Source organism: Dreissena polymorpha, chromosome 11, assembly GCF_020536995.1.
Source record: "Dreissena polymorpha isolate Duluth1 chromosome 11, UMN_Dpol_1.0, whole genome shotgun sequence".
Lineage (NCBI taxonomy): Eukaryota > Metazoa > Mollusca > Bivalvia > Myida > Dreissenidae > Dreissena > Dreissena polymorpha.
In genome coordinates this window covers 63368599-63429614 of record NC_068365.1, presented here as the reverse complement: position 1 = coordinate 63429614, position 61016 = coordinate 63368599, and the positions used below count along the sequence as shown (strand labels likewise).

Sequence of the window (61016 nt, the reverse complement as noted above, 5' to 3'; positions counted from 1 at the left end):
CACAGGCTAATCAGGGGCGACACTTTCCGCTTAAACTAGATTTTCGGTAAAAACGGGACTTCCTTTAAACAAAACTTATCATTGAACGGAAAGGTCGTCCATGATTAGCCTGTGCGGACTGCACATGCTAATCTAGGACACACTTAACGCACATGCATCTTGCCCAGTTTTCTCAGACACAACACATATATTAGCACTTGCAAACAATACCGATTTGTGCTGTCGAGAGTATATTACAATCAGAAATGGACGGTGTGTAGTCAGGAAACGACTACTAGAAATAGCGCACTTACCATTATAATCAGGGGGTGATTGTGTAGAACATTTCTGAATCCGTTGTATATGGAACCAGTCCGATCTGAAACCATAAAGGCATGCATTCAGAGAAACGGTTCTGAATATTATTGTTAATCTTTGTTTTGAATTCGTTCCAATTGGAAATGGGCTATTTGAACTTTCGGAATAGTATATTTTGAAATAATACAATCATTTCACATCAATTGGCCAGGGGACTTGACATAATTGTTTAAAACATTGGCAACGAATATATTATCTTTGTCACTGGAGATGCAACGGACCCAAGGATGTCATCTTGTAATACATATACAAGTTTGGTTTGTCGTGTTTTATTTGGCGGTCGATGGTAATCGTTTCGCTTTTCAAATCAAAACATATTCATATACCCACACATCATCATATAATAACATCAGCTTCATTCATTGTTTAGTTATTGAGTTAAAATGTAAGTTTATTTTCTAGTTTTTGAAATAATGACACTTGACCCCTGCATCCTTATCGGCAATCACAATGTATGTGTGGATATAAGGTATTTATATATGAAGTTTCATTTCAATTCTCAATTCTGTCTAAAGGTTTGAGCGTCTTCTAATAAGTTTTTCACGGTGGCAGAATCGACAAGAACGAAAACCCTGAGTAACAGCAGTTAATGACTGGAACATAATAAAAATACACAAAGAAAATAACATACATTGAATCTTTTTCGTACTTGATGGTGAAGAGAACGAAAGAAACTGTTCTACTAGGACTAAATGACGTTGAAGTGTTTTTGGGTATGCATTTATTGAAAAACTCCGTTTAAAAAAATCGCAAAGTGTTGACCAAAATATGTTTGCCATTTTCAAAATTAAATACCTCAACTTTCATGCTTTTTGTGTGCGTAAAATCTCTTTATTTGGGAGATATGATAATGTTTATATGATTTAAAATAGATAAGTTTAAAGCAAATGTTTTATATATCTATAAATGAACCCTTTATCGTTCATTTTGTGAACTAGCGACCAGACCATGCATCGTTGGCAAAACTTGTGTACTAGATCCGAGTGTATTGTATCGACTTTTACGATTCTTTTTCAGGTACACAATGCACAATTACGCTCGACGTCTTTGCAATCCAAAGCCGAGTCTCAACATAATGCATCACTTCATTTTTCAGTATCATCATAATTATGCTCTATTATAAGATGAGAGTGAAAAACCAAAAGCTTAGAAGCCTCGAAAATGAAACAGCAACAACTCCAGAATTACGAAGAAACGTTTTTTTGCAATGCAACTATTCTTAAAGAGATCAATTCACACAATAAATCCATCATGAAATACCAGTTAGAGGTTTCCCAGCACATTTAAGTAATAGTTGCGCACCTCTGGATTTCAAACTTCAATATCGAAATAGCATTCACATGCTAAATTAGATAACATAAACTTACTACCGATAGATGTCGCACAGGTAAAATAGAAATATAATAGGAATCGCTCTCGGAAAACCGTTCTAATGCATGTGCGTCAAATTGCTCATACGATAAGCCTATGACGTCCCTACAGGCCATCAGAGACGACAACTATCGCTTTATTGCACTTTTCTTTTACGGGAAGACTTAGCTAAAATCTTATCTAAAAACTTAGCGTAAATCCTGTTAAGGTAGAAAGTGTCGTCCCCCGATTTGCCTGTGCTGAATTCACAGGCTTATTTTGAACGACACTTCACGCACATGCACCAAGCCCAGTTTTCCCAGAACTAGGCTCTTATTATGTGTTCCAACATTAAATGCAGCCTTACCTCGCCATGTTGATGGCTTGAGCTTCGAGAGAAACCAATTAAGGCCTTCTACGTAGCTTTTTCTGCAAGAAGACGATGATGCCACTCAAATGATGATGTTTTAATATCAATATAAATGTACCGCGCAAATATAAGTTACTGATACATAAAAAAACCATCTAGCAACATTTGTAACACGCTTGTATAATGTCCATGCATGACAATAAATAGTCATACATGGCTAATAAGTATAATAAGATTTTAACTCACTCGGCTCGCCTCTCTTTCGTTTCTTTTTTTCTTTCCAATGGGTGATGCTGTAGAGGTCATCAAGAAACTCGAAGTTGTACTTGACCTCGAACATCTCAGCTTTCTCATTCGGGCCACCGTCGACCTTCTTGGACGTGATGCAGTTGTCAAACACTTTTTCGGCCGCCTCTGTAGGTGCAACAATGGCATGCATACTAATTTTAATGCACCTTGGGATTTTAAGTAAACACTTTTGTAAAATTGGTGAATGAACTATTCTGTCGTCATCTGCAAAAATTTAATGCATCGAAACATAAGCATGTTGTTACGAGTTATAACTTACTTTTGCATACGCGCACTGAAACTTTGATTGATCAACAATAAATCGTAACAGACAATATTTAATGTCGACATAAAGCTTATGTAATTCTCATTCAATAGAAAAATGACGAACACTAGTAAGATCTAAAATTACAACGTATGATGTTATTTGTAAAAACGTATCACGTTGTGCTGTGTAAAACAAACATAAATAACACACAATTTGATCGAAGAGAAACAACGGGAGACAAAACACATTTGCAAAAGTTGACAGATATTTTAAAAGAACGCATCGATTCAAAGCTATTGAGTGTTTCGACCTTGCTCCAAAGAATAAGAAGAGCACCGCATAACGGGTGCCACGCTCGGTTGCGGGTGCAGTTTTGAAAAAATGCAAGCTTGTCATTTTTTAATTTTTTTAGAGGTCACAGTGACCTTGACCTTTGACCTAGTGACCCAAAATGGATGTGGCATGTAGAACCCATCAATGTGCAGCTACATATAAAGTTTCAAAGTTGTAGGTTGAAGCACTTTGATTTTAGAGCCAATGTTCAAAACCTTGACAAAATGTTAAGGTTTAAGCACGACGCGGACGACGACGGACACACGACACGACGAGCTGGCTATGACAATACCTCGGGTTTTCTCCGAAAACAGCCGAGCTAAAAACTTCATGGTTACATCAGTATGTGTATTTTATAATATGAGCCTCGCTATGGAGAAACTTGCCTCAAAACATGTGCGTACAGTATGGTCCCAGATAAGCCTGTGCTGTCCGCACGGGCTAATCAGGGACCACACTGTCTGCTTAGATATGATTTTCGTTTATAAGAGGCCTGCGGTAAACGACACAATTTATGTAAGCGAAGAATGAAGTGCCTGATTAGCCTGTGCAAATTACACAGGCTAGTCTGTGACGACATTTTCCGCACACGCTTGAAGTCATGTTTCCCTAGAGCGAGGCACAACGGATTCATCACCTGGCATTTTCCTGATGAGACGTCTGAGCGGTGTGCACACGCAGCCGTTCTCTATGGTTGTGTTGCGGAGGGCGTTCTCCCAGACGTCAGACTTCAGAATATCCATCACAACTTCTCTAAAAAAAACGTAATAAGACAAATTATTGGAACCTTGTGTGAAATCTGGGCTTAAAGCGTCGTCTCAGATTAGCCTGTGCAGTCGCACAAGCTTATCAGAGAAGACACTTTCCGCTTAAATTGCATTTACCCGACAAGCGGATAGCTTCGGTCCTGATTAGCCTGTGCGCACTGCACATGTTAATCTGGAACGACACTTCACACACATGCGGTATGCCAAAGTTCTCCCAGTACAAGGCTCATTTCAATGTTCACTAATTTGTAATTATTCATGCTGCTTTGCATACCTGTGAATTTGAAAAGGAACTTACTTAATCAACTAATGCATTTTGTTAATGATTGTTAAATAATTGTGCATGCTTTATACTTATTAGTAGTAAGCTATACATTTCCGGAGATATTTTATTTCACATCGCCAATAAACGTACAACTTGAACTTGTTAACTAAGATTAACGTTAAAATGTTTAATGAAGGACTATAAGCAGTGTGGGCACTTCGATATCCAGCAAACCAGGTTTAACACAAAGTGTTTGAATTGACCGTTCCAAGGCCGTGACCGCAGTTTTGACCTCGTGCTTCAATAAGTATCTCTGCGGATGGTAAAATTCCAATTCTTTTCATTGTAACCAAAATTATTAACTCGTTTTATAATAGATCTACCACGTTTAATCTTAAGCAAACACACACACACAAAATAAAAAAAACAACAACAAAATGTTTTGGGTATCATGTTTGCCAATTTTTTTTCCAAAAAATCAAAACCGCGTTTAGGCGGGCGGAAGAAGCATTTTCCTTAACCATTTTGACTTACTGTTGATCATAGGTGTGCGTAAAGTATTGTTCCAGATTAGCGTGTGCAGGTATGACACTATCCACATTTTCACGTTCACTCAGGATTTTCTCTTAGAATAGCAGAGATTTTCTTTCAACGAATAAAAATACACGAAAAGTGTCCTCCCTGATTAGCTTGTGTGGAATACACGGGTTAATTTGGAAGATACGTTATGCACATTCATTTTGCCTCATTTGTCTTTAGGATGGTAAACTTATCAATTATGTTGACTTACTGTTGATCATACTTCACTGCCAGGTCCAGGCAATTCAAGCCCTGCTTGTCAGTGAGAGTCACATCAGCTTGCCTCTCCAGAAGGTATTCCACGACGTTAAAGTGGCCGTTCATTGACGCCAACAATAGGGGCGTTAGCTGGAAATGACATTGTGATTGTACTTAGAAAAAAATCAATCCATTGAAAGCCATCATGCGATATTGACCTTATTTCCAGGCGACGCTTTTTGCTTTCCATGGACTTTACTGGACAGTTTGTCATAATGTAGTAAACTGCCATGTTGACTGGGAATAATTATCACTTAAATATCCTAGGTATGGGGACTGGGATATGTAAAATCGTTGTAAAGAAGTTAATGTCGTGTCCCCCAGATAACTGGGAGTACCTCTTGCCGCTAATTAAGCTCGTCGCTTTTTTTCGATAGTTGGTTATCTTTTCTGTCGATTGTTTGCCTTGTGTATTTTTTACGTCCGCCATGTTTGAACTAAATTTTGTTCCATCAATTTTAATATAAATGCAGCGTTATGGAGGCTGCATGGTGTAAGTCACTGAAGTATTTAAATATTTATTGATGTAATCGTTACTTTAACTGTAATACTTTCGTGTTTAACTCTCTCAAATTCGGTTTTTATAGACTTCTGGATTCGTACCCAAATTTGTACGTACAAGTGCTCATTTCGTATTTTAACCTTAGAGCTTAAAGTCTTCATTTATAAAACTATTTTTATAATTTTTCTGAATCTTTAATAATCTAGTTCCTGAATGCAACTGCAGTATTTGCATTTTTGAAGTCAATATGTGTTTATATGTCAATGTTAAATTAGAAAGGTCCTTCGACAATGTCTTTTAGTAAAATAGCTTTATTTGTTTCTTTGTCTATTTTCAGTATTTACCGCATGTATACCATCTTACATCATCGTATGTCATTGTGGAAAATAAAACGCATAAAGGACTTTGTGTAGTTTTCCGGTGGTATTAAATGGTTCTACTTGCTGGCCTTATCCTTGTTCCAGTACAGTTAACAACCATTGTTTCCCTTAATGACTATTAACACCATATCACATCATTTAAAACATTACTTGGTTTGAGTTAGAGTCTCTATAACGCTCAAAATCAACGAACATTTCATAAAGTAATTAGTAAAATAAAATTAAATCCTATACAATCAGTGTTCCTTATAGCAATAGCCACAATTTCGACGCTAAATGTGGTATGATTACATAGATTATTGTAGATACAAAATGCTCGTTTTTATTTATTTGTGGAAACAATAAATTCCATGCTAATTTCCTGCGAATATATCTATTCATTAGACACACGAACTCTAAAATGGTACCATGTTAAAACCATAATAAAATCGAGCATTTGGTATCCACAAACATCTATTTTACCAGACCAAATCTGGCGTTGAAATTTCGGCAATTGTCATAAGGAACAATGATTTTATAATTATGTAGCTTTATTTTACTAAATAATGTAAAAAAAATTCGTTGATTTTGAGCAGTAATGTTACTTAAATAATAAAAGCCAAAGAAGGCTGCGTACTGATACCGTTTCAGAACCGTTTTATTACAAAAGAATGACACACATACGATTACGTATAAATAAACATAATTGTGGACGTACTCCAAGTTTATCAGGAATGTCAATGAAGGCGCCCGCTCTAACCAGAAGCTCGACGACCTTCAGGTGACCGTTGGCCGCCGCCGCCGCGATGGGTGTCTGTAGATTGCTATTCCTGCAGAGATTGGAAGCGGAACATGACGTTATGTTATGCTTATATATATATATATATATATATATATATATATATATATATATATATATATATATATATATATATATATATAAACACGTGCAAATAAGCCAATCCTAATCATGTACGAACATTTCCGTTTTAATTGGATTTTTAATCATAAGAGACTTCGTTTAAATAAAAAACAAACATAAAAGCGGAAAGTTTCGTCCCCGCTTACCTGTGAAGACGGCACAGGCCTGTCTTGAACGACACTTAACGCACTTGCATTAAGCACGATTTTCCCAGATCGAGGCTCATATGTACATTTTCATGTTTGATTAACGTTTAAGAAAACGGGATTTGTTAATGCACATGATAAGAGGGTTAATTTAGCTGTTAAATAAAATATACTTTGTCCACAGGAGTCATTGTTTTGTGTACGTTATTAATATATATGATATATAAAGGCCATTTTCGGCTGCTTCACAGCGTAATACACTACGCATATGCCTAATGCACAGTTTTATCCGAGAGTGGCTTATATATTACCAAGTCAGCAAAATCGGTATGATTTTGCCGATCTAAAAGTTCCGATTGTCTATTGGTCGGCTCGTTGTTAATAAGAAAATATTTCCCAATTTTTTTTTTTTTTTGAGGGGTGTATTTTAAACAGCTTAAACACATTGTTATTCAAATATCAATACATCAATGTAACCTTGACCACCTTACATGATTTCGTGGTTCGCGCCCAACGTCAGAAGAACGTGAACGAGCTGAACGTGACCGTTAGAGGCCGCCAGGTGGAGGGCCGTGTCAGAGTTCTCATCATGGTCGTTAAGCGTTGTCTTGTCGTGGGCAACAATCGCCTGGACAACGCTGAAATAGTGGGAAGTAGTCAGTTAAATGGAAAAACCTTTGCTTATACATCGTAACGGTCTAGATTCAGGTATATAACGGATCTATTGAGCTATTGGTTCACACAAATTGTTATGAACGAAAACCATCATTGAGTGAAACATAACCCCATTGTCATACTATGCACCAAAAATCATTTATAACAATTTCAACAGTTTAATATGGAAACATGGTATTTTGACGGTGGAGAAAGTTCATCAGACATTCGATTTTTATAGTGACAATAAACGAGAATTTGAAAGCTGGTCTACCAATTATATTACACAGCAAATGTTATCCCGGTTACCACGCACATGTATCGCGGCAAATGAACGACATTATGGCAAAGACGCACACCCTATGTATCACAATAAACCTTTTTGTATCTGATTTTCCCAATGATTTTATTTTGAAAGATACATTTATCATAACGACAATATTGCCCATCTAATTGAACCATATGCGTTTAAACGAAGAATCTTTTATACCAGTTATTTTAGGACGAGTCTCTGCTAAGACAAATAAGCTCACCCAACGTATCCTTTTATGGCTGCCAGGTGTATCGGAGTCTGCTCACGGTCGTTTTTCAAGGTCACCATTGCCCCATTTTCTATCAAGAACTGAACCAAAGAAACAGTATATGAAATATTGGTAAAATATGTTTTTATTTGTTGAGACGATTTTAACAAACGACTTAAGCGTAATACGTAAATATTACGAACATTTCCAAAATTTGCCTGTGATTTTTACACGTGTTGCAATTAGATTATTTTTACAGATGTTAAAACAACATACGCAGTAGGGGTGTATTTTTGTTTTGGAGTCACAGTTGATAAGAGTAGGCGTTGTTACTTACTAAACGGATTATATGTTAAGGTATTATAAGATGAATATGGATATTAACAGGCTGATGTGTAATTACAAGACATCAGATGAGGTTTAGATATAGTAATTTAAAAGGCGATGGTTGCTGTATACAAGTCAAAAGTCCGCATTACAGTTTTTTTCATATATTGTTGTTTTGCATTGTTGTGCGTCACCTTGACGACGTTCACATGACCGTTCTGGGATGCCACGTGCAGGGGAGAGTTGTTCCATTCGTCTCGATGGTTTATCAGCTCCTTTATCTTCGGGGTTGTCATTAGAACCTGTCATAAAAGCATGGTTGTATTATGTTGAACTTTATTTTTAAAAACCATGCATCAAAACACACTCAAATAAGTTAACGTTATATTTTTTGCAAAATATCATTGACATATGTCATAAGGACATGTCTTTGAATCGATTTGTTTCATTCAAAATTGCATTGCAACACTTTATGCAATTAGAAAATAGCTACTAAAAACATATATTTGTCTTATATTTAGACCAGGACTCAAAGTTTAAATCACTCTTAAAATCTAATTTCTCACTTTCACACAATAACAAAATTATAAATACCAATCAAAACGTACATTTGCAAGCTGTTTAGTCGTTTGCTGTACAATTCAGTATATTTTCAGTAATGCTGACAATTCAGTCTTTGGCATATTACTAAATATTCGTACAGTTGAATCTAACTAAATGTTTTAAGCAGTCACATTTTTACGGTTTAATTCCAAATTCAGACAAGTTGCGATGTTTCAAACATTCTATACATGGAGCAGAGCATGAAATTACGAACTAAACCGGTCAAGTACAATTAGCCGATTTCTTAAACATACTTAGGTCTGATTTAAGCTAAACAGTCATTTGTCGCTGCTTTCCTTTTAATTTGATTGTTTTTTTATAAACAGTAATTATGTTGTTTAGTTTTATAAATAAATTTCATTTTAAACTTGCAATCAAATCGTGACAAAAATATTACATTGCCCAAAATATTCTTTTCGATACACGCCTTCGTTGGAGGTACAATAATCACTCACTTCAATACGACTTTGGCGATACCGGAACCCTTATCGATAGTGCGCATGCCAGAGGCGTAAATGTATGTACATTGCATAAAAATTCTATAATTCGGAAAATATGTGTAGTGCAACCGTACCTATAATACGTCAAGCTTGTTCTCATCAAAAAAGACAAAAAAAAAATTAGGCAGATGATCTTATATTTGAAAAAAAACATAATATAATTATTAACAGTAGATGTGCCCCTTAAGAATATTCAATAAATCGAGACCAGAATATAACGATATAACGAATTAATAGTTAAAGCACAACCGCACCTTTAACACGTCGAGCTTATTCTCCTCGGCGGCCAGGAACACCAGCGTGCTGTCGTTCTTGTCCTCCACTGTGACGTCAGATCCGGCTGCCAGCAGCATCTGCACGACGCGCACATGTCCGTGCACTACCGCCAGGGCCAGAGGGGTGAAGTTTTCAAAGTCCTTGGCCTCTTTGTTTGCACCTCTGGAAACATCAAAGCATGAGCGAAGCATTTAAAAGTATTCAATAAAGATACACAGAACACAAGTTGTCATATTCTTTTAATGCAATAACAAGATGATTGCAAACTGCACTTATTTAATGAAAATACCTTGAGGAGAGTAAAAATGTCAACTAGAATCTTATTTAACCCATTTATGCCCAGTGGACTCTCCCATCCTTCAAAATTGGATCAATTTATTTCCAAAATTAGGGATGTCTGGTATATTTATTTCTATTTTTAGAATATTTCTTACAGAATTTCGTTTAAGCAAACAGTGTAGACCCTGATGAGACGCTGTTTGCAATGTCCTTTTTTTAGGACGCTAGGCATAAATGGGTTAATTTAAAACAATTAAAGAGTTTATGAAACTGTTCATTTCAGTGTCAGTTTCTTGAAATATAGACGTTAATAATACTTAGCAAGACGTTTGGGATTGATTCAAACCATTTACAACTTGGTAAATCATGTTTACGAAGTAATCGTCTGAATGAGTATGAGTTTCTAGTTGACATTTTGACTCTCCTCAAGGTATTTTCATTCAAAGTATAACGCAATTAAGTGGAAGCTCAAATCGTTTAAATATTAAATAAGTCTCTAGCTGACGTTTGACTTTTTCAAGACATTTTCATACAAAGCATAACGCAACTATGTCACAGCAAAATGCTCAATCTGCTTCAATATTAAATAAGTTTCCAGTTGATGTTTGACTTTCTAAACGTATTTCAATTCAAAGTATAACCTCACTAGCTACACAAATCTCATGAGCCTACTTCTTGAGCAGGTACTCGATGCAGGCGACGCTGTTATGGGTACAGGCCTTGTGCAGCGGCGTCTGTTGCTCCTGGTTCATGACGTCAATTTTCGCGCCCTTTTCCACGAGAATCTCCATGATTTGCACGTCGCCGTCAATTGCCGCAAGGTGGAGTGGCGTCATACGCATATTGTTGGAAACGTTGATGTCGGCGCCTTTAAACCGCAGGACAAATATTATGAGACTTGTTCTGGAAAAAATTGACTTTATGCATGTGCGTTAAGTATCATCCATGAATTGCCTATGCAGTCCGCACAGGCTCATCTGAGACGGCACTTTTCGCTCGTATGGAATATTTTGTTTAAAGGCAGTTTCTACTAAACGAGATGGAAAGTGTCGTCCCTTATTAGCCTATGCGGAGTAATCTAAGATGTCACTTCACGCACATGCATAAAGTCCAGTTTCTAGTAGGCTCATATAATTCAACACAGGATACATTTTCATAAATCCTTACTTATAAACGTAAAATACTTTAAGCAACAATCCATAAATATGCATGTAGTTTAAACCATCTTAAATAAGGATACGCTCTGACTTTTCATGAACGTAACTTTGGTATTATTCGACTGATTTTTTCTTTGTATTTACGAAACGCATTATACACTATTTTTGTATTTATGTCTGGTAGAAATGGAGTATTACGTGCAAGTGCATGTAGTATATGTATAGAGGAATGAATACGAAAGCTTTTGTATTTCAAATGTTTACAATCAATAACTGTTGTAAAGCAAAGGCGAAAGTAATATATAACAGGCAATAAAGTAGTGTATTTCATGCAAAAATCAGTTAAAGATATTATAATTAAGCATCAGCGCTTTATCCGTGAAATAATTCAAACCCCGAACTTGGATAGCACGTGTTAAGCGGTTTAACTATTTGTAAAAAATACACTGAATTTCAATGGGTTGACATTAATCCACATTGAATAGATAATTATCTTGTCTTTATACGGAAACATAAATAGCAATGATAACTATGTACGTCTGAAAGAAGCTTTACAATGCAAATACCTTTTTTGATAAGGAACTGTATAAATTTCGTTTTCCCCGCACCAACCGCCAACACAAATGGCGTATTTCCGTCTTCGTCCTTGTCAAGAAGCAGGAGATTCTGAATGTAAAATTGTGTCATAAGACTAAATGCATAAATACGTACGTTTTGACTGGCCTGCTACTTGGTCTAAATTCACACAGAATAATTATGCTGGTTTTGATAATTCCGAAAATATGGACAGCTTGATAATAGGAAAAGTGTAAACATTTTTGTAATATCCTCGAAAAGTCATATCCTCGAAAAGTCATATCCTCGAAAAGTCAGTCTAGTCGATATGTTTTAATCAAAAGAAGATGCAAAGTTTATTGAAAACCGACCGGTCAATTTTATAGTGGAGTTTTAAAAAATCCCAGAATTCCAAGCATACGATAAGAGTTCCTAATGCAATACTGATGTTTTCTACACGCATACAATACTGACGTGTTTGAATGTTGATCAACGTTCTTCCAACAAAAGTCCTAATAACAATATCACCATATTAACATGAGCCGCGAAAAAACGGGGCTAATGCATGTGAGTAAAGTTTCGTCAGAGATTAGCCTGTGCAGTCCGAACAGGCTAGTAAGGGACCACGCTTTCCGCTTGACTGTTATTTTCCGTGAAAAAAAAAATCACCTCTCTACGAAAATCAATTTAAGGCAGAGAGTGTAATCATTGATTAACAAGTGCGGACTGCAAGGCTAATCTGGGACGACACGTACGCTCATGCATTAAGCCCCGTTTTCACAGAGCGAGACTCATAAAAAAAATGACTCGCCTCTTTGTCGACGTCAGGTGTTCCGTCTGCTAAAACGCAATTGTCAAAGATGAGGCTGCCAATTATAGTGTTGCCTATGGTGGCGGCCTCATGCAAGGGCGTGGAGAGGTCCTCGTCTTTGCTCCTCGCGTCGGCACCGGCCTTCAGGAGCTGCCGGACTATGTCGGAATGCGACTGGCACACGGCGGTGTGGAGTGGAGACATGCGTTGCACATCCTGGGCCTGATATGGAAATACAAGCATCTTTATGAGAACAATGGGTCTAATGCCTATGAGTTAAGTGTCCTTTCAAATAAACATGTGCAATCCGTACAGGCAAGTCGGGGACGACCCCCTACGCCTACACTGGATTTTCGTTTAGAACAGACGAAATTCCATAAGAGCTGAGAGTATCGTCTTTGGTTGGCCTGTGTGGAATGCACGGGCTATTCTGTGATAAAACATAAAGGGAGATGCATTAGGCGCAGTTTTCGCTGAGCGAGGCACATGAGAATAAAAATGTTTACTCATGTCATATACTAACACAGACCACACGCAAAGTTGCACACATTTTCTTCTCAAAGACGCGCTCTTTTTTCAATGATAATAATGAATTTAAAAACCGTAATTTATCAAATAAATTATTATTATTATTCTGAAGCACGTTCACTCTCCCTTGATAGTCATATTTTAAAAGCAGCACGCACGCAACTTCGCCTGGTCATAAAACTGGGTTCATGGTTAATGGTCTTGTCCCAACGGAGAACCCACGCCCAATTGTTTTAAACTGTGATACAACTAAAATCAAACTAAAGAATGTTCCTAAATCCCGCTAACGTTCTCGCGCCCGGTATATCTTAGGTGAAGAACGCGAATACTAAGTAACTTCGTTTCATAAAATGCTCACTTATTTGTAAACAAGAGCACCGCATAATGGGTGCCACGATCGACTGCGAAAGATTGTCAGAATTTTTTTTAGAGGTCACAGTAACTCCGAAAACAGCCGAGCTAAAAATCATAAACATGCTAATGATTCTCAACTGTGATAAATTTCTATTAAATCCATAAACCCTGACTTACGTTAACGTTAACGCCTTGCTTGGCGTATATTAGGAGTTGTTCGCACGCGACCTCGTCGCCTCGCAGCGCCGCGTGGTGCAACGGCGTCATGTGGTAGGCGTCCTTGTGCGCCACGTTTGCGCCATGAGATATCAGGAAGTGGATCGCCTGAGCATCCGTGTCGATCTTCTTGCCGCCGAGAATGTCCATCATCGTCATCTGACGGAAAAGACGCATGGTGTTATCTAACGTGAACAGGTGTCTAGTATGTAAGTTTGTTTTTATGGATAAGTCGGTAATTCTGATGATAAGTTGTTGTTAACTACTGCCAATTCTGTGAATAACGTAATGGGAAAGCATAAGGATGTCCTCTTGGTGTAAAAAGCGAAAGCGATGGGTATTTTAATAATTCGGCAAAATAATGATCTCGGTGTAAAACTTAACGGTCCATTTACTCTTTAGTAATCATGATATGTTACTTGATTACAAGAGACATAATGTGTTGTTCAATATAATGAAAAGTTCTTTTTGACCAAGTAATTGTACTCAAAAGACTAGGTCGTAGGAAATTAAGTTAATCTGCGTTTCTTTGTTTATTTTGAGCGTTAATGGGAGAAACAGCTGTAGATCTTTGTCAATTCTATACGAAGTAAGGATTTTTCATTGCGGGCTTACTTTACAATTTCACGCAGGAAATAATGTTTAAAGGTATATTTACGCTTGTTGAAAACTTCGGCGAGTCCAATAATGACAACTTAGCCATGCTCTCCCGGGATTTCGTCCGCTTCCGCTTCAGGCGACACGCGTACATGAGGGGCGTCATGCGCTCATTGTCCTCGGTGTCGACTTCTGAAATGACGTCAGTGGCAATTGAAAACTTGAGATCCTCCTTCTGGGAAAATTGGGCTTAAATGCATGCACGTGAAGTGCCATCACATATAAGCCTGTGAAGCCCGCAGAGTATAAACAGGGATGACACTTTCTGTCTAAACTGGATTTCCGATAACACACTGCGCACAAGAATTAAGCATAATTTTTACAGAATCGAGGATTTTTTTTAAAAACGTTTAATGCAACAGCATAATGATTTTGTTATAATAATCTATGTTATTTAAATTATGTACAAATAAATCTACGTATGGAAGATTAGAATTAATGTGCCACATTACACGTAATAAGTAACATTCGAGACGTGCTCTGTGATAAAGGGGTTTAATGCATGTGCGTAAAGTGTCGTCCCAGATTAACCTGTGCATTCTGCTTTCCGCCTAAACCTAAATTTCGCTAAGATGAGACTTTCTTGAAACGAAACATATCATAAAAGCGGAAAGGGTCGTACCTGATTAGCCTGTGCGAACTGCACAGGCTAATATGGGACGACACTTTACGCAAATGCATTAAACTCCCAATCCACAGAGCACGGCTTTTATAGATCATGATTTTATTCACGTGTTGATTTGTACCCAAATTTACATTCAGCCCTTATAATACACGTGCCATGATAACATACAGAGTGAAAAGGTATAAAAAAAAGTAATTGATTATTTTCTAATATCTGCCGATAATAATTTGTGTTTAAGTTTTTAAATGTTAATTCCATTTTCATTTGAGTTCGGCGTATGTTCGAAATTCACATGTGGTTATAGCAAAAACAAAAACATAAACACATTTTCACGCGTGGCGTAATCGCGAGTGAAATTATCATGTTTTATCTATAACAACGAGGAAAATAAAAAATCGACAATTTGCCAACATTAAGACATGATATTTTTATTTGATGCTTCAGTACAATAAATGAACAAAAATACGCGAAAACTGTATTCGTATGTTTATAATGAAGTCCTCAAAACGTGTGATATAGACCGTCATTGAATGAGTTTGGGTGGCAAGATGGTCATTTTCAGTGTTTCATTGTAGCTAAAATACATAACATCCACTTAAGAACGCATCAACTTACATGTATTTAATATATGATCATGTTTGCGTCTGTGTGTTATGTTTAACGTGACGAAGATAATTAAATTGTTTTCACCGGCACCGTTCTCCACTAGCAGCTTGACCAGTTCGAAGTAGTTGTACCTGGCCGCCAGGTGGAGCGGCGTAAGTCCATCTGCGTCATTGTTGTTAATGGACGCCTTCACCTTTGGATTACCGAGCAGATTCTTGGCTCCCTCGAAGTCGCCATTTCTCGCGCACTGAAATGTACCGTTGACTCGAAACCTTTTTTATGTTATCTACATTGCGTTGCCAGACTTGGGGAAATGTTTTCGAGTATGTTGCAAGATATCTCGAGAACGCTCTTAGAGGGAGGATCGAACTCGGGACCTCCGGGTTGCGAGACGGAGGCGACCGTATATCGAAAAACGTTATATTATAACTTGCAAGGGAAACGATGTCATATTCATAAGCGTTTGCGATATCACACTTAAACACTAACATCACAACAAATGTATTGGTTATGCTTAATTGTGGCATTTCATCACATTTCATTATAAATATGACTTACTAGTATTTTTCTGGTATTTGTTTAATATATCACGCTGGCAAATTAATGTTTTTAACTGATTTATTTGTCTTGAAGTGATATGGAATATATTAGTTTTTTTTAGTTTAATATACAAATCTAACGCGACATATGAATATCATTTTCAGACAGATAACAGCCACGATTAGATAAATAAAGTATGCATTTAGAAATTACCTCAGCCTCTACTTCTTATGCCAGTGAAGGATCTAGGGTGCGTCTCATTAGACAAGGCATGACACATTTAGGTTACCATATTATTTGCAAAAGAGAATTCATGCTTGGCTCCAACACTATGATGACTTTAGTCCAGTAATTTTAATCATTTTCACTGTCTTTTTCAAGTGTAAGTTTTTATGCGTATTAATATGCACATACAAATGCAGTCGTAACATAAAACTGTAGCATGATCTTTGGCAAGCCCTTGATGCTAAGCCAGTGATTTTTTTACCTGCGAGTCCTGCATCATGTACTCACAAAAACCTCTGGGGATGCAAAATTTCGAATTATGCGAGTCCCAAAAAAATGCATTGAAATTTCTAAAAAAAAATATATTTAATATCTGGACTCATTCTTTCTATTCGGGGACTCATAGATTTGCAAGTTACCGAGTCCCAGGACTCGGACGGGAAAATTTGTAAAATTATCACTGCTAAGTACGCCTGGAGGGGTATCTGGAACGTGCAAAACTACTCGAGCCTCGTAATGTCCGAGTTCGGGGTGTCTGCTCTGGGAACACTGGGCTTAATACATATGTGTTAAGCGTCGCTCCAGATTGTATGTGCAGTCCACACAGGCTTATCAGGTACGACACTTTACGCGTAAAATAGAGTTTTGCTATGAAAAGACTTGATTTAAACGAATTATTACACAACAGCGGAAAGTGGTCGTCCCTGATTAGCCTGTGCCGATTGCACTGGTTAATCTGGGACGACACTTAACGCACATTGGTATAAATGGTCGTGTACCTGGAAGAGGTTGAACTCCTCGAGCCTCGTGATATCCGTCTTCGGGATGTACGTAACGTCCTCAAGAGGTGCCACTGCGTCCGCGCTCGCTTTAGCCGCCCCATCGTCGAGTTGCTGAAACATGCGTGTGCTTTAAATATATGAGCTTCTATCTAACAAGAGGGGCTGAATACATGAGTGCAAATCGTCGTCCCAGATTAGCATGTGAAGTCGAGCCTGTGCACAGGCTTATCGGGGACGACACGTTCCGCTTTAATGATATTTCTCGTTTAAATAAAGTGCATTTGTAGCGAAAATCCAATTGAGGTGGAAAGCTTCGACCGTGACAAGCCTGTGCGGACTGCAAAGGTTAATCCGAGACGACACTTTACGTACAGGCATTCACCCCCCCCCCCCCCCCTCCTTTTTTTAAGCGTAGCTTGCATGTTATAGTCGAAAGATATGTCTGAACGCTCATCACCAAGACATACAATTCAATATCACGTTTATGAGTTTAGCGCTTGTTTTATTTCAACTTTGGCCTTGGAATTCAATAGCGTTAATGCTTTGAAATTAGACCTACGAATAAACTTTAAACGTTCTGTATCAAATAATGTGTTCACGTTAGATATTTATAAAGATTCATCAAAATCGTTAGAATGCAAATTAAACGTTTCATGTGCATGTGATTAAACCATCAAGCAAATTGGAACAAGAACACGTCAGGACGTTGCGTTTATTTGACACGCCTGCGCACTAATGGTAAAAACCTATATAAGTTCAAGGGTATACACAAAACACAAATCTGTACAGTAATGGAAAGAAATTAAAGTTAACGACCCAAAAACATTAATGTATTAATTATTTAAAAGAAAAAACACGCGAAGAAATAGAGCATACCATAGGAAGTTAGAATTTATTCAAGAATTGCGACCATTATCCGAAAACATTTTACTGTATCTTTGGTGCAAACATATTGTTGTTATTCGCAAACCATAATGGCAATTTTTGCACCCTATTATTCTAAAATTGCCATTCGAACTGTTACAATCGGTGTTTGTATGACATAAATATCGAGTGTACCGCGATTCTCTCTCATATGACCATGCTTTTTATTAACTTCTTTCTTTTCTTGCAAATATTTAAATATTTTTACGCTATCAGCATTCCTATTTTGGATTTCGATCCTCAATTTTTGAGTATTTCGGTCATAGTGGACAATGCCGTTAGTGTATAGCCTTATTTACAGTTAAAATACAGTAAGTTTGAAGGGTGACCATTTAACGTCGAATCCGTAATTAATGTTAGTTTTAGAACAGTTAACAATAATGTTTAAGTTTTTCGAGTCCGCAAATTTAAATACACAAACATATTCCCAAAAGTAAATGTCCGAAAAAATAAGAAACAGCATGAAAATATACCTATTTCATCTATGTTAATGTTTGATGTTTACAGACAAATACTAATGGTTGAACGTTGACCACAGAGTTAAAAGATAAGCATTCATATACTTCAGTATGAACCTTTAATTATTAAAATAAAAACCCAACATCTTTATACACTCAGTAAACTGATCATGATTATGTTGTATGTTGTTGAATCGTCGTACCAAGCACATTCATGAGTAGCGCAATTGTGCAGGACTCTATTTGTCAAAGAAAAGATTTTGAGCGATGAAATGTTGCCTATGATAACTTAATTGATTTTACTAAACGAACACTAACCAGCAAAATATTTATTTTCAAAAGCATTAAGATTATGATAGTTGGCGCTTAATGAACGCAACCGTTTTTTTCGAAATGATCGAAAAAACATAAACTGTGATTTCCTTACGACGATCATTAAAGTTGTTTATTTTATGCTTTCCGGTGGTTTATAGAGAAATATCAGTGAATTAAAACTGATAATTTCACTGTTACAAACAGTGAGAATTATCAGTGAAAATTATCGATAATTTTCACTGTTTACTGTTTTTTTAAATCAAAATATGGAAATATGAATATCCGACAAATAAGAGTCACATAAATAATTATTTGGGCTAAAAAGGCGGATCTATCTAAAATGCCATTAAACGTATAGTAATTGAGGTATATATTGTATCTGTGAGTAATCTCCCCACACTGATTGTTCAATCTGAACGCATCGGACAGTGGGCTACACCAGACGATCGCCGTTATGGCGGAATTGTCCGAGGAGTCCCGATTGCCTGATTGTTGAGACGTCACTCGGCACCAATATGTTTTGACATTATTAAGTTGTTAGTGATGCAAGCGACATACTACAGTTGGCCATGGACTATCACATAAAATAGCGTTTCAAACAATTATCGCAATAAAACATATTAATTCGTCTTTAATATCATACCGGATGTAACATGATAAAGACTTCAAGAATATGTGAATACTTACCGAAAGTGAGACATGATTTTCTAGCGGATGCACAGCACTCATTTTTCTTGATTTGCTGCGGTGATTTCGACTGTATTGTACCTGAATGTATACTGCATCAGGTATGTGTATTAATCTTATGTATATACCTGACTGCATGTATATACATTATAAAAGTCATGTGGCCGTGTTATAAAAGATCTTATTTTTTAAAATAAGGATTGAATTGTAAGCTATTATCAAATATAAACGCCCATGGCACGTGTTCGGATAGTCAATGAAAAGATACACAAACATATAGCATGGCTACCAATAAACATATGGGTATTGCAAATCCAATAGTTAAATCAGCTCGTGTTACCGCGTTTAATACAAACCCTATGAAATAAACAATATTTCAATTAATACAGGTAGTTTTTTTTCCATTAAACATAAACTTTGAAACAACTTTATTATACATTGACCAAAACGTACCTTAAATTAATCCTTTTTCGTAATATAGCAAGTGAGCACGTTAATCGTTACAATAATTATTGTACTTATTGTGTTATTGTAGTAACACATATTAAAAACATCCAGTTTTATACGCATGATTTCAAAATATTTCATTTATTGACATCAGCGATATGCTTCAACACACGCTTAAGTGGGTTAGAAACAAGTCATACGGATCTCTTTATACAGCAACCAAACAGCACAGGTTAAGTGTGATCGATACTCGGATCAATAATTGGAGCTCTAATAAATTGCAATAATGAAAGTCCATGTACCGCATTGGGTATTATTGGTAATATAATCCATAACACGTTAAGCTCTCGTATCGCTTCGCTTCGCTTCGTTTATTTCAAAATGCACATTTTCACAATATGTGAATAGAATGAGCAAATACAGTTTACAAAACATAATAACAGAGTCACATTATTTACAGGAAACAACGGTAAATTACAATGTTCAGGAGGACAAGGTGAAAATATAAAACATGCAGAATTATAAAGTGACAAATTGTGTAATGTTTATTAGTTATTTCGGTCCAAATTTACGTATAATAAGATGTTTACATGTAAGAGATCAAACTTTATTTTAACTATGGTTACTGGGTTCTTTGTTAACCTGGTATAGTGTAACCCGTTTTTTCATCGATTTACCACTGTAGTGTATTTTAACCATTGTTCTCAAATAAGCGACACCATCATGTATATCGTGTGGTGGAGATATAGAATACTTTTATTTACGATCTATGCACCGGGATAATCACCGTCCCTAATGCGCATGTGCAAAAGGTCGAAATGCACTGAATTGTTGATGGCTACATCGAACTAAATTTGTATTAATATAATCTGAATTGAAAATACTGATTTAAAATAAATATTTATGCATCTTAACCTGCGTTATATTGTTTTTTGTATGGCATTTCAATTTTACACACATGATAATATTACACAACGATGTTTATTCTTAGTTAATTGTTTTAAGATACCTATATGTATATATATATATATATATAAACCAAACTTTAATAGTAGTTTGCGACCGGTACTGCGTCCTTTTGACCTCTGTTACCATTGCACGCTTTGCTTTCAAGTTACCTCACCCGGTAAGATTTAAATAAACACACATAGTAAAACGCGAAAATAACACTAAATGAAACAAATCATGTTATTAAGTTCACAGCGTGTCAATCACATTTATTTTAACTTAAATATATATTAGATCCAAACAATTTATACTCTAGCTGCGTGCCTTAAAATGTTGCTGTTGTTCACATAAGTGTTGTTTGTATTGTTATCACCGGGGTGTATAGTCTATTTCCCGTGGTTTTTATTGTTATCACCGGGGTGTATAATCGATGCCCCGTGGTTTTTATTGTTATCACCGGGATGTATAATCGATGCCCCGTGGTTTTTATTGTTATCACCGGGGTGTATGATTGATGCCCCGTGGTTTGTATTCTCATCACCGGGGTGTATAGTCGATGCCCCGTGGTTTGTATTGTTATCACCGGGCCGTATAATCGACGCCCCGTGGTTTGTATTGTTATAACCGAGCCATATAATCGATGCCCCGTGGTTTGTATTGTTATCACCGGGCCGTATAATCGATGCCCCCTGGTTTGTTTTGTTATCACCTGGCCATATAATCGATGCCCCGTGGTTTGTATTGTTATCACCGGGCCGTATAATCGGTGCCCCGTAGTTTTTAATGTTATCACCGGGATGTATAAACGATGCCCCGTGGTTTTTATTGTTATCACCGTGTCGTATAATCGATGCTCCGCGGTTTGTTTTGTTATCAGCGGGCCTTATAATCGATGCCCCGTAGTTTGTATTGTTATCACCGGGCCGTAAAATCGACGCCCTCTGGTTTGTTTTATTATCACCGGGTCGTATAATCGATGCCCCGTGGGTTGTATTGTTATCACCGGGCCGTATAATTCATGCCCTGTGGTTTGTATTGCTATCACCGGGCCGTATAATTGATGGCCCGAGGCATGTATTGTTACCACCGGGTTGTATAATCGATGCCCCGTGGTTTGTATTGTTATCACCGGGCAGTATACTCGATGCGCCGAGGTTTTTATTGTTATCACCGGGGTGTATAATCGATGCCCCGTGGTTTGTATTGTTATCAACGGGTTGTGTTATCGATGCCCCGTGGTTTGTATTGTTGTCACCTGGGTGTATAATCGATGCCCCGTGATTTGTATTGTTATTACCGGGCCGTATAATCGATGCCCCGTGGTTTGTATTGTTATCACCGGGCTGTATAATCGATGCCCCGAGGTTTGTATTGTTATCACCGGGGTGCATAATCGATGCCCCGTGGTTTGTATTGTTATCAACTGGTTGTGTTATCGATGCCCCGTGGTTTGTAGCGTTGTCACCGGGGTGTATAATCGATGCCCCGTGATTTGTATTGTTATCACAGGGCCGTATAATCGATGCCTCGTGGTTTGTATTGTTATCACCGGGGTGTAAAATTGATGTTCCTTGGTGTGTATTGTTATCACCGGGATGTAAAATTGATGCCCCACAAAGTATAGTGGTATCACCGGGGTGTAATATTGATGTCCCGTTGCGTGTTGTGTTATTACCGGTGTGTATAATTGATGCCCAATGCCGTTTAGTGTTATAACCGGGATGTATAATTGATGTCTCGTGATTCGTATTGTTATCACATCGGTGTATAATTGATTTCTTATGGTGTGTATTGTTATCACCGGCTGTATAAGTGATGTCCCGTGGCGTGTAGGGTGTTAAATCGATGGCCTATGGTGTGTATTATTATCACTGGGTTTATAAATGATGACCGTGGTGTGTGGTGTTATCACCGGAGTGTTTAATTGATGTCCCGTGGTCTGTTTTGTTATCACCGGGGAGTATAATTGTTGTCCATGGTTTGTTTTGTTATCACCGGGAGTGTATAATTGATGTTCTGAGGTGTGCAGTGTTATCACCGGGGTTTATATTCGATGTCGGATTGTGTGTATTGTTATCACCGGCGTGTATGAATGATGTCCCGTGGGGTTAGCTGTTATCACAGAGGTGTATATGATTACCGTTGCGTGAAGTGTTAATACCGTGGTGTATAATCGATGTCTCATAGTGTGTATTGTTATCACCAGAGTGTATAATTGATGTCGCAAGGTGTGTAGTGTTATCACCGGGGTGTATATTTGATGTCGCATTGTGTGTATTATTATCACCGTCGTGTATAATTGATATCCCGAGATGTGTGTTGTTAGCACTGGGTTGTATATTTGATTACCGTGGCGTGTAGTGTTATCACGGGGATGTAAAATCGATGTCCCATGGTTTGTATTGTTATCACCTGGGTGTATAATTGATGTCCCATGGTGTGTATTGTTATCACCGTGCTGTATAATTGATGTATCGTGGTGTGTTTTGTTATCCCTGGCGTGAATAATTGATGTCCCGTTTCGTTAGTTGTTATCACAGGGGTGTATATTTGATGTCCCGTGGTGTGTATTGTTATCACCAGGATGTTTAATTTATATTCCGTGATGTGTATTGTTATCATCGGGGTGTATAATTGATGTCCCGTGGCGTGTGTTGTTACCACCAGGTTGTATAATCGATGTACCGTGATGTGCATTGTTATCACTGGGGTGTATAATCGATGTCCCGTGGTGTGTATTGTTATCACCGAGGTGTTTAATAGGTGTCCAGTGGTGTGTATTGTTATCACCTTGATGTATAATCGATGTCCCGTGGTGTGTATTGTTATCACCGGGGTGTATAATCGATGTCCCGTGATGTGTATTGTTATCACCGTGGTATATAATCGATGTCCCGTGGTGTGTATTGTTATCACCGGGGTGTATAATCGATGCCCCATGGTGTGTATTGTTATCACCGTGGTGTATAATCGATGTCCCATGGTGTGTATTGTTATCACTGGGATGTATAATTGATGCCCCGTGGTGTGTATTGTTATCACCGTGGTGTATAATCGATGTCCCGTGGTGTGTATTGTTATCACCGTGGTGTATAATCGATGTCCCATGGTGTGTATTGTTATCACAGGGGTGTATAATCGATGCCCCGTGGTGTGTATTGTTATCACCGTTGTGTATAATCGATGTCCCGTGGTGTGTATTGTTATCACTGGGATGTATAATTGATGCCCCGTGGTGTGTATTGTTATCACCGTGGTGTATAATCGATGTCCCGTGGTGTGTATTGTTATCACCGTGGTGTATAATCGATGTCTCGTGGTGTGTTTTGTTATCCCTGGCGTGAATACTTGATGTCCCGTTTCGTTAGTTGTTATCACCGTGGTGTATAATTGATTTTCCATGATGTGGATTGTTATCACCAGGATGTTTAATTGATTTTCCGTGATGTGTATTGTTATCATCGGGGTGTATAATTGATGTCCCATGGCGTGTGTTGTTACCACCAGGTTGTATAATCGATGTACCGTGATGTGCATTGTTATCACTGGGGTGTATAATCGATGTCCCGTGGTGTGTATTGTTATCAACGGGGTGTATAATAGATGTCCAGTGGTGTGTATTGTTATCACCGGGGTGTATAATCGATGTCCCGTTGTGTGTATTGTTATCAACGTGGTGTATAATCGATGTCCCGTGGTGTGAATTGTTATCAACGGGGTGTATAATAGATGTCCCGTGGTGTGTATTGTTATCACCGTGGTGTATAATCGATGTCCCGTGGTGTGTATTGTTATCACCGGGGTGTATAATCGATGTCCCGTGGTGTGTATTGTTATCACCGTGGTGTATAATCGATGTCCCGTGGTGTGTATTGTTATCACCGGGGTGTATAATCGATGCCTCGTGGTGTGTATTGTTATCACCGTGGTGTATAATCGATGTCCCTAGGTGTGTATTGTTATCACTGGGATGTATAATTGATGCCCCGTGGTGTGTATTGTTATCACCGTGGTGTATAATCGATGTCCCGTGGTGTGTATTGTTATCACCGTGGTGTATAATCGATTCCCCGTGGTGTGTATTGTTATCACCGTGGTGTATAATCGATGTCCCGTGGTTTTTATTGTTATCACCGGGGTGTATAATCGATGCCCCGTGGTTTTTATTGTTATCACCGGGGTGTATAATCGATGCCCCGTGGTTTGTATTCTCATCACCGGGGTGTATAGTCGATGCCCCGTGGTTTGTATTGTTATCACCGGGCCGTATAATTGATGTCCCGTGGTGTGTATTGTTATCACCGTGGTGAATAATCGATGTCCTGTGGTGTGTATTGTTATCACTGTGGTGTATAATCGATGTCCAGTGGTGTGTATTGTTAACACCGTGATGTATAATCGATGTCCCGTGGTGTGTATTTTTATCACCGGGGTGTATAATTGATGTCCCGTGGTGTGTATTGTTATCACCGTGGTGTATAATCGATGTCCCGTGGTGTGTATTGTTATCACCGGGGTGTATAATCGATGTCCCGTGGTATGTAGTGTTATCACCGATATTAATAAATACATATACAAAATAATTAGACTTTTTAAATAATGTCCAAATTAAATAGCATGCACACATTCCTTAATATTCCACAACAAATCTTTATAAGTATTGTTCATGTTTTGTAGAGAACTGGACATGTCTTGCGACAAATCGTGGAAGATGATTGAAAGACGGGTATTGTTGTTTTAATTATTTGAAACACACACAAAATATAAATACATCTATACAAAGTAAGTGACGCTCAGATATTGTCTGAACTAGTGATGTAATTATAGTTAGGGGTACGTTTAAGTATATTTACCGTACCCGGTGTACCTGTAAGTATACATAAGAGTACCCGGGTACATGTAAGTAGTACCCAAGCCGATGACCAAACTAGCGTAACTATATATTGCTTCGGAATTAAAGACATGACCTGAATGACAACAAATACAGTTTAAAAATGGAATTAAATTAAATCAATGTATACAAACTAATAACATGTGTTATTTATTACTGCTTTTCAGTTAAATATTATTTAAAGTGAACTGTTTTATTAGGTTTTGGGATGGATCCGTAAATACGACCCGAATGTAGTGCTGTTGTATCGACCCAAGCCCACAAAGCGGGATGTGTATCCTCAAGTTAAGTACATCGGTAAGTCCATATGTTGATGTAACCGGGTTCATATTGTTGACATGGTCCCACGAGTTCCTTTAATTTTTGCATATATCTAACGAACAAGTTACTTTTGAATGTAGTATGCAAACAAAAAATTATCATAATCATAATTCGAGATGCATTAAATTGCGGGTTTTTTATTGACCATTTAGAAAACAAACCCAAATTTTATTGAATTTGCTATTAGTATAACTTTAAAAGGTGAGAGTACATTTTAAGAAATAAATATTTGCCGGATATGGCAGTGTAAAATTTATAAATTGTTATTTTATTATTTTATCAGTTTATTATAAGGTTCCATATTTACAACATTGTTAAGAATATAATGTATCTGTTTGTCACAATATCTGTAGACAGTGTCAAAGTAATCAGTGTCGGTGCTGATTGTGGAAATATGTTTCAATGTTAATCATACGTTACATAATTTGAAATGCAACGAACTGTTAAACAGAAAAATGTTCAAACATGTCAAATTGAAGTGCATTCGTTTTAAAAGGATTTCTCTTATCAACGTTTATTTGTTGGCCTGTGTTATAAGTTTACATTATGCAATAAAGTTGCATAAATGTATTCCATGAATAAAAGTTTGATGTGCAGTAGTAACATTTCAGCTTCAAAGAGATTCCTACCATTTGTGGCGTCCGAGAGCGTTTTGCAAGGTTTTGTTAACGCTTGCACTACCGAGCTGCCACTGTCAGCCGTTCTACCAGCATCAATTAGGGAAGGTAAACAATATAGTTTAAATTACCTTTTTTTCGTTTTCAAACACTTTAAACAAAGTCATATTGTTTTCACATGTTTATGTGTATAGGTCAATCAAGGTTTATTTACAGACAGATACAGACTTAATAACATGCAGGCATTAGTAGTACCCTCAAAACGTATGTTCATTGGAAATAGTAGTGTGTATTTATTATTAAAATGTTCGTGCGTTTTCTAAAGATAACAGGATATGCTTGGAGAGATATATGTATAATTGTCTAGCAAAAGCGACCAGTCACCATTTCGTCCACCAGATCGGCAACCCAGGCCTATTTGGTATTTTAATATATTTAATCTATATAAATGAAGATGGATGAAAAGTTGTACGGCCTGTCATAAATAATAATCAGGAAATGTCGCCTTTGAACAAATATATGATCCAAAAGTTTTTACTGGAGACGCTTTCTGAATAAAATAACACTTGTTCAGTTTAACTGCATATGATTGGTTTAAATCATTGTTATGTTTCTGATTTCAGAGATGGATATTATTTCCCATGACGCAATCAACATGAATTGTGATAACAAGAGAGTGCTGATAAGCAGTCTGGTAAAAAGTTATAGTGAGTAATACAACTGTTCAAAAATTGATATTCCTTTTTACCCTAGTCCGTAAAACGAGTAAAATGAAATCCGAAATATTTATTGACGAATCCAAAAACATAAACAAAATATGTATTTTTTGGGCGTTGCAACACGTTGAATGCTTAAAAATGGTCGGCTTGAACGGCATATTATTTCCTGAAATAAATGTATACATTAAAAATAACTTATTAAATGATTTCTTCTTTATATAGGTAAATACCGTCGATATGTCCCTGTAATATTTTTTTGCTCGAAATGTTAAATGATCCAGCACTAACAAAAAATAAAGAACGTACTTTTTAACATGTTACTATTCATGTTTATTTTACATTTGTCAACAGCTTGCTACAATATTTCTGAGGTAATGTATTTTGGTAGAAGTGTCACATTTGTAGACGCATGAATATCAATTTTACTAACATCTTTGCTTGCTTTGTATGTTTGTATATATTAAAGTATTTATTGCATCCTAGCCCTCCTACCATAAGATTATCATGTATCCATATATGCATGTCGTTATTGACAAGTATATAATCGTCTTCTTTCGCTATTCACGTTGCGGGTGTGGTGTATTGTGCTGCATATGCATGTTTGCAAACTGTCTAATCGTATTCTTTGATAATAATGATCACTTAATGAAATGTATGATAATGAAGATGTCCATGAAGAAGAAAAACTACTAATTTGTTTTCATAAAAACAAAGATATATACACGCATTTAAAGTAAATGATTTTATGAACATGTCAGATTAAAATGTAAGAAAGTACAGATTTCTTAAAATTTTATGATACTATTTACCACGAGTTTAAACATAAAATGTGAACATCTAAATTACGAATGCAATGTATCTTTTCTGTGTACATGCATACATACATACATACGTACGTATGAACGTACGTGCGTTTGCGCGTGAGTACGTGCGTACGTGCGTGCGTGTGTGCGTGCGTGCGTACGTACGTACATTCATACATACATACCATACATACTACATACATACCAACATACATACATACATACATACATACATACATACATACATACATACATACATACATACATACATACATACATACATACATACATACATACATACATACATACATACATACATACATACATACATACATACATACATACATACATACATACATACATACATACATACATACATACATACATACATACATACATACATACATACATACATACATACATACATACATACATACATACATACATACATACATACATACATACATACATACATACATACATACATACATACATACATACATACATACATACATACATACATACATACATGCATGCATGCATGCATGCATACATATATATTATATATTATATGATTGCAGTGCACAAAACGAAAGGTATTCAAAGGAATTTCTGGGGCTTGGCATCCCTTACCCCACCATTTTGGCCGGAAGGTGTACCATTCCGAAGCCCAAACACCTGCCGAAACCAACCAGGTTTGTAACGTGTAACAGTACATTGTAAAATAGTTAAAATACATAAGTGTATCATTTACACTATAAAAATAATCGAGATTGTATGAACTTATCAATGGTAAATATTGTAATTTTGCGTCAACAAGTGTTGGGAATTTTTTCAATGAAAATAGATTTAATTTTAATGTTGTGTCCTTGATCATTTTGGCACGATTGATTGTTAACATCAGCAAGACTTAAATAATATCTTTGTCGGGCCGAGCGAGAAAATCATTTAAAAAGTAGTGAAACTAAAAACAAGTGCATATGAAAACTACTGTCGCTCTCATTAGGTCGTGGTCTAAAGAATGAAGAAATGAAGAGGGTGCTTCAATCTTACATTCAGTGGCGAGAAGACGAGGACGAAATGGACATGACTGAGACAATGACGACGGCAAACGACATGAATGGGACTGCGACTATGACGACGACAAACGACACGAATGGGACTGCGACTATGACGACGGAAAACGACACGAACGTGACTGCGACTATGACGACGGCAAACGACACGAATGGGACTGCGACTATGACGACGGAAAACGACACGAACGTGACTACGACTATGACGACGGCAAACGACAGGAACGTGACTGCGATAATGACGACGCCATATGACACCGACATGACTGAGATGATCACGACGACATGCGACACGGTCACGACTGAAACGATGGCGACAACATATGACACGGACAAGAATGAGACGATGACGACGACTAACGACATGGACACGACTGAGATGATTGCGACGACATACGACACGGACACGACTAAGAAGATAACGATGATATATAACGACTGAGACCAGGGCGACGACATTCGACAAGGACACGACGGAGACGACGGCAACGACATACGACACGGACACGACTAAGAAGATAACGATGATATACGACACGGTCAAGATTGAGACGATGACGACGACATACGACACGGACATGACTGAGAAGACGACATACGACACGGGCACTACTGAGACGATGACGACGACGACAAACGACACTGAAAAGACGACGACGATATACGACACATACAGGAAAGAGACGACGACAAAGACATACGACACGGACAATACCAAATTGACAGGAGAGGAAAATCCCGTTGAAAGACTTGAAAGAATTCTACACGGAATAGCGGATGTAGACATATCGAGAGAGGCCAAAAACAAAAGGTAAATAATTTTTCATATGTTTTGATTGTAAAGATCACATTTCCCTCGGGAAACATACAATTGCTGATATATGTGGATTTAATCGTTTGTGGTTTATTCGAGATTATCAGTAAGGCTGTAAGACTGCACGTCTATTTATTTTACGCTGTAAAGGTGAATTACAGTCAGTCTGACTCATTCCTTTTTTAAATCTTGTACCCGTTACGATATTGGCTCAGGACTGATGACTTTGTGAATATGGGCACCGTACTGATGACTTTGTGAGTACGGGTACAAAACTGATGATTATGTGAGTACGGGCACATGGCTGATGACTTTGTGAGTACGGGCACAGGACTGATCACTTTATGGACACAGGATTGATGACTTTGTAAGTACGGGCACAGGACTGATGACTTTGTGAGTACGGGCACAAGACTGATGACTTTGTGAGTACGGGCACATGACTGATTACTTTGTGAGTACTGGCACAGGACTGATGACTTTGTTAGTAAGGGCATAGGACTGATGACTTTGTAAGAGCACAGGACTGATGACTTTGCTGATTGTTCATTATATGGTATTAGGTGGAAAACTGTTTACTGTTTAGATTCCAGATCGGAAATGAAGTGCTTGGGATGTCTGATATGAAAACGTTGCATAACCCAAAATGGATAAACGATAAGGTACTTGTCTTCCTCCAACCCCATATGTTGGGCCACCATCATGCGTTGGCCATGCGGAATTACGTAATGCATGCCATTTGTACTGCCAGCCAGAGCCCCGATGACCCTGACCGCATGTGTGATGCGTTGCCGTGCACGCAGCCAAAGGGGGCGTGCACGTGGATAAACTGCGATGTGTGTGGTCGTTGGGTACATTGTAACTGTGTTAACATAAGCGACCCTAAAACCATAAAAGACTACGTATGTCTAATCTGCACCGCAATTTATACATGACACTGAACTGAAGTGGATTTTTTTTTGCGTAACAACTTTAAATGCATTTTAAGCTCATCTATTTTGTGAAAAAAAAAATATGAGTTATTGTCATCACCTTGGCGTCTGCGTTGGCGTCGGCGTCTGGTTAAGTTTTGCGTTTAGGCCCGCTTTTCTCAGAAAGTATCAATTCTCTTGCATTCAAACTTGGTACACTTACTTACTATCATGAGGGGACTGGGCAGGCAAAGTTAGATAGCTCTGGCGTGCATTTTGACAGAATTATGTGCCCTTTTTATACTTAGAAAATTGAAACTTTTGGTTAAGTTTTGTGTTTAGGTCCATTTTATTCCTTAAGTATCAAAGCTATTGCTTTCATACTTGCAACACTTACTAACTATCATAAGGGAAATGTGCAGGCAAAGTTATGTAACTCTGACTGGTATTTTGAAAGAATTATGTTCCCTTTTTATACTTAGAAAATTGAAAATTTGGTTAAGTTTTGTCTTTAGGTCAACTTTATTCCTACAGTATCAAAGCTATTGCTTTCATTCTTGCAACACTTATTAACTATCATAAGGGGACTTGGCAGGCAAAGTTATGTAACTCTGACTGGCATTTGGACGGATTTATGGGCCCTTTATACTTAGAAAATTGAAAATTTGGTTAAGTTTTGTGTTTTGGTCCACTTTAGCCCTAAAGTATCATAGATATTGCTTTCATACTTTGAACACTCGCAAACTATCATAAGGGTACAGTAAAAGGACAAGTTGCATAACTCTGGTTGTCATTTTTACGGAATTATGGCCCTTTTTTGACTAAGTAACTTTGAATATATGGTTAAATTTTGTGTTTCGATCCACTTTACTTCTAAAGTATCAAGGATATTGCTTTTAAACTTCAAATACTTTCATGCTATCATGAGGTTAGTGTACCTGGCAAGTTAAATTTTACCTTGACCTTTGAATGACCTTGACTCTCAAGGTCAATTTATAAAATTTTGCTAAAATTGCCATACTTTCTTTATTTATGATTAGATTTGATTGATACTTTGACAAAACTACTCTTACCTGACATACCACAATAGACTCCACCCAAACCATCCCCCGTGCCCTACCCCCCCCCATTATCTTTTTTGAAACTGTTAAAAAACACAAGTATATACATATTTTTTGACCTTGTGTTTTCTGTAGATTTAAAAGTTGTTGGTTTGTTGGGTTTTTGCTTTGTTTGTTTGTGATAGATTTTTTTAAAATATTAATTATAAATATAAACTAAAGATGAGTTGCATGAAGTGGGGTAGCACACAACTGGACTAAATTATGAAAGTATTATGTGTTTCCATTTTTTGTTCAAATATTTGAAGTTTATCGTTGAGGGCTATTTTTTTAATTTGGATCTTTCGTTGTTTGAAATGATTTATAAAGCAGTTCATACAGCTGAATATGAAATATTTCATTAATATAGTAATGTTGTTCACAGTGTTATTAAATTCTGGTATGTTTAAGGTATTTACATTGCCACTGCAATTTAAAAGAGGCAGTTTTCCTTTTAATTGTTGTTTCTCTAGAAATGTTGTCAATTGGTCCCATAGAGTTTGAATAGGTTTACACTCCCAGAAAAGGTATTCTATTGTTTCACTGTCAACCAAAAAGAATATTGCACATTAATGGTGAATGTGTTTAGTATTGCTTGCATTTCATAAACACTACATTCCTTTTTGAATATTATATGGACTAAAATGAAACAATGTTTAACAGATTATTGGAATCATACAACAGCAAAATTTTTAGGCACGCAGCTAAAGTATTAGTTTTTTGGATCTAATTAAGCTAATTTAGTTAAAATAAATGTGATTGACACGCTGTGAACTTATTTGTTTCATTCAGTGTTATTTTCTCGTTTGTGTGTGTTTATTTAAATCTTACCGGGTGAGGTAACTTGATATCAAAGAATGCACTGTTAACAGAGGTCAAAATGGCGCAGTTCAGGTCGCAAACAACTATTAAAGTTGGGGTAAGTTGTTTATATAAATATATATATATATAGGTATCTTAAAACAATTAACAAAGATAAACCATCGTTGTTAAATGTAATCATGCATACAAAAAACAATATAACGCAGGTTGAGATGCATAAATATTTATTTTAAATCAGTATTTTCAATTCAGATTATATTAATACAAATTTAGTTCGATGTAGCCATTAACAATTCAGTGCATTTCGACCTTTTGCACATGCGCATTAGGGACGGTGATTATCCCGGTGCATAGATCGTAAATAAAAGTATTCTATATCTCGTGTGGTGATGGGAGTGTAACGGTTTAGTAGAATGGAGATTTGATCATTTAATTCACGTATTTAGTAACCTTAGGGGCATAATTGGAGATGGATTACAGTGGTTTACTTAAATGGAGTTGTTCGTGATTCTCGGAAAGGTATTATATCTATTGTTTTGTTATATTTGACAAAGTAACAACAAACAAATCGTACAAAAAGTTGAAAAACAATCTGACAACAATCTACTCCTATAAATATGAGGTCGATTTACATAAGCGGGTTAGCTTACGTCTAATTATTTGGACTAACAACAATCATGAATCAAGGAAAAAGAAACAATGTCAATCTTAATATTTCAGAGCATAAGTCAACATAACCATTAAGGAAAAAGAGCATATATACATACTTAAATACTTATAATACAGAGGACATAATCAGGGCTTGACACTAACTTTTTTTTACCTACTGACCCAAACAGGGACCTATACAAACAAAGGGATGAGAAACTCACTGAACCGAAGAACAAGCTAACGCGTTGTTACGCAAAAGGGAAATGAGACTTGCGACCCAACGAGACTTCGCGCGACAAGGCAAATTTTCACAGCCGCCATTTTGACAAAGCGAGACCATGACAAAGCAATCGAGACAGAATAAGATAACAAATTAACCAAGTGTTTCCAACACAGAAGTCAGTGGTTTTTTTTTGCTTTAATTTGTTACAGCATGTGCCATTTGAATTGGGAAAATTAGCGCGATAAACCGTGAAATTGGGAAAAATAGCGCGATAAACCATGAAATTGGGAAAAATTAAGCATTAAGGTCTAGGATCATGAAACTTCATAAGTACATTGATCATGACTCGCAGATGACCCCTATTGATTTTGAGGTCACTAGGTCAAAAGTCAAGGTCACGATGACCCGAAATAGTAAAATGGTTTTTGGATGATAACTCAAGAATGCATACGCGGCCAACAGGGCGAACTGACTCTGAACAATATAACTGAAGCAACTGGTCTGTAATCCTAAATCTATAATTATCAGTCCAATGAAACATCATCCTTTGAGTAAAATAAAGTGGATCAGTAAAAATATTAGCAGAATATGTTTTTTTGGTATATTTTGTATATTAAATATTGTGATAGTGTTTAATTTTGTTGATTAATATAAATATAAGCAGGACAGGGGAGGTAAAACACTATTATATCTTTCTTATATACAGGGGAAACAAATGCAATAAGTTAAAATTTCATGTTAAATGAATAGAGGATATCACCCCCCCCCCCCAATATTTTTTAAACATCTAATTAATAACCCCACTCCACATTATACCCCCCTCTCATTCCCCCCCTACCCCCACCCCCAATTTTTTTCAAACATCTAATAAATTACCCCACCCAACATTATACCCCCCCTCTCACTCCCCCCCCTACCCCCCCATCCCCCCCTCCAATTTTTTTAAACATCTAATAAATTACCCCACCCCACATAATTACCCCCTCTCACCACCCCACCCCCTACCCCCCTACCCCCCACCCTCCCCACCCCCAATTTTTTTAAACATCTTATAAATTACCACACCCCACATTATATCCCCCTCTCACCCCCCCCTACCCCCCACCCCCCACCCCCCTCATTTTTTTTTAACATCTAATAAATTACAACACCCCACATTATACCCCCCTCTCACTCCCCCCTACCCCCCCTACCCCCTACCCCCCACCCCCCTACCCCCCACCCCCCTACCCCCCCTACCCCCTACCCCCCCACCCCCCTCAATTTTTTTTTAAACATCTAATAAATTACCCCACCCCACATTATACCCCCCTTTCACTCCCCCATACCCCCCTACCCCCCCCCACCCCCCCCAATTTTTTATGCCCCCCTTCGAAGAAGAGGGGGTATATTGCTTTGCTCATGTCGGTCTGTCGGTTGGTCTGTCGGTCCGTCCACCAGGTGGTTGTCAGACGATAACTCAAGAACGCTTGGGCCTAGGATCATGAAACTTCATAGGTACATGGATCATGACTCGCAGATGACCCCTATTGATTTTGAGGTCACTAGGTCAAAGGTCAAGGTCACGGTGACCCGAAATAGTAAAATGGTTTCCGGATGATAACTCAAGAACGCATACGCCTAGGATCATGAAACTTCACGGGTAGATTGATCATGACTCGCAGATGACCCCTATTCATTTTGAGGTCACTTGGTCAAAGGTCAAGGTCACAGTGACCCGAAATAGTAAAATGATTTTCGGATGATAACTCAAGAACGCTTTTGCCTAGGATCATGACACTTCATAGGTACATTGATCGTGACTCGCAGATGACCCCTATTGATTTTCAGGTCACGAGGTCAAAGGTCAAGGTCACAGTGACAAAAATCGTATTCACACAATGGCTGCCACTACAACGGACAGCCCATATGGGGGGCATGCATGTTTTACAAACAGCCCTTGTTTTTTAAACATCTAATAAATTACCCCACCCCACATTATTACCCCCTCTCACCCCCCCTACCCCCCCACCCCCTCCCCCACTTTTTTTAAACATCTTATAAATTGCCACACCCCACATTATATCCCCCTCTCACCCCCCCCTTCCCCCCACCCCCCCTACCCTCCACCCCCTTACCCCCCCCTCAAAAAATATATGTTTACCCCCCTCTCACTCCCCCCTACCCCCCACCCCCCTACAAACCCCACCCCCCCACCCCCCCCCCTCAATTTTTTTTAAACATCTAATAAATTACCACACCCAACATTATACCCCCCTTTCACTGCCCCCTAACCCCACCACCCCCCCCCCAATTTTTTTTTAAAACATCTAATTAATTACCCCACCCCACATTATAAACCCCTCTCTCAACCCCCACCCCCCACCCCCCCAATTTTTTTTAAACATCTTATAAATTACCACACCCACATTATACCCCGCTCTCACCCCCCTACCCCCCCCACCCCCTACCCCCCACTCCCACCCCCGCCCCCCATTTTTTTATTTTTTATTTAAACATCTAATAAATTACCACAACCCACATTATAGCCCCCTCTCACTCCCCCCTACCCCCCCACCCCCCACCACCCCACCCCCCCCATTTTTTTTTAAATATCTTATAAATTACCACACCCCACATTATACCCCCCTCTCACTCCCCCTTGATCATGACTGGCAGATGACCCCTATTTATTTTCAGGTCACTAGGTCAAAGGTCAAGGTCACAGTGACTCAAAATAGTACAATGGTTTCCGGATGATAACTAACATTAGGTCAAAGGTCAAGGTCACAGTGACAAAAACGTATTCACACAATGGCTGCCACTACAACTGACAGCCCATATGGGGGGCATGCATGTTTTACAAACAGCCCGTGTTATTTTGTAATCACTATCAGTTTGATCAACATATGTCGTGACTCTTTTCGAAAGGCTCAGTCAATACTAGCCCTATATTAAAGGGATCTTTTCACATTTTGGTAAATTGACAAAATTGAAAAAAGTTGTTTCAGATTCGCAAATTTTCGATTTAGTTATGATATTTGTGAGGAAACATTATTACTGAACATTTACCATAGTCTGATATTGCCATTATATGTATCTTTTGACGATTTTAAAACCTTAAAATAATAAAGCGTTGCAACGCGAAACGATTGAATAATTTGGAGAGTTCTGTTGTTGTCGTTTAAATTTACGAAACTACGAAGATTGCTTATATAACGTATAAAATACGTGTTCTGTGCATACTCGGTGGAATAGCCGAGAGGGCTAATGCTTTTTTACTTCAGACTAACTCCAGGACTCCGGGGGTCACTGGTTCGAGCCCTGGTACCGGCTACTTATTTTTCATGTTTTAATTTTATTCTTGATTTTTTACTGGAGCTTTTAAAATCCAATGTTTACATTTATCAATATAAAGCATTTTATGACAAACTTCAAAATATGCCAAAATCTGTGAAAAGGCCCCTTTAATCTTATGGGTATCTTTACAAACATTACATTTCAACGCATTGTGTGATGCTAATTTTATTTGTATTATTTGCAAAGGCATAATTTTGTATAAGCTCCAAGATTATACAATTTCAATTATTTTTATTATTTTTTTAGCACTAAACGTGTTATCAACATATGTTGCGGCTTTTTTCAATAGGCTCAGTCAATAGTAGCACTATTTTGATCATGTTGGTATTTTTGCAAATGTTACACTTTTATAAATTGTGTGGTGCACATTTTATTTACATGAATTGCAAAGGCATAATTTTGTAATAGCTCAAAGATTATACAATTTTAGTCATTTTTTTATTTTTTAACCAGTCTCGGTTTTGAATGTGTATGTCAATGCTCTTTTCAAAAGGCTCGGTCAATAATTGACCTATGATAATCATGTTGGTATCTTAAGAAATGTGACACTTCAATGCATTGTGTGTTTCACATTTAATTTGCATTATTTACTAACTCATAACTTTGTATAAGCTCAAGGACAATACAACTTTAGTCATTTTTTAATTGTTAGACCGCTTTCAGTTTTGTATACATATGTCATTGCTTTTTGCGTAAGGGCCAAGGCTCTGTAAATACTAGCCCTATATTATTCATGTTGGTATCGTAACCCTTTCAGCGCTGGAATCGAATTTTAAAGGCCTTTGCAAACTGTTTGGATCCAAATGAGACGCCACAGAACGTGGCGTCTCATCAGGATTCAAACTGTTTGCTATTCTGATATAATTCTGTGAAAAAAATCTAAGAAAATGCTAATTTTAGAAATTCAGCAGACGACATTTTAGCAGACGACAAATTTCCCAGCATGCTAAGGGTTAACAAATTGTACACTTCAGTGCATTGTGTGGTGTACATTTAATTTGCATTATTTGCAAAGTTCTTGATTTGTATAAGCTCAATGATGATACAATATTAGTCCTTAATCAATTATTAAAAAAAAACAATTGAGCTTAACATTTGTCTCCGCTTTTTCTTAGGGATTGGTCAATACAAGCTCTATTATTGTTTGTGTTTGTACCAATTTCAATGAAATGTATGGTGCATATTTTAAATGCATTTTTTGAAAACACATAACTTTGGAATAGCTCAAAGAAGATGAATGAAAGTTTACTTATCTATAGTTGTATTCAAACGATAAATCCTATTTAATGAATAGATATATCCGAAGCTAATTGAAATCCTAAAAAAGAGACATTTTGATTCTTAAGCACAACTTTTTTGTTAATTGGCAAATTCCAATTTCTGTAAACTGCTTGGTTAATTATGTTGCTAGAAACGTGCAAATCCATCATCATAATGCCTTCAGTTTTCAAAATTCTCTCATTTTCATGAGCATGTATGCATTAATGCGTTGGAAACAGTTATTTGAAGCAATTGCTTATTATTTAAGACTAATATTGAATTGGTAAAAGACATAAACAGGACAAGTGCAACCTACAGCATAAATATATCAAGTTATGAGTCACTCACACAAAGTATGAACCACTATTCAGTATGTTATAGTTAAAAAATCACAGTACAATATGCCAAGGGTTGTGCATAAATTGTAATTATTAGAAATTGGTATTCATTAAGTTAACAATAAACAGCTTTGACTCATTACTCAGTAAGGATAAAATCTGGAATCAATTAGTTAAGGGTCACAAATAGAAGGATAATTGCTGTACTAATATCTTAAATATCCATGGCAACACACCAATCAAGGAAGGTCTAAAATTGACACCAGTAACTAGAGCTGTATATTATTCCATACATTAATGCCTTTTGTGTCATACAGTTTATGGCTATTAGTGTGTTGAAATGCACCTTATCTGTTATCAAGGGATATATCTCAAATTGATCATGTCTGGCACAGTATGATATTAGATGAGAGATATCCCTTTCCCAATTAAATCAACTTTGCATTATAAACCTTATCCCTTTGCCTGACAAAGGGGTGCCCCTATGACACCATGGTCCCATTCCCCCTTGGACAAACACCATGTCCTTGTTTTAATGTCATCATCATTATTAATAAAGTTGTATTAGAAGCTTTAATAAGCTTAGCAACATTTTCACAACATGAAACTAGTTTTATTTATTAAATAACAGTGTTGTAGATGAAAATCAAAATCAGTTAATACTTTTGAATGTCAATTTAGAAATTCTTTCCATTCAGAACTGGTTTTAGTACCCTTTCTGTGTTGCTAATTACGCGCTTGTACTGTAGTGTAGAATAAGAATAAAGGACATTTAAATAGTGTTTTGTTAATATCAACATGTGCTTTAAACATAGTAAGACAATTATATGTTCACAAATCTGTATTTTCAAAGAGCTTGTAATCCTGAGAATATGCAAAAGACTTGATGTCCTAATCATATTCAGAAATATCTTACTGACAGTACAGTAACTAAATGCCGGCGCATACATCCACGGTTCGATAGAAAAATCTTCATATTCACTATCATCTTCCATCTTCATCCATTTTCTTAATAAAGTTGTCAGCAATATCACATCCAAAGTGTTATAATGCCGGTTTGATATAAAGTGTGAACGAACATGTGACATTCCTATGCAACTCAATTTAAATGAAAATGGCGATTAGATCAAAATAAAACTATTTTAAGCATTATTTTATTTGTATAGAACATAATATGTTATAAGGATAAAGATGTAATAAAGAGTAACATTTCCAGATATAAAATTCACATATCATTGGTATAAAATTAGAAACATATGTATCAACATTTAGGGAAAAAAAACATTGAAGGAAACACAACTTTTAATTGTTACTTTCAAGCAAATACAAGAAACATTAAATGTTCTTTCCCTTCAGTTTCACTCAAATACATGTAATAGTTCTACAAAGCCATCAAATCCTGGTGACATTTCGTACAGGAGTTCATATTCTTTATTGACCTACCAATTGTATTAAGTTACGGCTTAGTTGATCAGTTGATATGCTTTTCAAACTTCCTCTGAGACTTTTTGATGGAGCTGACTTGTCAAAAATCTTTCCTCTACTTATTGTGAGTTGAATGGCCCTAGCCATAGCAAAACCTCTTATTGTTAAAAAATCTCAAGGCAGTCTTCAAGAAAGCACATGTCACTGACATCCTCTTCAGAGGAAAACTCAGAGTAAAATAATTTGTCAGCATAGTGTTGAATCATGAAAGCTTCAAGGACCTTTTCCTTAATTTCCTCTTTTCAGGCAATGCTGTGTTCAGTGTATTGGTTTTCCCTGACAACACGCTCAAATTCACGAATCATGCAAAAGAAGTCTTCACATGGCTTCTTGAGTCCACCTCGATTCTTTTTATCAACCACACTGAAAATTTGTCAGTAAAGGATACTGCACCAGAAGAATTTGTTAATGCTGACACTGTTTTAAGACTTCTGTCCCTTAGTTGTTTATTTTTCTGTTTTTTTTCCAAATATTTGATAATGTAACCAGATATGTAGTAAAGGACTTTGTTGTCTGAGTCACTTATTTCAGATACTTTTGCTGCAGATGTTTTTTCTTCAAGTTGCCTTCTTGCTTTAATAACTTCAGCAATTACTTCTAAAATGATACTAGTTATTTGCAGGAAGTTGTTTATGTCTTTTGCACTTTGTGCTTTTACACTTGATTGTATCAAAATCACTCCTTTACTAACAATTTCCTTGTCAGTCCTTATACGGTGAACTGTTTTGAAGAGAAGTTCCCTTTCTTCTGTAGAAGATAGGTTGTTGTTTTTGTGACAGATTGTAATTATCTCTTCAAAATATTTCTCAACCTCCTTGTTCATCTCTAATTGTTCGGCGATTTCAGCCTCAATCGACTTTCCAAAATATTGTATAGCTCATTTGTTTGGATGTTTTTTTAAGCTGTTTGAGAAGGCTTGAGGGAAGATTGTTTGTAACTTAGTAAATTCTTCTTTGGGCCAATTACTGTCTTGTCCCTTCTGGTTGTCGTTTTTCTTGTGATCTGATGCTGAAAAAACTCAGTTTATTAATAGCAAATAGGAGTACTGAAACTACTTCCAATTTGTTATTCTATAATATACATGTCTTATTTTCTATGTAAAGATCCAAAAAGGTGCACCAGGACTTGCTTATCATACTAATATTACAGAAATTCTCTTGGCTTTTATTTTATGCTGAGAATTTACACATAGAAAGTTTCCAAACATTCCAGTTTTAGCTTAAATTTGTATACACTTTGAACTTTCTTTGTGAAATAATCATACATTTGCTAAGATGAACATTAATTCAAAGGAGATAGATGTAATTATCAGATATGCAAGTTAAATCGCTTAACTTTGAAATGGTTTTTCATAAATGTGAATTTTTATATTTTTCTTATAATTGTTGAAATATTTATAAAAAAATATGATTTTTCTTAGCCAGTGCAGTGTGTGTACGGTCTTACAATTTTTAGATAATTATTTTTAAATTGATAATTAAAATTGTCTGTTAGGTTGATAATTATTTAATCCTTTTTTACATCACTGAACAAACTATAGTATGTGACTGCAAATAATATGTGTTCATTATTTTACGAGTCGTGTTCTGGGAAAACTGGGCATTATGCAAGTGCGTAACTGCACTGTAACACAGGCTGTCAAGCGGTCATACTTTTTCCTACTTTTTCCTACTATTTCCTACTTTTTCATCAGGATCCTACTTTTTCCTATTTTTTTACCAAATCTTCCTACTATTCCTACTTTTTCATTTTCAATGAAGAATTATTTTTTTTAAAGAGTTTATTTAGTAAACTTGCAGGATGAATGAATCTATGGCATGACTGTATCCCTGTTAATGTGCATTCATCTAGATGAGACCTGAAAACCCATGCTGACTGTCTGCTAGCACCTCTTCAGGAGCATAAATATTTATTTCTTATGTAACTTTTAAAATTATTGACAAGTTTTTTTTTGAAGTAACAATAGTGCCTTGTTTACTTCCTTAGCATTTGTACACTGCAGACTTCACTACCTTACACAGTTCCCAGTGATGCAAAAGCTGAGGGAACCCATTGTTTATTCCAGTTTTATTTTGTTTCCATTGACAACAATTTGACCAAACCTTATGCATGTTTACATGATATTGCTGCTTGGAATGTAGAGATATAGAGATACATGTATTGTATGAGTGGTTATGTAATATGGAATTTATTACACAAGTTATTGGAAAAAAGATAAAACTGATGCTTTGCCGAGTTTTCATCATTTACAAATATAATATAATAAATTCTGTATTACATGACAACGGATATGATGTTCTATTGATATCATAGGTACATCATGTTTAGTAATTAAAGATAAATGCACAGAGCCTAAATGCCCTGATACATTTTTATGCTCCCGGTAGGGTGGCATATTGCAGTTGTACTGTCAGTCCGTTTGTCTGTCTGTCTGTGTGTGTGTGTCCGTCCGAAAACTTTAATATGGGCCATAACTTTTGCAATATTGAAGATAGCAACTTGATATTTGGCATGCATGTGTATCTCATGAAGCTGCACATTTTGAGTGGTGAAAGGTGAAGGTCATCCTTCAAGGTCAAAGGTTAAAAAATACAATCCAAGGGAAGTAATAAGCTTTAAAAGGGAGATAATTTCTAAACCTGCCAATTGATATATTGAAATTTTATTTCAAAGCTGCGCAATAGTGGGCATTGTGTTTCGGATAAACACAATTCTTGTCTAATGATGCCATAGCTAGTGAGGTAACTTCAAGGTGTTAAAGCGAAGTATTAAAATTATTAAACGGCATTATAACACTCCCGCAAAGTCATCAATAATGTAAAAGCCATTATTTGAAACTGGAATAAACAATGTAGTGCAACTGTTTCATTGCCCAATCAATGCTGTAATAATAATAAAGATGTCAGGTGATAAGGTCCTATCTCCAGTTGCATAATCTGCTCTGCAATGACCAGTCATTTTGAATGTAACTTAAAGGGATCTTTTCACGCTTTGGTAAATTGACAAAATTGAAAAAAGTTGTTTCAGATTCGCAAATTTTCGTTTTAGTTATGATATTTGTGAGGAAACAGTAATACTGAACATTTACCATGGTCTAATATAGCCATTATATGCATCTTTTGACGATTTTAAAACCTACTAATTATAAAGCGTTGCAACGCGAAACGATTGAATAATTTGGAGAGTTCTGTTTTTGTCGCTAAATTTTGTGAAACTACGAAGATTGCTTATATAACGTATAAAATACGTCACATGTGTGTACTCGGCGGAATAGCTCAGTAGGCTAAAGCGTTTTTACTTCAGGACTCTGGCAGGACTCCAGGGGTCACTGGTTCGAAACCTGGTCCGGGCAATGTTCTTTTCTTTTTTTTTAAATATATTCTTGATTTTTTACTGGAGCTTTTACGATCCAATGTTTACATTTATCGATATAAAGCATTTAATGAATAAGTGAAAAAATGCCAAAATCTGTGAAAAGGCCCCTTTAAGTCATTATAACTGCACCCTATTGTCAATTTAAAGGTTTCACAATGTAGCTGTAGCAGAGCATTTACACTGCTTTATATACTAGTATTAATCTTGTACAACAAGTTGGTGTATCACTAAATAAATTTGGTCTTCTGCTTAAGGATATAACATGCACAATATAATTACCATTTTTATATTGATACACAGAAGACCTCTAACCACTTATTTGATGATACACCAAAATGAACAGCATCTGATTACATGTATACTTCTTTATCAGCCTGCAGTCTTCGAATTAGCCTATAAGCCCGAAGCCCGAGTCGATTCTTGGGCCGGTCGGTCGATCCTAAATGCTAATAAAATAGCCCGATCGGTCGATTAAATATTTGAGCGTCATATCCATAACCTGATTTATAGCGTTTTTAAGAAGCACGTTTAAATTTGCTATTTAAATGCCTAAAATGACGTTTTAAAGCATGCGGCCGCCATTTTTCTAAACTGTCGTGTAAGCATCCGGGTATGTTGCTATTTAAAGTAATGATGCAATTGACGCCCAACCAAGATGAGGTTATTCAAACTGAACATGTGTAGATCACGTTCCGGGATGTTCGCGCATCGGGCACTTCGTAATGTTTTAAAATAATGACCAATCTAGAAGCGTATTTAATTTGAGAAGCGTTTTCCGAAAATGTATTTATAATTCATGAAAAATGGACAAGTAATTTTTTCAATAAAAATTAAAGAGTCTGTAAGGGATATTGTACGCATTGGGTTAAAACAAATTGATACTTATTACAGGTAGGTTTCCATGTGTTTTAATCAATTATTTTTGCGCATTAGAATAAGTTTTTTTAATGTATTATTAATAATTGTAGTACTTTCGTTTATTCTGTAATCTCGTTCTGCTACGTGACCTATTTTGCTACTTATAATCTGTTTACGAATATACAATACTTTTCACGGTTGACACATGCTTATCAAAACATCGGGAGTAAATTAAAGAAGCAGACATTGTCACTTGTAGATTGGGCAATTAACACACCCAGTGGCCTTTTGTTCTGAAGTCACATACCGACAATTCAGAAATTCACCGGCGATTGTCCTAGTAATAATACGATAATAATCTGTTATTTTAATAGGCTGATGTATTTTTGAAGTTTTTCGGATATTTTTTAAACATGATAATAATTCGCTTTAAAATAAAACAAAACACCGGTCAAACTGATTAATGGAATCATTGAATGAGAACATGTGTAATAATAAAGTTACAATAAACAGCATAATTATCTGGTGCATTTTGTATAAAATGCATTTCAAAAGGAAACATTATACCCTTTATTACTGTAATCACATGCATCTGTTTTTACTAATGGAAGTAGATTTTCTGATTGTTAATAACTATTTTGGTGTTCCTGGCCAAAAAAGTCATAAAATTTAAATTGACCTCCTCGGGCTATTGAACATGTCTTCGGGCTATTCAAAATTCCATCGTATTAGCCCGAAGGGCTATTTGGCTAAAATATTTAGCGTGAAGACTGATTATTATCAGGGTAGCTTTGCTTGAAACTTAATAATCATAGATACGCTATAAGTGCTAAAATTCCTAGTGGGAAAACAAAGTTTAACCCTTCATGGATGGAGAAGTTGGACAACAGTGGAAAAACACTGGGATCAGGGTGCAAGAGAGATACCGGCAATGAGTTTGCAAGATATTGCACTGTCTGAATGAAGTCCATCTTGTAGTAATTCTGGTGCTAATCAACTTATAAGTCATGCAGATGGATAAAAACAGAAGGAAAACATGAAATACATGCATGATAATTCACAAAAGCGTTTGTTTGGAAGTGCCCAAAAGCCAAGCAGCTCTCAGGGTTGTGGGGATAAATCTATCTGTATGCAAGTACATCCATCACACAAGGAACAGGTACAAAAGGCTGAAATCTTCTGGGCCCTTAAGGTAGCTTCAAGTGGGTATCCATACAGAACATGTGATGGCACTCCTGCTCTGTTTCAAGCTATGTTTCCTGGACCTGTGTCTAAAAAATAAGTATTATGTATTCCTACTTTTGAGGGAAAAGTTCCTACTTTTTCCTACTTTTTTCCTACTTTTCTTGCAAAAGTAGTTCCTATTTTTTCCTACTTTTTGAAAAAAGGTCACTTGACAGCCTGTGCACAGGCTAATCGGGGACGACACCTTCCGCCTTAATTGGATATTTGCTAAGAAGAGATTTCATTTCAACGAAAAATGTCATAAAAGCGGAAAGTGTCGTTCCTTATTAGCCTGTGCGGACTGCACAGGCTAATCTGGGACGACACTTTAGGCACATGCATTATGCCAAGTTTTCTCAAAACACGACACATATAATCGTTCTCATTCACAGAATGTTTTGCCAATTTTTTTTAAATATAAATTTAATAACTATTATCCTAGTAAAAAATTTGAAAAATTGCAAAGGTCATATTTCTTTATCATTGGAGAAAACATTTATTCTGAGATATTTTCAAGAGTTTGTTTCCACATTGTTAATGCTTCAATTAAGAATTTCTGAAATGTGTAGATAATTGTTATTCAATTACAGCAAAAATTGGAATTCTTACATAAATATTTCAATTAATTTTATTAATATGTTGATACATCGAAGTACATTTTTATGTCCATCTGTCTGGTCGACTGAAATTCCGTCACACTTTGCGTTTAGGTTTTGCGTTAAGGTTTCGAAAAATGTGGAAAAAGGTGGCATAGTCTTCCTCTGGTGGCAAGCCATGTTTTCAATAAATAATGGTGACTGTGTAAACATTTTATTAACTGATTTTTAGAATGTGTTTTGTTTTATGCTTTTAGAATGCCTAGAAAGCGCAAAAGAGGATCCCTTACGGTGAAACGCAAGTACCACTACATAACATCTGAACAGCCAAAGGAAGAAAACGATGTTGCCAGTGAACTCCTGGTGAACATAAAAGCTACAACAGATTCTTCTACCCAGTCAGAAAGTGAAAATGTCCAGTTCACAAGTGATCATAGTTATGCTATTGATGAAGTCTCCACATATGAGCTTGATTCCTTCCAGGAGACAAACAATGATAAGCCTGAAGCTGATGTGATGGAATGTAGTTCAGGGCTTCTAGAAATGGAGGTGGAGACGACAACCTTCTCAGACTTTGCTGTGGAACTTAAACTGCAAAATATTTTATCTCAGTTCGTTGTAAAAGAATCAGAGCAATCAATTCAAATGTTACAGTTGTACACAAATGACAGTCTGACAGCAATCAAGCTATCGGTTGAAATTAAGAGTGATTTTACGTGCTCTGTCTATGTGCATCGGAAATGCATTCCGAGATCTCACCAAATATGGACTGGACTGCCACAACATATCAATCGCGTTGCTTATGTTCTGGTGTTATTGGAAAGACTGTTAAAAGTTGATGTCTGCATAGGAAATCCTGAGGTGGAATTTTCAAATTTAGTTCCCATTGGATCAGGGTTGTCCAGCAACAACTCCCCAGAAATTGTGGCGTACAGGGAAGGGGACTTCAACGCAACACATGCCAGTGGAGAGAGATATAATTCCACTATTCGATCTGTGAAATGTGACATGCTGTCCACATCAAAAAAGTGTACAGCCTGCAAAAAGTACTTTTACTTATTACAAAGCAGGAAAAATAGGGTTAAAAGCAGACTAAATTCGTGCCGAAAATACAGCCACACAAACTTTAAACATAGAGACATGACTGAACAGGAACTCAATATGAAATTAAACGAGCAGAAACATGAAATAAAAAATTTACAAACAGAGTTGTGGAAACTAAGGAAGGAATTTGATAAGATCACCACAGCAAATGGGATCAGTGTTGAAGGCAGTGAACATCATGAACTTAAAGACCTGATGGCAAGTTGTGAGACAGAATTTGAAAAACGTTCCCGATTTCTACCAGCCGACAGCGTCTGTTTTGGGAACAGCAGATGTCTTTTGCCAAAAAGAAAGACAATCGAGGGATGCGCTGGCACTCTATGATCATTCGTTGGTGTCTCTACCTTCGACAAAAGTCAGAAACAGCGTATGATGTTCTTCGCGAAACTGGATTTGTCAATTTGCCATCACCAAGGACATTATTTGACTATTCGCACTTCCTGAAGAGTGAACTGGCTCACCAGGCAGATGTTCTAGGTTTGTTGAAGGAGGAAGCTGTGAAGAGACACCTGTATGACACAGAGTGGAGGAATTATGTCGGTCTTCTCTTTGATGAGATAAAAATTAAAGAAGATTTAGTGTACGACAAACACACTGGGCAGCTCATCGGATACTGTAATCTAGGCGATGTTGCCAATGAAATGATGCAATTCAGCGAAACAAAGAATGAGACTAAAAAGAACTAGCAAAATACATGTTGGTTGTGATGCTGCGAAGTTTGTCTTGCAACTGGTGTTTTTCGTTATTTGGTTTTGCAACGACAGGCATAACAGCCGATTTTCTGTACCCCATTCTGTGGAAGACAGTAGCGTTACTACAATTATCCCTAATTAATTTACATGTCTTGTTCTTCACTTGTGACGGTGCATCACCAAATAGACGGGTTTTCAACATGCATTGAGTGGGTATTGAATCTGTGGTATACAAGACGGAAAATCCACACAACAGTGACCAGAACATTTACTTTATATCAGATGTTCCACATCTTCTGAAGACTGTGAGGAACAATTTTAGTAACTCACATGCCCACAAAAAATCAAGAATGTTGTGGAGGAATGATAAAGACATTTCATGGATGCACCTAGTTCGTTTATTTGAGAAGCATTGCGAGATGAACTTGTACACTCCCTGCCCAAAGTTGTCGCGAAAACACATTGATCTGCTTTCCTTCAACTACATGAAGGTCAGTTTAGCTGCACAGAAACTGAGCGACTCTGTTGCTCTTGCCCTTGAGGAGTTGTACGGTCCAGAGGTCTCAGAAACTGTGCAGTTCATGAAACTATTCAACAAATTGTTTGACTGTCTAAATGTTAGGAGTTTGTTTGAAGGCAGAAATAAACGCAATGACAATTTACTGCCTTACACTAGTGTGGATGATGAACGCTTGAACTTCCTGACTAAAGATTTTCTTGGTTACATCAATAAGTGGGAGGAAAAAATTCAAAGTAGACCACTCCAGGAATTTTCAATGATTCCCAGCGAGAAGATGATTTTAAGCCACCAGACTCTCGATGGACTTAAAATATCTGTAAATTCCATCAACGAGTGTGTGAAGTTTATGTTAAGCAAGGGGGCTAATTTTGTATTGACCCATAATTTCAATCAGGATCCTTTTGAGCAACATTTCGGTCACTATAGACATAAAGCGGGATCAAATAATAACCCAACTGTCTATGAGGTCAGAAATGTGATGACAACAATGAGAACTGTCGACTCTTTGGCTGTACCAGTAAAGCAGGAAAACATTAAAAGGGGTGCGGTCGACAAAGAAAACATAGACCATTCCAAGTTAAAAAGACGAAAGTAAACAGAAAAGGTTGACTTTAATTATGTTTGCATAAAATTAAATCTTTTTTTATGGAAATGTATGTTTACAGATTATTTACATAAGTTTCCATAAACCAATCATACAGATTTATATGTATGCATAGATAATTCATGTAAACCTTTTCTGTAAATTTAACTTTTGTCAGTGCTGGGATGGTATGCACAATACATGAACCTCATGCACTCGATGATGGAAATTATTTTATTTCTGTACATTATAAAATATCTGCCATATGTCCTAGAACAAAACTGGTATCTTTAAAAAGTAACTTGTATCCTATAAATATTTTTTAGCTAATGCAGTGAACTTTACTTATTGATCAATTTAAATGACAAGGATAAAACATTAAATAAATTTCGGTGTTATATATGTTATGAATTTTTATGCCCCCAAAGGGTGGTGTATATTTTTTAAATGTCCGCCAGTCCGTCCGTCGGTCTGAAAACTTTAACATTGGTCATAACTTTTGCAACATTGAAGATAGCAATTTGATATTTGGCATGCATGTGTTTCTCATGGAGCTGCACATTTTACTTTTATATTGTCATGTTATTCCCTTGTCAAAAAATAACCCACTTTCATACCAAAACACACTTAAACCAACATAAAACTGTGTTTTTTCTGAGTTTTTCTTGGCGGAAGCTGGTTTTTGCTGATTAAAGCGAGTTTTATGTGCGCTAAACTGTGCTTAACTGAGTTTAAAGTTGGTTATTTTAAGTAGATGTGTGTTTCAGCGAGTTTTTTTCTGTAAGGAGTCGTTTTTGTGTGTGTCAAAAGTGAGTCTTTTTATTTATGAGTTGGTTTATATGTGTTTAAGTGTATCTTTTTGTTTCATAAGCAAGTCTTTTACAACAGAAGTTTGTCTTTTTTTAAACAGAAGTGGGTTTAAGCGAGTTTAAGTTGGTCATCTTATAAATAATTTGAGAGCTGCAATGAGGCTAAAAGACTCACATTAACACACTTTTCAATAAGTTGGTCTTTTTTTTGTTTGTTTATTAATATAACTCTACAGTGAAACAATAATTCTTCAACTAGGTCTTTGTTTGATGTTTATAGCCATAAATAATACAGGTCAATTGTAAAGGGGCTTTTTTACAGCTTGTTTGCCATTGTTCCTATTGTACATTTGTGTGCTTCCCATAATTTTTAGGGAATATTGGATGAAAATGGCTCTTTCAGAACATCACAGATTCACAGATGAACAATTAGTATCACTGCCCAAAACTACAAAAATGGTCAAACTTCGTTTTTTTAATACAGTGCATTTTTGTGTGCATATAAGTGTATCTTCTGATTTGCAAAAATATGCTTTCTCTTTAGTGCATCTTATTAAAAATAAGTGCAACTCTGAAAGTCAGTATTTTTTAAATCATTTGATTAAAAAAGAACACTATAGCAAATAACTTAAGTTAAAGGACAGAAATATAGTGTTTTATAGGAGGATTGTACTGAATTCCTTGTTATCTTCACATAATGTTAATGGTAATATTGTTGCAATTTGTCTGCAAAATATGTTAATCAGTAGAACAGCTTTTAAAAAGATAAGTACAACTAAATCAGGCTGTGGGTCACTAATTAAAAATATTGAAAGTGTCAAAACTAGTATGTGGGCTTGCCAGTATCAATTATATTTCCTCAACATTAAAAAACGAGAGCGCCGATGGCGTTAAAAGCATAGGTGCAAGATACAGGGAAGAATGGCGTCACGTGGTATAATGTAGTTCGATATCGCCATCCGCGAATTTCTCAAATCAATAATTTCAAACAATTACCGACTATTTAAATAGATAATCTTTCCATTTACATCAGTGTTTGAAACGCTAATGAACAATAATTACCCAAGCCTTTCAAAATTTAAGCACGGACAGATCTGTATCGAACTATTCTTTTCACAAATGAAAATAGACGCTACCCTATTCGTCTGCGTCAAGAATTTGTCGTAAAACTTGTGGTAAGCGTTAGATGCAGACGTGCACAACAGATTGAGTTATGAAAACAGATTTCTGAATGCAGATTTTTATAGAAACTCCTCACAGCAGTTACTTCCCTTGCTTCGCCCGGTCAGTAACTTCTAGTATAAGGGAGGCCACTGCGTAGGAGATTGAGATTTATAGTGCAGATAGAATTGTTTTACGAACGAAATTTGTTTTAGGTTATAAGAAGATTTTTTTAACATAAAACGGTCTTAGAAAAATTCACTAAAAACGGTGTCAGCAATATTCTTGGAAGAAAACGTTAGAAAAACGTTTCAAAAAAAAAAATTGTAAGAATGACCATATACTAAATTAAATAGATATTTCGTCTGATTTTTGATCAGGTAAGGCTTCATAAAGGGCAACCGACCGATGTGGATTTTTGAAATGTGGTATATACCATAAGCATAGGTGCGTAAACGCACCTATGCTAAAAAGTATATGTGAACTTTCTTATACTGATATTTAACCCAAATAAAATTAATGTCTACCACATTGACTATTAACATACATTTTAAAAGGCAATTAAAATACTATTTATAACATTGTTATTGTTTGCTAACACAATTAAGTATGTTATATTGAAATATTCACAATTATATCTTATATGCTTAGAGTTTTGTGCATGGATTGTAATTATAATATTGATTTCATAAACAATGAGCAGATTGTTAATTGAAAAGTTATTAGTGCTGTGTATTATTACATTAATATTTTGGTGTTGAAATGATTCTTATCAGTGGAATATCTCAAGTTAAGTATCATGCTGAGTGACACAATACCTTGTGTCAGATAAGAGATCTATAGCCTTCCCTTCCCATCTGCCTTACATACTTAAGACTGGTTAAATTGTAATGCACAGGAAGTTGAAAACAACTACTTTGACTGGTCAAAGAACTTTTGAAAACAAGGGGGGGGGGGGGTTCAATCAGCAATGATGACTCTTGAGCTAAATTTAAATGATCAACATTATGACTTATAATTGTAGTGAAAAATGTCTTGAAATACTGTCAGAATGAAGTATTGTGTGATGAAAACAATGTGTTTTTACTACAATGTGGAAATGAACAATAAGTTTGTTATAAAAGAGGTTCAAAGTGGCTGGTTAAAAAGTGATGGTCTCATATTTAAGCTGCCTGTTGTTTTGGAATACTGAAGAAAAGTTTTAGCAGGTTTGTATTTTCATTTCTGCATCCATTATATTTAGTTTATTTAATAAAGTATAATCATTATCATAAATATATAGATCTATATGTGTATTGTCACTAGGAAATGTAAATGGATATGTTAATGTATTGCAATTTTAAGGAAAAACAACACAATTTGAAGCAAAAATAGATAAGCATACAAATGAAAAAGTGTAAATGTTGTGTAAGTGAATTATAACAGTTGTGTTTATACCAGGTTTTTACACTGCAAGAGCTGGCCAACTTGAGGGGAACAGTAGTGGGCTGCCCTTACCCTGTCCTTGACCTAGAAAGCTGGATTTTTTGAGAGGTAAAACTATACAGGTAATTGCATTTAAAAGGTGTCACACTTCCGACCAGTCCACAAAGCCAAATGCGACCATTCATCTTGGTACATTTTCAAACTGTATTTGCTACTAAACGCAATTTTGTTCAATTATTTATGAAAAGAGTAGTCACATGTGATTGCGGGATTAAAATTGCGAGAATAAACAAATAAACAATAAACCTTAACAGCAATATTTAAGTTTAGTTGAACAAAACATAACCAATAAACATGTTTGAAGAATGCCTTGCCCTTTTGAAAGTGTTTTGGTATTAACCCTTTGCAGATCAACAGGTGTTAGAGATCTTCAAGAGGAGAAGGACACAAGCAGCCTCAGTGGTACATGGCGCTCCAACACCTGCTTTCCAGGTCTCTCCACCAGCTGCTTTTAACGTCCCTTCGCCCACTGCAGTCCAGGTCCTTACACCTGCCAAGATCAGGTCTAGGTCCCTGCACTGGCTAGTCCAGGTCCCTCCACCTGCCAAGATCAGGTCTAGGTCCCTGCACTGGCTACTGCCCAGGTCCCTCAGCATTAAAGGTCTTTCCAGTGGGTGCTGTGCAGGTCCCACCACCGTCTCTTCAGTGGCTGCTGTGCAGGTCCCACCACCATATGCGGTTAAGGTCCCTCTATACGCTGTAGTCCAGGTTCTTCCTTCCACTGCGGTTCAGGTACCTCCAACAGCTGAGATCCAGGTCTCTGCAGCAGCTGCGGTTTAAATACTCCACCGGCTGTGGTCCACTGTGTTTAACCGTTTGATTTAAAATCGTCCATAAATGTCTTTTATTGTATAATGTACAGTAAAAATAATCTGTTTGTATTATTTTGCGTTGTACTTTTTTGTCTTATAAACAATATTTTCGTACACATTGTGTTTTTTTCCTTTAAACCATGTGGGGCTTATAAGGAGCTGTTGTAATTGCTTCACAAATACCCTTTATACTAGAACATATCAGTAAAAAAAAAATTTTTTTTACGCTGCAAAATCCCACAGAAGACTCACAAAAACCAACTTTAACACAGTTTTGTACACAAAAAACCAACTTTCTTAAAATACTCACTAAAAACACTGTTAAAACCCATAAATTGCTTATGTTTTCTTCACAGATAAAATACTGTTAAAAACTAGGTTTAAAGCGAGTTAAAAGCATGTTTTCACAGTGAAAAAAACTAAGAAAGGCTTGCTTTCAGCTCACTTTTCTCTCACTTAAAAACCGTGTTAAGCCTGCTTATAGCTCACATGAAAAACTCACTTTTTGCCCACTTGAAACCAACTCCACAGACAGAAGTTGGTCTAAGCATGTTTAAAAAACCAACATGTATAAAATCATACTCACTTTAAACCCACTTAAGATGGTAAAAAAAACACACTATGTTGGTTTAAGCGAGTTAAACCAAGATTTAAACTCAGAAAAAACCAAGTCGGTAAGCTAAAAAACCAAGTCGGTAAGCTAAAAGCGTGTCTGAAAAACTCGCTTTTAGCACTGTGCCAATACCGCAGAGATTAACACAGTTAAAGAAAACTCACTTTAAACCCACTAAAGATGATTAAAAAAACAACTTATGTTGGCTTTAAGAGAGTTATACAAAGATTTAACATAGAAAAAAACAAGTCGGTAAGCAAAAAGCGTGTCTGCAGTAAGCAAAAAGCGTGTCTGCGGTAAGCAAAAAGTGTGTCTAAAAACACGCTTTTAGCTCGGTGCCAATACCGCAGGGTTAAACACTGTTTTAAACTGGATTATAACTGGCTTTTGCTCACTTTTTTGACAAGGGTTATAAACTGAGTTCCTAAAACCATGCAAATACTGCTTAATCACTGGTTCTGTATGTAGCATCAATGTTACTTGAATATTAACATTTTCTTTAAGAAATTTGTTCTCACTGCAGACTCAAGAAAACTTTGAATAATTTAGTTTGCAAAAGGTATTGATCGCATTGAATGAATAACTAGTATTGGATTTTTTGGGTATAACAAGTATTGGATTTTTTTATATGTTGTACATAATATGAATCTTTTATTTGATTTTATTCAGTTTGTTCAAGTGCGATTACTGAATGTAGACTACGTGCCTATTTATGTAAAAGTAATGTGCGGTTAAAGCATAATATGTCTTAACCTATGGATCCATGTTTTCACATGTTGTACACTTGTACTATATTCTAAGAAAGTGATTAGTTACTGAAACATTACATCCAACTAGTATAACATGTGTATTGTTGAATGTTCATGTTACATGTGTATGTTTTTTATGAATAGTTGTTGTTGTTTTTTAATTTGAAGGTATTGTACATTAAATAATAGTGTATGAATGAAACGAAATAATAGTGTGCTATTTGAAAAAAAACAAATGCGAAAAAATAACTTACCATACAATTTGTATAATATTTGCTACATGTAAATTATTTTGTCGCATTTGTTTTTTAAAGCTTACAATATTATTTAATTTCCTACGTACAATATTATTTAATTTCCTACGAGCAAATATATCCCTCTAGCTCATCTATATATTTTTTTCGCATAGTCGATGTTGGGATATAGATAAATGAAATTAACTAGTTTATATAGATGGAGTTATTAATTTTACTTATAGATTGCTCTCTAAATAAAATGATTGTACTTTATATGCTCTAAGGAACCATATCGCTATACATAAACTATAGTTTTGCTTTAGTATAGGTGGTCAACACAGGGATAATACTTATACTTAACTACAATTAAGTGTAGCATAGGTAGAGGTATCATTTATATCATACAGCTTTTACATTGTCAGTATTACTCAATTCTATCTTTCTAAAATTATTTAATTACAAATGAAAAAACAATGCAAGTATATACTTTATGCAATTATATGTGTCCTAACTTTATATTAATGTATGTAATTCTTGTTTAAAAAAAGTCATTTAATAATCATATTTTTCACTTATGAACTTTGGTACAGACAGGGACCTATACAAGTATAGGTCCCTGGTACAGAATAATGTAACGAAGTGTTGTTATTATTAAACTACATTTGACATTATGTGGTCACTATGTATTTACAATGTTAACATTCTCACGAAAACATGTTTATTCTTTATATTGTAAATTGAACTTTTTTCGAAGTGATGCGCGATTTGTATTTACTTCAAAAGCATGCTGTTATTGTAAATGTAATGTAAATGACGATTAGCTTAACATGCTTAAGTCAGAATAAACTTTTATGTTCTATTAACTGCATTTAAATATTTGTCCATTATTTTGTTAAAACCATTCTACAACACGTTTTATATTCATTTCTTTGAAAATAATTAAAGGAATAAAACACTAAACTCCTTTGTACACACTATTTAGTAGTGACTGTAAATGCCAGATTCAATTGTCTCATCATTATTACACCGTATCATGTGATCACTGTTTTGGATATCTTACTTGCATGTGCGAGGATTTGATTTATAAATGTTGTTTTATATATTGATTGTTCGAGATATATATGATAATAAAACGAATAAAACATTAGTATATATATATATATATATATATATATATATATATATATATATATATATATAGAACTACTAAAACACGAAAACCTTTCTTGTTTTTTATCTGGTTTGTACGCAAATGCAGAACTAAAAAATGCATTCAATATTTATTACCTCGTAAATTCTGTTGATGTTTTTTCATGACATGACCTCGAAATCCGGATACACTTTTATACTCCGCACCACAAACAGGACATATATAGCTCTTTCGTGCTTGCTTGAGATAATTGTTTGCCTCATCATCAGTATAATCAACTAATACCAAATCTAAATCTATGTCGTCATCCCATGAAAGGAAATCTTTATGTTTAGAGGACATTTTCAGTAAATTCCATGAATCCGACGATCACTAGGACTTAAGGAGTCCAAATGAATATTAAAATGACATTCAAAAATTTGTTGCGTCGGAGGTTAAAAGAGAAATTATACATTTTGAGTTGTTTGCACTTAACATGTCTTGATAATGTTGCTATTTTAAACAAAACATGGTAACATTTTAATTCTATTAAAAGACCGGTCTTTTGTACATGCACATACGTGCGATAAACAACGGCAATTTAACCCTGGCGAAACAACCGGCAATTAATATTTATCAAAGAGTCCGATAATTAGGTGCCCGTTCGACATACTGCGTAATAATAAGACTAATTAAGATTGATTTTGAGATCAACAACGCAACAATTAAACGAATAGGTACTTGTTTATTTTGACATAATATAATTTGAATCCGAAAAAACGTAACGCGTTAAATAAGCGAAATCCCTCGCAATCGATATCGTGTAGCCGCATTATCGCTACACGGGGACCAATCGATCGAGATTATCAAATCTCGCGCACCGGTTTATTATCGCTTCACCGGGACCAATCGATCGAGATAATAGTATAGGTCCCTGATCACGCGCACCGGTGTATTTTGCGTGCTGTAACGGGATATCGCGAGGTTGCTAATCCCTTTGTTTGTATAGGTCCCTTCTTTTTCTTTTCTTTCTTTTATAATAATGGCTATGTTCAATGCTGATACATTACATAAGGTGGAAGTGTGTTCCATTGTACAACTGTTCTTGGAAAGAAAGAAAATTTGTGGTAATCAGCTGTACTTGGTGGTATTTGGTATGCCATGTGATGGTGATGGCGTGAGTGTCTAATGTATGGAGTGAGATAGTGAAGGGGATTGACATCAATATGATTATATTCTATTCGATAGAACAAAATGAGTCTAGCTTGTTGTCTTCTTGATTGCAAGGTATTCCAATTCAAATCCTTAATTATATTTGTGACCGTGCCCGGTGTCTTGCTGTAAGTATTTGTTACAAATCTGGAAGCTTGAAGCTGAACATTTTCAATTTTAAGGGTAACACACACTAGAGCAATATTCCAAGGATGGTCTAACAATGCTGTTATATGCCGCTGCCTTAGTTTCCATTTTAGAAGAATTAATGTTTCGTTTTAAGAAATCTAAGCTCTGGCTTGCTTTACTACTAATTTTATTTACGTGAGGTGACCAGTTTAAAGTTGAGCTTACTTCAACGCCAAGATAGGTGGCTTGGTTTACAACAGACAGAGGTTGATTGTGAAGAGTGTAGGCTGTTTTTAATGGTTTACGGTTTCTCGTAACACGCATGTTATGACATTTTTCTATGTTAAAAGACATCTTCCATTTCAGCTACCACAATGATAGACTATCTAGATCTCTCTGAAACTGAATAGTGTCAGCCAAAGTTTTTATGGATCTGTACATGACACAGTCATCCGCAAATAGACGGACGTTTGACTTCACAGACGAAGGTAGATCATTAATGTAGAGCAGAAACAGAAGAGGCCCAAGAACTGATCCCTGGGGTACGCCAGAAATTACAGGGGCCATGGTGGAAGTTGCCCCATCTACAACCTGTTGACTACGGTTACCAAGAAAAGCTTTAATCCAAGAGTGTGTAGTGCCCGTGATGCCATAATGGGCTAGTTTTAGCAACAATCTACCGTGGTGTACAACATCGAAGGCTTTGCTAAAATCCATGATGGCAACATCCATCTGGTCTCTCTGCATGACCCAAAGGACCACCAGCTTTCAGAAATTACTGGTCCTCCAAGATTTCAAGTGGTCCGACGATTTATCTGTTATTTAACTTAAATTTCAACTTACTTTCCAGACTATCCACAATGTTTTGTGCATTTATAAAAAGAAAACTATACTATCTACTAAACTAACTCAATATCCCTTTCATATTTTCGCTGTACTTCAAGCTTCTCTTCATTAGTTTTAGGTTTTTAGGCGTAGGTTCAACCACCCCCGGAATGAAATTCCACATCTCGAAAACTTGTATTCTTGAAAATGCGCGCGTTCACTCTCCCGCAATATCAAAACATTATTCGGCGCCCTCCAGTATAAAGTCTTACGGTAAACAAAGTATATTCTGATGGTATTAAGATTGATAAAATGCTGATAATTGCTGCTTTTTCAAAATAATAAATGCCATTCTGTTGATTTCCTGATCCGAACGATAAGAATTTTATGTTAATTTGTGTAACGATCATGCAGCGAAGTCCGGAGACATTTTCTGGAGACATTTGCGGATAGCAAATCGATTTTTTGATGCGACAACGGGTTTTTGTCATCCGGGCATCTAGAAAAATTGAAATTTCCAATAAAGTTGCTATTTTTATCCCGGTCTCTAAGTCGGCCCATAAAATAATGATGAAATTATCGGTTTATTATGAACATATAAAGTTGTTTTATTGATGAAAACGGCTTTCCACCAGTATTTGACAATAAGCTGGCCAGGATTTTTAACTGGTCCGACGGATCAACCAAATTTCTAGTTTCACTGGTCCTCCCGATTTTTTACTGACCCCGGGTCAACGGACCACCGTTAGTGTCGAGCCCTGATAATTGTTCATATAATGATATATACACTATACAGAAGAAAACAATATTTACATGGGGTACATATTGACAGGGATGTATAATAGAGGGATCCGCAACTCCGTGCATAAATCCAATAACGGCGAAAATATGCTGTCGTGGCTGATGATCCAGTCAGAAAAGCCGATAATTATTGATTTTATCGACAACGCGTAATAGCTTAACGGTGTTAATCGAGATGATATTTGACCATGGTAATTTAAATCCCGATTGTCACGTCATTTATCATTCAATATTTAACATGTTACCCATTTTAGAAAGCTGAAATGTCGCTCTTTCTAAATATCTAATTTATATGTCAATGCATAACATATCAAAAAAGATATGACGAGTTAAACACAAAGTAATTACTTTTTGTCTTCCAACTGCGACGGAGTTTCGGGTAAAAATATCGTCAACTTCAATGTAAATTATATTATTTCATTGTCATTTTTAGTCAGAAATTTGACAAGTAACATTCATAAGAGAGCTTATAGATTGAGGTTTTTTCTGTGTTATGGTCGATTATTTATTTGAACTATCCAAGTTATTGCGTCGAGTTAAAATCAAAAGTTTTACTGGCAGCCGCGGTCGATTTAAGCGGCTGCGAGAAGCGATATTCAATTTTAGATCACCAAATAATAACCGCTTTTAATTAAATATTTAAGAAGTAATCATCGTTCGAAAAGCTTGGAGATTTATAATTTATATTAAGTAATTTAATTAGAAAACAGATGAAAAAATAATACGGAAATCGCGATACCGATTTTTTCTGTGTTCTCAACCGCGTCAGATACTGTATCTGTAATTTCCAATCAGTTGCTAAAAACTATTCTCAAATAGACGTTTATTAAAATAAATTGTTTATATTTAAATAATATCAATTACAATGTTTAAAAGATTAATTATATTGACTTACACAAAACATACACATGCGGTCTACTGTAATAACAAGTCTTTAGCCTCCATCATTCAATCGGTACAAGAATATTCTCAAACGAAATTTGTCACACATCCAACACCCATAAACAACTTTTTCACATATCGACCTTTGATGAGTCCCTTTATTTGACAAACAAGTACAATCACAATAGATCTTTGCAACAAATTTAGAAAATGGTTTAATCATGATAATTAGCATGCGTCCTTTAAATTGTTCCTACGTTGACTGTTTTCACGTTGTTTCCATTTTCGGTATTGCAATTAAAAATCAAACAATAACAATTATCTTGCTAATGTACCCTTTATCATAATTTACATATGATTTTATGTACAATCTCAGTTTTGTTCATTATGGCATACAGTAAAGATGATTTTGTTAATTTCTCAGATATTGAGAATCTTGATAAGATATTAGGTGATTTTACAGCAAGTGAATACGATTTTAGTGATAGTGACTTTGAGGTGGAACAGGAACCAAAATCTAAATCTATCAAATCTAGTAGGAATACAGAGAAAAATGATACAGAGACACCTAAGAAAAAATTGTATCAATGTGATGAGTGTGACAGGTCTTGTGCTTCGATTTTTGGGATGCGTGGCCATCTTCGCACAAAGCATGGGAAGCAGAATATAAAAGGTAAGACCATACCAAAAACTATTGTCCTAACGGCCTAGTCTGCTTCATAAGGTCAACCAGTGCTGGTATCAAAATAAAAGTCAGTCGGCGTCATTGAGTCAACCAGTACTGGAGTCACAATTAAAGAGGCATACATTGTATAATTACCAAGTCACAACTTCCATCTGAAATTGCTTATCTTGAATTAAAGTTAAAATTCAATCACTGCCATACTGTCTGGCATATGTATATGCCATTTTCTTTTTATAACACGTGCAGTTTATGCCTCTTTTCTCGAAGTCACTTTTTACCAGTACTAAAAATAACCAAGTTTCCTGGTGGTATTCAGACTAATAAGGAATAATAAAGAGCAAATACTTCACATCAATTTAATATCCATATTAGAATTTTACATCAATTCAATGTCTATCGAATTTTGC

The 61016-nt window shown here is 36.2% G+C and overlaps 2 protein-coding genes across 2 annotated transcripts; one reads left to right on the top strand and one right to left on the bottom strand.

Moving 5' to 3' along the window:
* Positions 1-897: 897 nt before the first annotated feature.
* Positions 898-19406, bottom strand: LOC127849899 (transient receptor potential cation channel subfamily A member 1 homolog). Its single transcript, XM_052382649.1, has 17 exons — positions 19365-19406; positions 16978-17091; positions 15518-15680; positions 14204-14334; positions 13507-13704; positions 12448-12669; positions 11648-11747; positions 10597-10792; positions 9624-9807; positions 8461-8568; positions 7952-8040; positions 7256-7402; positions 6415-6526; positions 4789-4925; positions 3604-3719; positions 2324-2491; positions 898-950 (listed from the first exon to the last, which is right to left on the bottom strand). The coding sequence occupies exons 1-17, from the start codon at positions 19404-19406 to the stop codon at positions 898-900; spliced, it is 2280 nt and encodes a 759-aa protein (XP_052238609.1).
* Positions 19407-25278: 5872 nt separating this feature from the next.
* Positions 25279-29628, top strand: LOC127849898 (uncharacterized). The gene is made up of 6 exons (XM_052382648.1): positions 25279-25485; positions 25851-25947; positions 26583-26696; positions 27212-27295; positions 28692-28805; positions 29117-29628. The coding sequence occupies exons 1-6, from the start codon at positions 25426-25428 to the stop codon at positions 29626-29628; spliced, it is 981 nt and encodes a 326-aa protein (XP_052238608.1). The 5' UTR covers positions 25279-25425.
* Positions 29629-61016: the final 31388 nt, after the last annotated feature.

Bases quoted from the DNA above. Each gene is read 5' to 3' on its own strand.
- LOC127849899 (XM_052382649.1), bottom strand. From the start codon at position 19,406: ATGAGTGCTGTGCATCCGCTAGAAAATCATGTCTCACTTTCG. The intron at 6,527-7,255 runs GTAAGGTGGTCA...CAATCTCTGCAG, and splicing joins GGCGCGAACCACGAAATCAT to GAATAGCAATCTACAGACAC. The intron at 3,720-4,788 runs GTAAGTCAACAT...CGTTTTTTTTAG, and splicing joins GCAGTGAAGTATGATCAACA to AGAAGTTGTGATGGATATTC.
- LOC127849898 (XM_052382648.1), top strand. From the start codon at position 25,426: ATGTTTTGTAGAGAACTGGACATGTCTTGCGACAAATCGTGGAAGATG. The intron at 25,948-26,582 runs GTAAGTCCATAT...GTAACATTTCAG, and splicing joins TCCTCAAGTTAAGTACATCG to CTTCAAAGAGATTCCTACCA. The intron at 28,806-29,116 runs GTTTGTAACGTG...CGCTCTCATTAG, and splicing joins CACCTGCCGAAACCAACCAG to GTCGTGGTCTAAAGAATGAA.